Below are 72,089 nucleotides of genomic sequence, written 5' to 3' on the forward strand. Positions count from 1 at the left end.
ATGATAAACTTAATAAATTTTATGTGTTCCCTTTATTTAAAAAAAATGATTTATCTAATTTTTGGCTGCGTTGGGCCTTAATCATGGTGCTTGGGTCTTCACTGTGACTCAGGCTTCTCTCTAGTTGTGGCATGTAGGCTTAGTAGTTGCTGTGCACCGGCTTAGCTGTCCCACAGCACACGGGATCTTGGTTCCCTAACCAGGGGTCCAACCCATGTCCCCCACATTGGAAGGTGGATTCTTAACCACTGGACTGCCAGGGAATTCCCAAGTTTCGTGTGTGTTCTGACTGCTCCACCAATGGGCTGTTCCATTAACTCTCCCTCTATTGGGCATCCCTATTCCCTGAGACAAAATGATACTGAAATTAGGCCAATTAATAGTCCTAACTGGTTTCTAAGTGTGTAAGTGAAAAGAAGAGTCAAGTATCTCTCACTTTAAATCGAAAGTTAGATGAAGCTCAGTAGAGAAGACCCTTCTACTTAGAAAAGACCCTGATGCTGGGAAAGACTGAAGGCAGGAGGTGGAGTGGGCAACAGAGGATGAGATGATTGGATGGCATCACTGACTCAGTGGACATGAGTTTGAGTAAACTCGGGGAGATAGTGAAGGACAGGGAAGACTGGTGTGCTGCAGTTCATGGGGTCACAAAGAGTCGGACACGACTTAGTGACTGAACAATAGCAACAGTGAAAAACTCAGGTGAAAGCTGAGACTGGCCAAACATTCAGGCTCTTGCACCAGTTAGACAAGTTGTGAATGTAAAGGAAAAGGGCTTGAAGGAAATTAAAAGTGTTACTTCAGTGAACACATGAATGATAAGGTCAAAGAGCCTTATAGATGAAATGGAGAAAATTTTGGTGATCTGGATAGAAGATCAAACCTCTCACAACATTCCTGTAAACCAAAACCTAATCCAAAGTAAAGCCCTAACTCTCTTTAATTCTGTGAATCCTGAGAGAGGTGAGAAACTGCAGAAGGAAGTTAGAAGGCAGCAGACGTTGGTTCATGAGGTTTCAGGAAAGAAACCATCTCCATAACGTAAAAGAGCATGGTGAAGCAGCCTGTGCTGCTGTAGAAGTTGCAGCAAGTTATCCAAAAGATTTAGCTCTCATAATTAATGAGGGATGTGTGTGTGTGTGTGTGTGTATGTGTTTGTGTGTATGTGTGTGTGTTCAGTCACTCAGTTATGTCCAACTCTTGCGACCCCGTGGACTACAGCCCACCAGGCTCCTCTGTCCATGGAAGTGGCTACACTAAACAACAGATTTTCCCTAGAGAGGAAACATCCTTATACTGCGAGAAGATGCCATCTGGGACTTACAGCTGAAGAGGTTATGTCAATCCCTGGTTTCAAAGCTTCAAAGGACAGGCTGACTCTCTTCTTAGGGGCTAATATAGCTGGTGACTTTTAAGTTGAACCCAATACTCCTTTTTTATTCCTAAAGTCCTATTACCCTTAAGAGTTATCCTGAATATACCCTACTGGTGCTCTGTAAGTGAAACAATAAAGTCTAGATGACAGCACATCTGTTTAAAACATGGCCCACTGAATATTTTAAGCTCATTGTTGAGACCAACTGCTCAGAAAAGATTTTTCAAAATATTAATGCTCATTGACAATGCACCTGGTCACTCAGAGCTCTGATGGAGATGTACAATGAGATTAATGTTGTTTTCATGCCTGCTAATGCAACTTCCATTCTGAAGTCCATGGATAAAGAGTAATTTTCACTTTCAAGTCTTATTATAAGAAATAGATTTCATAAGGCTATAGCTGCCATAGATAGCAATTCCTCTGGTGGACCTGGGCAAAATAAACTGAAAACCTTGTAGAAAGGATTCACCATTCTAGATACCATTAAAAACATTCACAGTTCATGGGAAGAGGTCAAAATAGCAACATTAACAGGAGTTTGGGAGAAGATGACTCCAATTCTAATGCCTGACTTTGAGCAGTTTAGGATTTCAGTGAAGGAAGTTACTGCAGAGGTGGTGGAAATAGCAAGAGACCTAGAATCAGAAGTGGAGTCTGAAGATGCAACTGAATTGCTGCATTCTCATTTTAAAACTTTTAATGGATGAGGAGTTCTTCTCATAGATAAGCAAAAACTTCATTGACATAGCAGGAACAGGGTTTGAGAGGACTGACTCCAATTTTGCAAGAAGTTGTGTGGATAAAATGCTATCAAACACCTTTGCATGCTACAGAGAACTTGTTTGCGAAAGAAAGAGGCCATGGGTTTCCTTGGTGATTTGAGAAATTGCCGCAGCCACCTCAAACCTTCAGCAACCACCACCCTGATCAGTCAGCAGCCATCAACATCGAGGCAAGACCCTCTCCCAGCAAAAAGATTACAGTTCCCTGAAGGCTCAGATGATGGGTAGCATTTTTATTAGCAATAAAGTATTTGAAAATTAAGGTATTGCACACTTAATAGACCATAGTACAGTATATGCACTGGGAAATCAAAAATTTGTGATTCACTTTATTGTGATGCTTGCTTTAATGTGGTTGTCTGGACCCAAATCTGCAATGCTTCTGAGGTCTGGCTGTACAATCAAGTATTGGTCCACGCAATTTCAAAAAGGCAGGGAGCAAGGCTACAAGAGAACTGGCTGAACAGGAACGCTGAAGAGATAAGAAACTTTCTCGATCTTGATAACTCAGAGGAGGTATTTCTTTGAAAGACTAGATAAAGGCTAAAGATAAAACTGGAGATAAAGAAATGTAATTACATGACTAATATTTCAAAATCAATTCTATCTTAAAATGAGTTTCCATGTTACAGAGAAAGAGAACTAAAGCAGTGATTTTTATTTCCTTGGATAGCATGCCATGGCAGGCTGGACACTTAAAGGTACCTTCTAAAACAAAGGCTGTTACATGAGCTTGAATACTTCAACTGCTAAAAACAGTGTATCTTTTTAAAGGACTATTCTGGATAATTTGCAAATAACTGTATTTTAAAGCAAATTTTTTCCTTCAGGAAAACTATAGTTTCTATTTTGCTGTGCTGTGAATAATATTCACACGCTTACTGAGCTAGTATATAAACACCTGTACATTTAATCTTTTCCTATCTTTCCTGTTGTTCAGAGTAGCAAAATTAAATGATAGCAATGCAGACTATTAATGCCTCAGAGCCTAAAAAATTGGGGGGATGGCGTATTTCCAATGTAATAACTCACATTCTACTGCTCCATAGGATGATTCTGCATTGAACAACTGCAACAAGCTTGCTTAATAAGACAGAAAATCACTAACATTTATTTGACAAATTTATTTATCAAGAGCCTACTATGAACTAGGCCCTGTGCTAGATATTTCACGTTTATGGGTTAGAAAGTGTGACAAAGATGACAAAATTGGAAATTTTATTCTCTTTGAAAATGAATATATGCTATAAATATTCGATGCAGGGAGAACTCTGAAACTTTCCTTCATTGAAAGAATTTGTCTCTCAAAACCACAATGAGCCTTACACCTGCTAGAATGATTTTCAAAAAGATAAGAGATAAGTGTTGGTGAAGATGTGGAGAAAAGCGAATCTTTGTGCAGTATTGGTGGGAAAGTAAATTGGTGTAGGTACTATTGAACACAGTAGGGAGGTTCCTCAGAAAATTAAAAATAAAACCACCACATGATCCAGAAATTCCAACTCTGGGTATAGATTTGAAGGAAACAAAATCGCTGTCAGAAAAAGATAGCTGCACTGCATGTTTATTGCAGCCTTATTCATAGTAGCCAGGACAGGGAAACAAACTAAATGTCCATCGGTGGATGATTTATGGATAGAGAAAATGTAGTGTATATACACAATGGGATATTATTCAGGTGTAAAAAAGGTAAGAAATCCTGCCATTGGTGACAGCAAGGATATACTCTGAGGATATTATGCTAAGTGAAATAAATCACAAAAAAACAAATACTAGATGATCTCGCTCATACGTGGAACCTAAAAAACACCCAAACAACCAAACTCATAGAGAAGAGAGAATAGATTGTCAGTTGCCTGAGGCGGGGGGCCGGGGTTGGGTGCTGGAGGGCAAGCAAATTGGGTGAAGGTAGTCAAAAGGCTGCTGCTGCTGCTAAGTCGCTTCAGTCGTGTCCGACTCTGTGCGACCCCATAGACGGCAGCCCACCAGGCTCCGCCATCCCTGGGATTCTCCAGGCAAGAATACTGGAGTGGGTTGCCATTTCCTTCTCCAGTGCATGAAAGGGTAAAGTGAAAGTGAAGTCGCTCAGTCGTGTCCAACTCAAAAGGCACAAACTCCTAATTATAAATTATTGGGCATGTAACATACAGCATAGTGACGACAGTTAATACCATATTGTACAGTTGAAAGCTGCTGAGAAAGCAGATCCTAAAGTCTTACCACAAGGCGAAAAAAGTGTTAACTATGTGAGGTGATGGATGTTAGTTAACTAAAGTCCTATGCTGGGTATTGGGCCTTTTAACAGATCAACTGAGATCTACGGTAGGGAAATTTTCAAATCTCCAACTCCTCTGATCAGGCAAGTGGACAATGGACCTGGGAGAGGGGCTGCGCTCAGACAGTGACATGCACTGAAACTCCCTCCCTTTGATCCACCTGCCACCTAGTTCTTGAAGGACATTGACAGCGATGCTGGAGATTCGAGGAATTAAGATGTCCTTTTTTAAAAATTAATTTTTATTGGAGTAGTTGCTTTACTGCTGTTAGTTTCTGCTGTACAGCAAAGAGAATCAGCTGTATGTTTACATATATCCCTCTTTTTTGGATTTCCTTCCCGTTTCGGTCACCACAGAGCACAAGTAGTTTCCTGTGCTATACAGTAGGCTCTCATGAGTTATTTTATGCATACTATCAATACTGGATATATGTCAATCCTAATCTCCCAATTCATCCCACCTCCCTTTATAAATCTTGTTTTTAATAGCACACATATATTCAAAGCAAGATCCATTAGCAAGCAGAAACCCAGGAATAGGGTTATCTGGTATTTTAAAAAAGATTTTGCAAGACACAAAGCTTTCAATTTAAAAATTTTTTATTAAAAAACATATTCTCCCAATTTTGATTACATTTCAAATTAAATAAGGAGTGATGTTACAAATCGATGGATCAGATCCTTTTGTACAGAGGGTGATGATGACTTCATTAGCAAGGAGTATAGTCTACTAAATAGTGGAATATGAATCCAACTCATTCCCCTCGTCATGAAAGATAAGCATAATTGATAGATCTCATACCAAAAAAAGTTATAAAGCATGTTTTCATATTTCAGTTAAATATTTAGTTATTATAAAATGATACTGGCTTAAAAGAGCATCTAAGTTATGCTCTGGATTTTCTTTTGCAAAATTCAAGGGAACATGATTGTTTGGCAGTGTCTTCACTGCTCATGAAGAAGCACCTGAGATTCACTGCATTTCCAACCTTTGGGTTTCCAGTGATTAAAACATGCTGGAAACCTGAGAGTGCTAGAAATGCCACACAGATCCCAGAGCTTAAAAAAAGAGTTTCTGACAAGCCCTGGAGTTTTTATCAACTTCAAATTAATACAAAGAACACGAAGTCATTAAAAAAAAAAAATGACTTTCAGAAAAAACACCCTGAAAGGAAACCCTCTAGTATTCTTCAGTGTTGAAAACTTTGGGGTGAGGACTGGTCTCTTTCAATGGTTCAAGTAGTCAGTCTTTTCTCAACAGTTTCTTGATAAGCGACAAATCTTCGCAAATTCATCTTCACGTTGTCAAGAACACACAGCTGATCTGGAGTGTATTTAGTTCTCCCTTCTTTTCGTATCTGCCAAAAAAATATCATATGAGATTTGGTATCTACCACTAACTCCTTTAAATAAGAAAGCATTTAATTTGGAGTGTATTTATTTTTAGAACAAACAGTTGCCAGAAATTGGTGGAACATTTTCACTTCCAAGGTGATGGAACAGAGTACATGAGCTGTAATAAAGATAAATTAGATCATGCACCTTTTATTTATTTTTTTATCTATTTTTGGCTATGCTGGGTCTTCGTTGATGTGCGCAGGCTTTCTCTAGTTGCGAGCAGGGGCTACTCTCTAGTTGCGGGGCATGGTCTTCCCATTGTGGCGGCTTCTCTTTTTGCAGAGCACAGGCTCCAGGGTGCACAGGCTTCAGTAACTCCAATGAGTGGGCTCAGTAGTTGTGGTGCATGGGCTTAGTTGCTTCTTGGCATGTGGGATCTTCCCAGACCAGGGATTGAACCCATGTCCCCTGCACTGGCAGGTGGATTCTTAACCACTGGACCACCAGGGAAATCCTGTGCACCTTTTAAATGATACTTACAAGAAAAACTGAATTGTAGACTTTAAAAAGAATGAGTATTATGGTATAGGAACTAACCCTCACCTCTAATCCTGAGCAGTGGTTCTCAAATTTTAGCATTTGGAAAAGTCAAAGTGAAAGTTGCTCAGTCGTGTCCAACTCTTTGCAACCCCATGGACTATACAGGCCAGAATACTGGAGCGGGTAGCCATTCCCTTCTCTAGGGGATCTTCATATCCCAGGGATCGAACCCAGGTCTCCCGCATTGCAGGTGGATTCTTCACCAGCTGAGCTACCAGGGAAGCCCAAAAATACTGGAGTGGGTAGCCTAACTCTTCTCCAGGGGATTTTCCTGACCCAAGAATCAAACTGGGATCTCCTGCATTGCAGTCAGATTCTTTACTAGCTGAGCTACCAGGCAAGCCCATTTGGAAGGCTTATTTAAAAAACAGGTTGCTAAAGCTCCAATACTTTGGTCACCTGATGCAAAGAGCCAACTCATTGTAAAAGACCCTGATGCTGGGAAAGAGAGGGCAGGAGGAGAAGGGGACGATAGAGGATGAGATGGTTGGATGGCATCACCAATTTAATGGACATTAATTTAGGCAAACTCAAGGAGATAGTGAAGGACAGTGAAGCCTGGCATGCTGCAGTCCATGGGGTCACAAAGAGTTGGACATGACTAAGCGACGGAGCAACAACAAGGTCCGTCCACTAGTTTCTGATTTTTGGTAGGTCTGGAGTTGGGCCTGAGAATTTGCATTTACAACAAGTTACCAAGTGATGCTGGCACTGCTGATACAGGGCACTTTTGAGGATGTCTGCTCTAGAGAAGTTTTTTAGTAAAATGCATTGTACTGTGTTTAAATGCAATTTGGGGCTAAATATAAACCAAACAGCCTCTAATGCAACTGTGGTTTCATTTACAAAAGACAGTCATACAAAAAACTGCATGCTGCCATTCTGGCTAACAAAGACACTTCATCAGGGTTTTATAGCTTTGAGAAAAGAAAAACACTCGGTTAAATAGCACTATCACTGCAATGCATACTAGGTAGGCAAATCAATCAGAACAATGGACGTTCCAGAGATGAGGGGTTATTCTCCTAGTTCACAGTTTACATAACTGCTCTCTAAGCGTTTGCTTCTGCCGAGTCTGATGACTCTTAACCACATTTGCTTTCCCAGGGGCTGCAGGGAAAGGAGATATTTTCTCCTTTCCCTTCAGCCTCCTTTTTCAGAAGTTTAGAGGGCCTGCGACCTTTAAGAACAATGTGGACACCCTCAATGTACTGGTTTAGAAATGTCTCTAGGAGACAGTGTGAAGTAAAAGCACATCAAGTACAAGGCTGTGAATATATTATGCTACCTGTTGGATAATAAAGGGGAAAAATACTAACGTACATTTGTCTTTGTGCAGAGAAACACCATTCGGTTTGGTTACCCATGAGGCAGGCTGGGAACAGGTGGGAATAAAACTTCTCACTGCTTAAAAAATAAACACCAAGGGAATGTCCTTGGAGGTCCAGTGGCTAAGACTCCATGCTCCCAATGCAGGGGCCCAGGTTTGATCGCTGGTCAGGGAACTAGAGCCCACAGGCTGCAAGGAAGATCCTGCATGCCACAGCGAAGATCCAGTGTGCCCCACCTAAGACACCAAGCAGCCAAAACAAACAAAGAAAAAAAACCACCCCAGTACAAAAAATAACCCCCCCAGGGTGTGGGGAGGGTGAAATGGGTGAAGGTGGCCAAAAGGTACACACTTTCAGTTCCAGATGACCCCCGAACGCTGCAGGGGTTAGGGGTGTCAACTCCCTACTCCTTGTTGAAAATCCAAGTGCCAGTTCACTGCTGGCCACAGATCCAACCAACTGCAGATCATACAGTACTGTCCTATCTACCACAGGAGAAAATCCATGTATTTAAGTGGATCTGCACAGTGTCATTTAAGGATCAACTGTGTAAGAGAAGTAAGTCCTGAGGATGTAATGCAAGGTGACTACAGTTAACAACATTGTATTATATATTTGAAAGTCACTAAGAAAGTAGATCTTAAAAGTTTTCATTACAAGAAAATAAATTTATCACTATGTGTGGTGATGCATGTTAACTTAATTTATTGTGGTAATCATTTTGCAATATATAAACATATGCAATCATTATGTTGCACACCTAAAACTGTGTTGCAGTATGTCAATTATATCTCAAAACAAAACAAAACCCAAACAAACAAAACTAGAGGCTTAAACAAAGCATAATTAAGAGTAAACTGATTAATTTTTCCCCCTCAAGACTAAAGTCACCTACTAGTGAAGCTTAACTCAGTGTCAGCCACTATATTACTATATTTTTAAATGTAAGATGTCAAAACATGAAAATGTTACAAAACAAACCAGTTATTAATGTTCCTAAACGAACACTGATATATCTGTGAGAATGTGCATGGCATATGTGGCTATTTTTTCTTCTGGAAAACAAAACTATTTTTTACACCTTAAAAATATTCAAAAAGTTTACATTTCTAGACATACAATCATTTTACCTAAAAACTTGTCACAGAGTTCTGCCTATGGGAATTGAAGTCTGCCTTTGATGTTTGTTAGAGAAAAGAAATACACATTAGAAAGCAACAAAAGTAGGCTAATTTTCCATTAAAACCTCTACTTTCCTGACAGAGATTTAAAGGGAAAAGTTTAATTCAAAATGTAAAGTCAAAAAATACAAATATTTTTATTTCTCAAAATGAAATATATAGATTTAGATAAGAGGAGAATTGGCCAACTTAAATTTGTGAATATGTGATCAAAGGCTGTTTTTAAAATTTCTCATTGCTTTCCCCCAACCACCAAAATAGTTTTTTTAAATTATCTTTTTGACTCAAAGTTAGCTTTGATGCTTCTGATGAATCAATCAATTGATCGATAAAAAGGCAAATGAAGGTAGCTACATTCTCCATTACAGACTGGCTAAGAGTTTGTTGGCCTTTTTTTTTTTCAGTGGACCAAAGGGAAATAAATGAAGTCAGCCTACAACGCATTACATGATATAAAATAAATTTAACACTGTCTCTGAAAGTGCTTTGCAGGCCGGACTGTAGTGCTTACACATAAGTATTGTTAGCACTGCTAAACCGCTGCAGAGAGAGGAACTTGTCCACACCATTTTGGCTCAAGTCACAGTGATTCAACAGAAAGGGCTCAGTTGCCCTGACTCAGCCGACAAGCATTTACACAGAACTGGGGATGATCACCAAGATTGCAAGCAGGGAACCACACACATCCTTGTTCCACAGAATGCTGAGACTTCAGCATTTCTAAATAAACCACTTGTTGTTCAGTCACTAAGTTTTGTCTGACTCTTTTGCAACCCCACGGACTGAAGCCCGCCAGGCTCCTCTGTCCATGGGATTTCCCAGGCAAGAATAATGGAGTGGGTTGCCATTTCCTTCTCCAGGGGATCTTCCCACGTCTCCTGCATTGGCAGGTGGACTCTTTACCATTGAGCCACCAGGGAAGCCAAATAAAATGTTACATACCTTCATTTTGAAGACTGGCTGGAATTCTTTCAGAGTAGATAACAATTTAATTTGAACTGAGGCCCTTTCAGCTTCTTTACCATCTGCAAAAACATCAAAAAGGGCATCCAAGGCCTCCCCTGCTACCACAAGACAGGGGTCTTTGGTGGCAACCTCAAGCAGAAAGTACCCGATGGTCTGGAGAAAACAAAACACAGCAAGGGATCATCTAAGATTCTAAGTCAGTTTTCAAAATAAGTACTAACTCTAAATGTGACAACAATTCACACATAAAGTTTTACATAAAAATGCTAGGGAAAAGTTAACACTTTTAAAAGACTAAAGACTTAACATTTATTTACAAAAATACCAAGTATAATATAAGCAAGATAACAAAACCTTGGTTTATATTAGTAAATAAAGTGAACTAAGATCCATAAATGACATATGAAAGACTGATACTGGAAATTATTAAATTTTCCCTTCTATCTATCTCCATCAAGAAGGCTTATCTCATGGTGTCAAACGCATATAAATATTATCAGTAACAAAAAAAACCCTGCGTTTTAAATTATATGAGAAACACTCAATTAAAAAAATAAAGAACATATAATCTCATTTTGCTTCACTGTGATGATTTTTAACATCCACTCATTTTTTTTTATGACTAGCTAGCTAAGGAACAAACTATTCCCAATCTGTGAAGAACTGGTCAAGAGTAAAGTTATTTTATTTTGGTTGTTTTGCTTCACCGTTTACATCTTTAAGGGCAATGTGCACACTGTTATTATGGGTGAGAGAGTGAAAATGCTGAATCTGAAATGCAGCTCTACTGTAAGTAACAGGGTGACTCTGGGACCTTGCTACTCACTCTGGACCTCCGTTTTCTCATCTCCATTTAAGTGGTCAAGAAAACCTCTAGGAGAGTATTTAAATTTAATATCCCATTGGGACTTCTCTGGTGGTACAGTGGTTGAGAATCCGCCTGCCAAAGCAGAGGCCACAGGTTCAGTTCCTGGTTCGGGAAGATCCAACATGCTGGGGAGCAGTTAGGGCCGTGCGCCACAACCACGGAGTCTGCGCTCTAGAGCCCAGGAGCCCAGCTACTGAAGCCCGAGCACCCAAGAGCCCACGCTAGGCAACAAGAGAAGCCCCTGCAACGAGAAGCCTGCGCACCGAAACGAAGAGTTGCTCCCGCTCATTGCAACTAGAGAAAGCCCACAAGCACCGACGAAGACCAAGCACAGCCAAAAATACAAATGATAAATACATTAATTTAATATCCTATTGTAAACATGAAACATACAGCATCACCTATGAAGTAGTCTTACTGAAAAAGTGAAACCTGAATCTAACCCAGCCTTTAGATCTAAGTTCCACTCTGCAGGAAATTCAGAAGATAGAGGAACAAACTTAACGCCACAAGGAGGCAACAGGACAAATCCACAAGGCTGAACACTAGAAGCCAACTGACCCAGAAGCTGAGGGAGACAGAGGTGGTGTGGGAGGTACTAGACGGGGCAAAGCTCTCAATGAAGAGAGACTCAGAAGACCCCAAACCAAGCACAACATGGAGACTTGACTTAGATCCTGCTTTAAACACACAATCTGTAAACAGTTATCTTGGGAACAACTGGAAGAATTTGAATATGGACCAAGTATTAGACATATTAAGAAATAATTGTGTATGGCATAATAATGGTGGCTATACAAAAACAACTGTCTTTATTTTTGAAGACGTGCATACTGAACAATAGGGACACAATATCAGGATGTCATTAATTTAACACATTCAGCAGAAGAACTACTTTAAGTACATATGATAGAAAATGGTAACTGTTAAATACGCTTGATGGCTATACAAAATTCACTGTACTTTCTACTTTTCTTCATGCTTGAAAATGTGACTAAATAAAAACATTTTGGAAATCTTACGTTATGCCTGAGAAAAACTTGCTGTTCCTCTGAGGTGGGCCTTGGACTTTACAGTCTTTAAGAGGTGATAAGTGACTACACCTACATGTGCTCACCGGTATATGTGTACATGTACAGAGTGATACAGCCACGCTCTCTCACTTAGGGTCTATATATTAGAATCTCTGGAGTGACATAGAAGGAATGGGTAACAGTGGCTGCCTCTCCGGAGTGGAATGTACCTTAGCTTCCCTGGTGGCTCAACTGGTACAGAATCCGCCTGCAATGTGGGAGACCTGGATTCGAACCCTGGGTTGGGAAGATCCCCTGGAGAAGGAAAAGGTTACCCACTGTAGTATCCTGGCCTGGAATATTCCATGGACTGTACAGTCCATGGGGTCACAAAGTGTTGGACATGACTGAGCAACTTTCACTTTCAAATGGTTTGGATGTGCACATATCGTCTTTTTGAAATAGGCTTCTAAAAAATAGCAGTCACACTGTTAAGCTCTTAGCAAGTTAAGAAGTACTTTAGGGGCTTCCCTGGTGGCTCAGCGGTAAAGACTCTGCCTGCCAATGCAGGAGATGTGGGTTGGATCCCTGATCTGGGAAGATCCCACATGTCCTGGGGCAACTAAGCCCGTGCACCACAACTATTGAGCCTGTGCACTGCAACTACCAAAGGCCACGAGCCCTAAAGCCTGTGCTCCACAACAAGAGAAGTCACCACAGTGAGAAGCCTGGGCGCTGCAACTAAAGAAAAGCCTGCACAGCAAAGAAGACCCACTGCAGCCAAAAATAAATTCATAAAATAAAATTATATATAAAAAGGAAATAATTTATAATAACCAGTTCATTATCCACTACCAGTAATCCACACTTCGGCAATTAGTTAGCACAAAGGGTAACTTTACTATTACCGTCCCTTTAGTTACTAGGCTGTACCTCTGGCAGTGCAGTTGCTGAGCAACTTACTGAGATCAAGTGCTGGAAGTAAACATGCTGAGTGAGTTCCTTGTGTGCGGGCACTACCAGAGTCACCGCTTAAAATTTATGGAGTGGTCTTGGGAGGAACTGGGTGGTGAGGTCCAGACTGCACTTCAGCCTGCTGTGCTGGCAAAACTGTTTGGATTGCTCTTCATCCGTAGGAGAATATAACGTGCACACATTTTACGCAACAGTCAAAGCAGGGTCAACTTGAACAACTTTGAACCCTGGCCTTCCACTGAAGACAAATTTACTTTTGAAAAAGCATCTCCAGAGTAAAATTAAACGGTAAAATGTGACTCGACTCTTCGGACCGACTCATAGAGTAAGATCAGGCCAAAGGGTGTATTTTAATAATATATCTTAATAAACAACTTCTTGATATGATTTCGTCTCATGAAATCCACAGGAGAGTTTAAAATCCCACAGCAACATGGTTCAGGTTGGAAGCACAGTGTTTTACCTTGAGAGTGTCGAGTGTGCCATCTTCTTTGGCTAGGACGCTGCCTGTGATTCCTAAAATACTAACCACGTTCACTCTCGCCCCCACGTTACTACTGTGGATGCCCGCTGTGCACAGCGTCATCAGCTGGTCGGGAGTCATGCACTGGTGAAAGAAAAGGAGACAGTATTTAGCGTGTTAAACTTAGCCAATTCCAACATGCCATGGGATTGGCAGGAGTCTCTTGTGCTGGCGGCACAACTCTACAAGTGACACAGACTGTGGGTGGGCAGGCTATTACGTATTCTAAACACTCCTAAAAACAACTGATTCTGAACTAGGATGAGGCCTGCTCAGGTCACTGTCACCACTTACTCTATCATGGCTGGAAGCCGGTAAAAGAGCCTTCAGTTCCTGTTTGTCTCATGTGAAGATTTTCATTCAGATGTACGCAGACCAAAGAGATTCTAACTTCTTTTCAACATTAGTCACACAAAAAAACGTTTTGAAAATGTAATTAGGATTATGCAGCTTTAATAAAAATGGGCTGAATCTATACAAGGTAAGAGCTAACTCTTGAGATTTGTGTGCTATGGTAAATTATTAAAGATTGTAAAACACATTCAGTTATACAGTGCTTCCACCACATAGTGATAATTTTTATTTTAAGCTGATTTGACTTTATTTTTGGCTGCACCACGCAGCATGTGGTATGTGAGATCTTCGTTCCTCGACCAGGAATCAAACCCGTGCCCCCTGCATCCCTGCATTGGAAGCATGGAGTTTTAACCACTGGACTGCCAGGGAAGTGCCTTAAGCTGATTTGCACACACACATGGATGCAGGTATCACAAGGGTGCGAATGTCACTTTCCATTTCATAGAAACTGAGGGTCAAAAGTTTTGTTCCTGGAAAAAAATTAAAAGAATAAAATTTAAAGATATATATTAGAGGCCAACATCATATACTATATTTAATAGTAAAACATGAGAGACTTCCCGTTAGACTCTGAAAGAAGGCCAAGTCTGGACAGTACTGCTCTAGAGGCGTGGCCATGCAGTGACTAAGGAAGAAAGGATGGAAGACAGCCCGTAGGAGGAAAGGAGGCCCAAGAACTGCAAAGCCAGGTTCCTGGGAAGAGTATCCAAGTGGATTCTGAAATCACCCAGAATCATGACGGGACCAGTGACAAACAACAGGGTCCAACAGTAGGAATCTTCAAGGAATGAATGGCCCCTGGGGATGGTGGGTGACTGTAACCGAGAGGTAGGTGGTGTGGTCTAGTGACATGTTACTCAAAACTGGAGGATTTCAGAAAGGAAGGAGTGAGCATGGTTTAGATCTGTGATTCTCAAACATCAGTGTGTACGACCATCGCCTGGAGAACTTGTTAAAACACAGACACTCTTGGGCCCCTCCCCAGAGTTTCTGCTTCAGTAAACTGGGGAGAAACCCTGGGATCTACCCTTTAATAGAAGAGGAAAAAGACCATCAGCTTAATAAGAAAGCTGGCAAAAGACACGGAAAGTCACAGAAAAAGAATGCAAAAGCCCTTAAAAGACATGAAACGATCTCCAACCTCCTCAGAATAAAAGAAATGCATATTAAAATTGAGATACAATTTCTCACCCAACAAACCAGTAAAAATCTAACATTTTGACAACATATTCTTCTGGTGAGGGTGTGACAAAACAGGCACTCTCAAACTACACTGGTGGAGATTTGAAATAGCTCAGACTTCTAAGGGGGACGACAGCAATGCCCAGAGCAGAGCTACTGATGTATCTGTTCTCTGAGCCACAGGCCTGCCTCTAGAAATAGGCCGCAAAGACACAATGCCAAAAACACAACAGAACTTCGGTAAAAACGCTACTCATTGCAGTTCTATTTGTAATAGCAGAAGACTGGAAAGAACTAAAAAATCCATCAATGCAAACACAGTGAATAAATATGGAATATCTACAAGGGCTATCAAGCTGTAAAAAAGAAATGAGAAACATGTTGACATACTATGATGATTAATAAGGGAGAAAAGCAAAGTGCAGAAGCACTCCTTTTAAGAAAAAGGGTGAAATACAAACACATACATATTTTGCTTATGTTTTCTGAAAAATAACAATAGAATGATAAATAAAATAATCAATAAGGATGATTACCAATGGCACAAAGGAAAGAACAGGGGCAAATGGACAGAAACTAGACATCCCTCTCTATATATTTGTGTGTGTGTGCATATAAAATATACATAAAACTTACCATTTCAACCGTTTTAAAATGTATAGTTCAGTGGCAGTAAGTATACTCACACTGCTGTGTAAGCAACTATCACCACCATCCATCCCCAGGACTTTTTCATCATCCCATACTGTAACCTTGAACCTATTAAACTATATCTCCCTGAGCCCCTGGTAACTACTCTTCTTCTTTCTGTCCTTATGAATTTAATTATTCTAGGTCCCTTATAGAGGATTCATACAATATTTGTCCTTTTGTGTCTGGTTATTTCACTTAGCATAATGTCTTCATGGTTCATCCATGCAGTAATATGTACCAGAATTTCAGTCCTCTTTAGAGCTGAATAATATTCCATTGCATGTATACACCATATTTTCTCCTGAATATATCTTGCTTTAGTTTTAACTCTGAAATTAGGTAAATATTTTATATAATTAAAAAATAAAAATTAGAGCAATCAAACAAAAAATGTTTTTAAAAAAAGCTGAAATTGAAGCTAACTTTATAACAAACCACACAAGTGAATTTGTTCAAAGCAACTTTAAAGCATAGTAATTTGTATAGTCCTGGAGGGATTTTTCTTCCTAAGGACAAAAAGAATTACAAAGAAATTTTAAACTGCATCCAGTAGTGTTATTGTTAGTAATAACAGCGTTACTTTGAAACTAATAACTATGTTTCATAGGATGAAGTAAATAATAATGAGTTCATAATAATACTTAAAAAAAAAATTCACTGATCATTTTTAGAGACTGCTAGGACACCAACTCATTTTCTGGCAAAAAGGGTTGGGTGGGGAGAGAGAACCATACCCTACCTTTTTTGGTATGAAGTGTATTCCAAAGTTACCAAAAATTGATGAAATAAGTAGTTCTTATTTATGAAAGAATCACAGCTAATAAATGTAAAAGGAATGACAAAATTAGAGTATCTTCATCTTGCAAACCCTAGTGAAATAATGGATCTATACAATAATCACTGGTTGCTACAAGTGAATCTATGGATATTAAGATTTTAACATCACTATTTTACAACAGTGTATCACTTGTGATATAAAAGTAAAATATACATACAGCACTACGAATTATTTTTGTCTAAAAACTCTGATCCTGAATCTAATTAAGGTTCTAGATGTAACTCTCAATTTGTAGGAAATACGGAAAACAGACGGACCCATTAAATAACAACATTGTTTAGCCAGCCACAGAGAATGGGGGAAATTCTTTAGGACAAATGGTAACTTACTCAATGGAAAGATAGTATGAGGAAAGGTGGGCAGGTAGGGGAGATGTTATAGATTCAGAGATTTAAGAATCTGTCAACATGCGAAAAATTGTTGTCTAGTTGCTCAGTCGTGTCTGACTCTTTGCGACCCCATGGATTATAGCTCACCAGGCTCTTCTGTCCATGGGCTTTCCCAGGCAAGAATACTGGAATGGGTTGACATTTCTTTGTCCAGTACTAAAAATTACTGAATTACATACTTTAAATGGGAGAACTGTATGGTATGTGAATTATAAATATATATATATTTAAGAGAGCAAAATATCAACTAAGAACAATATGTGGATCCTGCTTAGATGCTGATTTGAATAAACCATTTTAAAAAAAGGAGACATTTTTAAAGCAATCAGGGAAAACTGAACTCAGACTGCATATCAAATGATAATTTTAAAACATCTGTTAATTTGGGGGTTTGAGATAACGGTAATGTGGTTAAGCTTTTTAAGAGCACATTTTCTGTCACAGACAACATAATGAAGCACACAATAAAACATTCACGGGTGAAATAATATGATTTACCTTAACTATTCCAAGAAGCAAAAATGAAAATGTACAGAAAATGAAAGAAACGAGAAAGACAAGATGGGACTTCCCTGGTGGTCCAATGGTTAGGAATCTGCCTGCCAAGGCAGGGGACATGGGTTCGATCACTAGTCTGGGAAGATTCGTGTGCCACGGGGCAACTAAGCCCGTGTGCCAAAACTACTGAGCTCACGTGCTGCAACCAGTGAAGCCCATGAGCCCTAGAACTCGTGCTGTGCAGCAAGAAAAGCCAACGCGATGAGAAGAAGCCCATGAACCCCAACTACAGAATGACCCTCACTTGCCACAACTCAAGAAAGCCTGCGCACAGCCATGAAGACCAGCGTGGCCAAAAATAAAGAAAGAAAACAAAGAATGACTTGTTGATACTAGGTGATAATGCTTTCAGGTAACTACTATTATCTCTGCTTTTCGTAATGTTGGAAAATGTCCGTCATGCAAAATAAAAAAATAAAAGCGATAAGGCAACTATCAGAGAGGCATAGACAGGTCACTGTGGAGTATCTGGAGGACACGCTTGAAAATTTCTGTAATGTAGTATTTAAAAAAAAGACAAATGGCTTTTACAACATACATGTCAAATACATTATATCCATAAAAAGAAAATTGTATAGGGGACTTCCCCGGTGGTCCAGTGTTAAGAATCTACCTTATAATGAGACAGGGGATGAGGTTCAATCCTTGGTCGGGGAACTAAGATCCCTCGTGCCAAGGGGCAACTACTGAGCCTGAGCACCACAACGAGAGAGAAGCCCCTGTGCTGCAAGGAGAATGATCCCACACGCCGCAACTGAGACCTGATGCAGCCAAAAACAAAACAAATGAATAAAACTATGCTCTGGTGGCAGAGTGGCGACAAGGAAAAGATTTTACTTTTTACACTTTAAGTACTTTTGTTTTCACTTTACAAGGAACATGCATTACTCTTCTAATAGAAATACTTCAAAAAATTAATACATTTTGCCTCCATTATACAGAATCTTTGCTAGTTTCATATAAAAATTTTTAAAACCTTACCTGAGGAATGTTCTTGGAGGCCATTGTTTGCAAAAGGGCCCTCAAGGCACTACTTATGGCTTCTAAAAAGTCAACGTGCTTAGCAAAATCTAAAACACAAAAGTGAAATATAAATTTGCCTTTTTCTAAGAAGAGTGAGTTTTTAGAAAAAGTCAAAACAAAGCATTGTTAAATGTTAATATATGCTACTATAATAAAAACACTTTGATATTTAAGCCCAAACTTCCAGTGAACAGCCTACTGTGAACTGAATATTTGAGTTTGAAAGATGACCACAATTGAAATAATCCTAACAGTCCTCAACTTGTAGATACTGAATTTTCACTTAACTCACACTTTAGCACACAGTAAACCTGAGCAGGCCATTGTAGATGGAAGTTAGCTCTTCACTGATTGCTATCACTGTGCTGAGCAGAGGGAGGGAGGAGTCATCACCCAAATCAGAGTACCGCCTCGCAACCCAAACCCACTGCCCAGCCACAAAGTATTGCTCGTGCAGGGCCAGGCCACAGTGCCTCTCTGCTTTCCAGTGGCTTTCATGGTTTTTACTGACCCAACTTCCCCTTCCCACTTTGGTTCATTTTTACTCTTTTGTTATTGTCCCTTCTTCCCACACAGGACGGATAGCACACAACAGCAATAAACAATTATGCTAACAAAGCCATACAGAAGGGTGAGGGCCACCAGGTAAGCTGGCTCCCTCCCTGCTTCGGTGGGAAGGGAGAGTGACTGATGCATGTGATGTGTTATGTTTTCCAAAAATGGCCGCCACAGTACTTCCAGTTCTGCATGATTCTGCAGAACCTTGCCACTTCCCACAAAGAGATGGAGTCTATCTCCCCTCCCCTTGAACTTGGGGGGTACTTTGTGGCTTCTTCAACCAAGAGAACATGTGAAAGTGGCAGGCTGGGTGGTAGAAGGCATGACTTCCACCTGACTCACATGCATTTGCTCTCTCCTCTCCCTCAGCTCTCGCTTTTGGAACCTAGCCATCATGTTAAGGTCACATGAAGAGGTCACCTGTGGGTGTTCTGGCTGACAGCTCCATGCTACCAGACATGTGAGCGACAGACCTCAAGATGATTCTGCCTCCCAGTCTTTCAACAGAGGCCCCCGGCTAGGGTTTCTCAACCTCAGCATTGTGGACATTTTGGACCAGATCATTCTTTGTGGTATATGTGGGGTCCCCTGTGCACCGGGATACTTAACAGCATCTCTGGCCTCCAGCATTTAGATACCAGTAGCAGCCGCAGCTAAGTCGCTTCAGTCATATCTGACTCTGTGTGACCCCACAGACGGCAGCCCACCAGGCTCCCCCGTCCCTGGGATTCTCCAGGCAAGAACACTGGAGTGGGTTGCCATTTCCTTCTCCAATGCATGAAAGTGAAAAGTGAAAGTGAAGTCGCTTAGTCGTGTCCGACTCTATGCAACCCCATGGTCTGTAGCCTACCAGGCTCCTCCGTCCATGGGATTTTCCAGGCAAGAGTACTGGAGTGGGGTGCCATTTCCTTCTCCAATTAGATACCAGTAGCACCTCCCAAATTATAATAGCAAAAAATGCCAACAGACATTGAAGGAGTCCTAGGAGGCAAAAACTGCTACCAGTTGAGAACCACTGTCCTGGACATGGTGGAGTAGAGAAAACCATCTCCACTGGACCCTTTCTAAACCCCTCCCACATAGAAAACATGAGAAAAACATTATACGTGATTATTGCGGTTTCAAGCCACAGGGTTTTGGGGTGATCTGTTATGTGGCAGGAGACATCGTAGCTTTCTCCCCGGTGGCCATATAAAGATACTGATGCCCCCTCTAGGGCTGCATGAGAGCGAGGCAGCTTCTGCACAGACTGGAATCAAGGACTGCTATCTCTGGGCTCTCTCATTTTCAGATCTATGCCATGCACAGAGGCAGGGAATTCCTGTAAGTATCACACAACAGGTACGAGGATACTTTAGGGTCAGACAGAACAGGGACAAAATGCAGCCTTTGACATGGTGTGACCTCTCATTCTGGTCTTAGCCAGAGAATATTAGGAGCCAGAGAAGTGTTAGCTCCTCAGAGGGGTCCTTTCATACTAACCAATGTGACACTTCATATCATTCTGCTTTGAGTTTTTCCTATCTGGCCAGAATGACATTAAACATTTATTTATATGAGAATGCAAGCTCCATGAGCATAGCAACCTTGCCCATCTTGTTCATGCCTGGATCCCTTGGGCCTAGCACAGTGCGTGGCATTAAGTAAGTCAATATATAGTTGTTAAAAGAAGGAACGCCCCAAGGGCTTCCCTCATGGTCCGGGAGCTAAGACTCCAAGCTCCCAATGCAGGGAGCCTGGGTTTGACCCCTGGTCAGGGAACTAGATCCCACCTGCTGCAACTGAGTTCACATGCCACAACTAAAAATCCTGCATGCCACTACCAACTTCGAAGATCCCGACTGCCACAACTCATACCTGGTGCAGCCAAATAAATAAACAAAAATAAATTTTTAAAAAAATTTAGGAAAAACAAAAAAGGAACACTCCCAAAAAAGTTCCTAAACCTCTAAATCTCAGTGTCCTTATCAGGAAAGTGGGGTGATAATGCCTAGCTCATCTAACCTAGTACTTAACAGGTCCTCAAAAGCTGGCATAAAATTGTTACTATTAAACTTCCAAAAGTCACCATACTGGCTCTGAAAAGTAACTTATGTTTGATTAAAGCTGTAAATCTAACCCTGGATATTTGAGAGCTGCACATAACACAATTAAGATTCAAAATCCTAAACTACACTACTATTTTATATTATGTGAAATTCATATCTTCCCTAAATTTGGAAGATTTTTACTTAATTCATATTTCTGGTCATCTAACCCAAACTGAGGGAGGAAGTTCAAATGACTCTGCCTTTCTGACAAATTCTCAGTAAAAGGTCAGCAACACATGGTGTTGTCAACAGAAATTAAGTAAATGTCAAAAGAAGTTAAGTGATTCGAAATGTTTTCACCTTTCAACAACTTTGTACAGGATCTAAGAATCTGCAGCACACCTAAATGTAGGTAAATAGTCGACCCACAGTAGTCAAGCCACAAATTGTATTTAATTTTACAGACCTACTTTCAATGTTGACATGGAATAAAAAGCACATCCCAGAATGGGAGCTATGACCATTTTAATTGTAATGAGAAGAAGCTTTCTGCTTCCTAAAACCTAGGGAAACAGGGAATCCTAAGTGATTTTAGAACCCATGTAATGGAACAGATGACAAACTGACCCAATTTGAAAATACAACATTGCTAAAAATCTCTTGATGTTCTGAAGATCAATATTTTAAATGAAGGAGTCAAAGCTAAAGGTGTTTTGAATGCAAGGGCCAGATTCTACTAAAAACCTTTTCCTTTTATCTCTGATGTCAGCCACAAAAAGCCTATACAGGTACATATCACAAATTTTATAACTATTCAGACTGTATTTAAGCATTAAGATGAAAGTAAGTTAAATACAATACAGCTGTACAATCCTCATACATTACTTTCAAACATGGTAACACAAAAATGTAAAGAACTTTAGCCCCATTCTCCCCACCAAATTCCTCAGTAACAGTTCACATTATCCATCCAGAACTCACAGGGTTACATTACTTAATAAATCCCAAATGTCTGGAAGGACTATACAAGAATACTGTCTCTAAATATAAAATTTCATTCTGATAAAACGGCTATGTCAACAAAGCTATGAAACTGAAATTTATTAAAAAATCAAAGTGTTTAATTATACTTTCCCACAATTCAGGAACTTTTCATTATTTCTCTAAGGCTTGACTTGTTATGGTTTTCCTGTGATCTTTCCAGGCGATAAACGGGGATGCACCAGTGACCACAAGTAGCCAGCTGAACTAGGAGAAACACGCCTAAGTGTTTTCTCTATAGCAGACGGGCAGAACACATGCACTTACCTCTTGTGAAATAAACTCTTCAGGCTGGCAAGGGATGGAGCCAGTGGGACCTCGACTGGACTCTCATTGAGAAATGGCCCAGAGGAAAGAGATGGCAACACAAGGGGTCACTCAAGTTAAGCAGGTCTGGAGAGCACTAAGAGGCCAGGGTAAGTCCTGCTCACAGGGGGCTTGGCTGTGGACTCTCCTATGTGGCCCTGTCCCCTGCAGGGAGCCCATGGGAATGGGTGGACGGGAGTGGACATGAGCAATAGCAGCCCTCTGCCAGCCACCCCTCCATAGGGCTCTCTGCTGGGCTGACAGGAGCCATTCCCCTTACTTCCCATGCCATCCAGGTCTCTCTAGGTTTACTTCCTAAAATACATTTTGGCCATTCTTCACATCGTGTGGAATCGTAGTTCTCTGACCAGGGACTGAACCTGCACCCCTTGCACTGGAAGGCTGTGTGAAGTCTTAGCCACAGATCACCAGGGAAGTGCCCAGATCTTTTAGGTTTAAAAGACTGGGAAAGAAATACAAAGCTTTAGTCATCACCTGGCCAGCTTCCACTGACAGTCACCTCTGCACTCCGGAGCTGGCTCAGTCCAGGCTCGGAATGGGAATGACACTGCTCATCTCCTATCTACACTCCATCTGAGATAGGGATGGGCCTGGTTTTCACATGATCACACCAGCTAAAGAATACATAGCCTGAGATCACATGAAAACTCCATCTATAAACTGACAAATGCTGATAACCATATAATGAGTTTCTGAACATTTACTTAATCTTTAAAAATTAATCTAGAACTTCTAAAACAGGTACCATTAAATACACAGCACCTCTTCACAGACAGCAAAATTGATGTCTTAAAACATCAGGGATCGGGCTTCCCTAGTGGCTCAGTGGTAAGAATCTGCCCACCAATGCAGGAGACATGGGTTCGATCCCTGATCCGGGAAGATCCTACATGCCTTGGAGCACCTAAGCTCATGCACCACAGCTAATGAGTCTGTGCTCTAAAGCCTGGGAGCTGCAGCTACTGAAGCCCCATAAAGGCTGTGCTCTACAATAAGAGAAGCCACTGCAGTGAGAGGCCTGTGCACCGCAACTAGAAAAAAGCCCGCACAGCAGCAAAGGCCCAGCAAAGCCAAAAAAAAAAAAAATCAGGGAACAACTCTTGAAGGACTGTTTATACAGAAACTTGTATTTAGTCAAAAGCAACCATATTTTGATCTTCTAAGAATTTCAGCTCTTAGATTTAGTGTTCTAAGAAGGGGAAATGTTAAAACAGTTTTGCAAAGAAGTAGAGCAGATTCATATCTCGCATATTAACCCTCACTCCGGACATACATGCAGGGTAAAGTATCGTGGAGAATTTTCCTTTACTATGTAAAATACTCTATTTCCTCAGATGTACAAAGAGTCACAGATGTAGAAAACAAACTGATGGTTACCAGGGGGATGAGAGGGGAGGGATAAATTGGGAAATTGGGACTGACATATATACACTACTATTTATAAAACAGATAACTAATAAGGACCTACTGTATAGCATAGGGAACTCTACTCAATACTCTGTAATGGCCTATATGAGAAAAACAATCTAAAAAAGAGTGGATCTATGTATATGCATAGCTGATTCACTTTGCTGTATGGCAGAGACAAACATACTACTCCAGTAAAATTAAAAAAAGAATACTATATACAGCATATTTACCTGACTGAGAAAAGAGCAGCTGTGACAGGTGCTGTGCAAGTGTCTGAAGGGCAGCAGGTCCTCCCAGATGGTCCACATCCAGAAGGGAGATGAGGCTCTGGAGACACACGAGGGCTCTACACTGTATAGTGTTCATTCTGGAAAGGAAGAGACAGAATGCTGTCTGACCCTCTCACAGTCACCCAACAGAATTCAGCACTGATGTTGAACCTCAGAGTCCACTTCTGATGGGGACCATCTGTAAGCAGAAGGAGGTCTCGGGCAGTTGGCAAGAACACTTAAGGTGAACTGTAAATCTGATCAGATCAAACTGCTTGAGCACTCAAGCCTCTGAGGCACAGGCAACTGATGAGTCGTATGGAATCTGCTTGAGAAAAATTTCTGTGCATGGCAGCATCTTTAAAGCCTATTTTTAAATGTGAAATATGACCCACATAAAGCGCTCAGGAATATACAGAGTTTAATAGTTTACAAAGCAAACACTGGTGCACCTAGGTAAGAATGTTAGTGCTATTAACAATACTCAAGACACGGAAGCAACCTAAATGTCCATCAACAGACGAATGGATAAAGAAGATGTGGTTTATTTATACAATGGAATCTTCCTCAGCCACAAAAAAGAATGAAATAATGCCATTTGCAGCAACATGGATGGACCAGGAGATTATCATACTAAGTGAAGTAAGCCAGAAAAAGACAAATATATTATATTACTTATAGGTGAAATTAAAAAAAAAAAGATACAAATGAACTTATTTACAAAACAGAAATAGACTCACAGACCTAGAAAACAAACTTAGGGTAACCAACAGGGAAAGGCGAGGAAGGATAAATTAGAAGTTTGGGATTAACATATACACACTACTATATATAAAACAGATATCCAATAAGGATATACTGTATAGCCCAGAGATCTCTACTCAATATTTTTTAATAACCTAGAAGGGGAAAAAAAAATCTGAAAAAGAATACATATATATAACTGAATCACTTTGCTATATACCTGAAGCTAACACAACACTGGAAACCAACCTTACTTCACTAGAAAAAGAAAAAAAGAAAGAAATGCTGCTAGCACCCTCACAGCCCACCTATCCCTTCCCTATCACACCTACCTCCCTGACCCCTAAAGTGAAACTGAAAGTCGCTCAGTCGTGTCTGACTCTTTGCGACCCCATGGACTATACAATCCATGGAATTCTCCAGGCCAGAATACTGGAGTGGGTAGCCTTTACCTTCTCCAGGGGACCTTTCCAACTCAGGGATTGAACCCAGGTCTCCCACATTGCAGGCAGATTCTTTACCAGCTGAGCCACCAGGGAAGCCCAGGAACCATCTATGTATGCACCTCTCAATGAACTACTCACTATTTTCTGAGTGGTTCCAGTTCAGATTCTTTTTACTGCTGTATGTATTCTATTGTGTGATCATGTCGGCACTGATTTATCCATTCTGTCACTGATGGACACTGAGGTTGTTTCCAGGTTGGGGCAACTGTGAACCACACTGCTATGGGCATTCTCCTGTCTTAGTGCACATATGTGCTCACTTCTCTAGGGAACATACACAAGACACACGAACAGAACTATTGAATCTGGGGGGGAGTCGGCATCTTCTGTTCAATGGTCCATCATTTCCAATAATAACATAATGACAAATGGTTTTGAAAAGAGAAACGTCCTTACTTTCTAATCAAAGGTTTCCAAGTGGGGCTCCTAGAGCACACGTCAACTGCAATGCTGTTTGGAAAGGCAGTTTTGTCAAAAATCTAAATTTAAGCAAGACAGTAAGGCAAACGTTAAAAGGAGAGGTTTTTTTTTTTTTTCTAAACACATGATTCCTTTATAAAATCCCAACTTCTAAGTGAGATGGTTAGGCTTGATAAACTTCAGCCCACCTCCAGTGCTGTTCGCGGCTTCATTTCCCAGATCTCACCCATCACCCACACCTGGCGGTGTTAGCACACTTCCTCTGTGCACAGGAAGAATGGCTTTCTTAAACCTTCTCTGTGCTCTAGAGTGAGCCCAGACTGAAAACAGAGTACCTTCTTTGGGAGGAGGTGGTGGGTGAGAGCCGTGTGAACCTCATGGGAGAGGCAGAGGGGAGAGAGCAGCTGCCCACCGCATTCACTGAGAGCATTCTCCATAAACGCGTCACTTTCATCACTGCTAGAGAGCTCTTCCCATTCGTCGTCTGTGGGATCTGGGAAGAGGGCAGAGCACAGAGAGAATTGGACTGTTTAAGATAATCCTCACGGAAGTGCCCTCCCAGTGCTGGGGAGGATATCTAAATGTGAACTGGTCACACACCTTCACTGCAGCACATGTTCACAATGATTTCCAGAGCAGTCTGCTGAGCTGTCAGCAATGCTATGGCCTCTCTCAGCTCCTTGTCAGTGGGCTAAAAAAAAAAAAGGAAAAGGCAAACGACCAACTCTCACTCCAAGGTTTAGAAAACTATTTTCAGGTGACTTTCTTTAGTTAAAGCCCACTAAATGGTATCTGCACTTGGAATAGAGGACCTGGCGGTGGAGGTGGGTAAAGTCATAAAGGGCTGGAAGGACAAGCAGGCATTATGATTCCGCTTGGCACTGTGCAGCCCACCACTGTTCACTGGGTTCCCATCTATCCACACCATTTCTCTAAGTGTTGCTTAGTTAGCTGGAGAGAACAGATAAATATTCAGGAATTCTGAACTGAATTCACCCTGAAACTTGATATACTGTTAAGAAGTAGCTCAGCATACAAAGATTAAAACAAGGGTTCGTTACAGACGCCAGGCACTTATACACAACAAATCTGCTTTTAGATGCTTAGATGTCTTCTCGGAAAAGTCTGCACTAACCAGAATTACTAACAGGCCCTTATGTGACCAACAGAGCTTGGCTAAGGAGCGGACGGGTTTGCTGCATCCTGGCTTTCTTTGAAGACTGCAATAAAGCATTCCTTTAAGACTGAAGAAAAAGGGGGACTTTTTCTTGAGGAAATAAATAATGTGAACCTAACATCAATTAACAGTCTCAAAATGGGTTGCATAAATTTATATGACCTTAATTCTCAAGTCCCCTATGAAAAGTGAAATAGAAATACTGATATTCCAAAATACTGCACATGCTAAAAATGATGTATATTTTGTTGTCTGGATGATTCCCAATTTTAAAAGTTTCTATTAATAATTGTCCTTTCAATGATTGTGCAATATTCCCTTAAATGAATGTTTTATAATTTATTAAACATCCTCCTAGTGTGGAATAATTCACATTACTTGGTTATCTTATTTCCTCAGATTTACTGGATCAAAGTTTAAAAACACGTCTACAGATCCTATAACATATTTCTGTTCTCCTTTTCCAGAATGCTCATACTCATTTATAATCCTCTAGCAACTTCTTGTGCAATGAATTAACTGTAATTTTGAACCACACTCTTAAAAAAAAACAAAAAGTAGACTGCTAATAGACGGACTTCCAGTTCAGTTCAGTCGCTCAGTCGTGTCCGACTCTTTGCGACCCCATGAACTGCAGCACGCCAGGCCTCCCTGTCCATCACCAACTCCCGGAGTCCACCCAAACCCATGTCCATCGAGTCAGTGATGCCATCCAGCCATCTCATCCTCTGTCATCCCCTTCTCCTCCTGCCCCCAATCCTTCCCAGCATTAGAGTCTTTTCCAATGAGTCAACTCTTCCCATGAGGTGGCCAAAGTATTGGAGTTTCAGCTTCAACATCAGTCCTTCCAATGAACACCCAGGACTGATCTCCTTTAGGATGGATTGATTGGATCTCCTTGCAGTCGAAGGGACTCTCAAGAGTCTTCTCCAACACCACACTTCAAAAGCATCAATTCTGTGGCGCTCAGCTTTCTCCACCGTCCAACTCTCACATCCATACATGACCACTGGAAAAACCATAGCCTTGACTAGATGGAATTTTGTTGGCAAAGTAATGTCTCTGCATTTAAATATACTATCTAGGTTGGCCATAACCTTCCTTCCAAGAAGTAAGCGTCTTTTAATTTCATGGCTGCAATCACCATCAGCAGTGATTTTGGAGCCCAAAAAAATAAAGTCTGACACTGTTTCCACTGTTTCCCCATCTACTTCCCATGAAGTGATGGGACCAGATGCCATATCTTAGTTTTCTGAACGTTGAGCTTTAAGCCATCTTTTTCACTCTCCTCTTTCACTTTCATCAAGAGGCGCTTTAGTTCTTCTTCACTTTCTGCCTTAAGGGTGGTGTCATCTGCATATCTGAGGTTATTGATATTTCTCCCGGCAATCCTGATTCCAGCTTGTGTTTCTTCCAGCCCAGCGTTTCTCATGATGTACTCTGCATATAAGTTAAATACGCAGGGTGACAATATACAGCCTTGACGTACTCCTTTTCCTATTTGGAACCAGTCTGTTGTTCCATGTCCAGTTCTAACTGTTGCTTCCTGACCTGCATACAGGTTTCTCAAGAGACAGGTCAGATGGTCTGGTATTCCCATCTCTTTCAGAATTTTTGACAGACTTTAGGAATCCCTATATTTATGTTCCTTTTATTGCTGGCAAGAATGTGTCCAAAATTTATTCTTCTGCTGTGCTGTGCTGAATGGCTCAGTCCTGTCCGACTCTTTGCAACCCCATGGACTGTAGCCCACCAAACTCCTTCCTCTGTCCATGGGGATTCTCCAGGCAAGAATTCTGGAGTGGGTTGCCATGCCCTCCTCCAGGGGATCTTCCCAACCCAGGGATCGAACCCAGAAAATTTATTCCTATTCATTTCATATATATATGAGACTCTAAATAAGACACACCCTTGCTGGCCTCTCATCCACTTAACATGTATGAAGATCTGGCATGAAAGAACTCGGAAAGAAGTTCCATTTCTTTACCTGACTTTCCTGCTCAGAACAATCCCCTGCTTCTTACTGTTATCAAATTGACATAAAGAACCAAGCTAGAGGAAATGTTATGACAGCTGAGATTTGCTTCAAAGTATTCAGTAGTGAGACGGGAGAGTGGGTAGGGAAGGAGATGAAAGAAAATAGACCATGATTTGATAATTGCTAACTGCGGAAGCCCGGTAAGGAGTGTTCTACTTCTGCATGTTATGGCAACAACTTGGGTTGGTTCTCTCCTTCCAGGTTTGTGATTACACTTTCTTAAGTTAAATGATGCAATAAAGCATTTTGATTCTAAAGGATTCCTGCATAAGCCACTGGGCAGCATGAAAAGACCTGAGCTGCCTGCCTGTGAATTTGTATTCCTGGCACATGGCAGCATGATGCTTAGCACCCTCCTGGCACCAAAACACTGGCTGCCTGACCAGCATGTTAATCATCCAGTCTGCTCAGCTATGGTGATAAACTTTAAAAAGCGAGCTTCTGTTCGGAGAAAACACTGCATTTTCTAAGCACCAAAATTCTATCTGTAAGTAATACTTGAGAATGTGTATCTCTAAATAACAGTTAAACACTGATATTTTAAAACAGTGGCACTTCATCTTGGTGGACTGGGATCCCAATCCCCACTCACCCATTCCCTGGAGCATCCCCCAGAAGCAAAGCTGGAGATGGAGCAAACCCACACGGGTGGTTCTTCTCCCATCCCCAGCCAGGGACGTCTGATCTCTGAGAGTCCCCAGACAGCCCACGTGGAATCCCCACTGCTCCCGATGGGATTTTGGGGTGGGGAAATGCAGTACAGATGCGTCCATCAGGATAAAGTGACCTGGTCAGTGCGATGCCAGCCCCTGTGGAAGAGCCTCTGAGCCCCAATCTGTTACACCTGACATTCCACACGTGGACCCCAGATCTGTAACTTACCTCTATGTGGCACCTGAGATGTTGCTAGGGTTCTTTCAATACCCTTTGGGATGAAAAGGCTCACAGCTATGCCTTTGTCTATCTTGTTTACCGACTTTAAATTCTACCCACTCTGACTCAGATGCACAAGTGAGACATGATATTGAGTTGCCAAGCAACTCAAGGGCAGGACGGCCTTTTCATTTTTGTATTCAACCCAGCATTTAACACAAAGCTTTGCACCTAACAGCCATTCGTGGGGACTGAGAAAACAGCTCTTAACTACATTTGAGTACTTTAGAACACCACCAATTCAGCGTTATGAGACTTCGTGAATGTGAGAAAGGGGTACACTGATGAGTTTATGCCCATTAAGAATTCTTCAGGGACTTCCATGGCGGTCCAGTGGTTAGGAGTCTGCGCTTCTAATGCTTCTAATTAATGCTTCTAATAGGACTCTGTGCTTCTAATGGGTTCAATCTGTGGTTGGGGAATTAAGATCCCACAGGCCATGTTGCTGCTGTTGTTCAGTCACTAAGTCATGTTCGACTCTTGCGACCCCATGGACTTGTAGCCCGCCAGGCTCCTCTGTCCATCGGATTCTCCAGGCAAGAGTACTGGAGTGGTCGCCATTTCCTTCTCCAGGGGATCTTTCTCACCCAGGAATCGAACTCAGGTCTCTTGCATTGCAGGCAGACTCTTTACCAACTGAGCTATGAGGGAATCCCACATGCCATGTGGTGTGGCCAAAAAATAAATAAAAATTTTTTTAAAAAGAATTCTCTAAAAATAAATCTATCCAAACTCAAAGACACTGACTTGAGACACTTCTCAGATTCAGCTTCTCATACACGAATCAGGACAGGCCACACATGAGATGATAGAGAGGGTGAGAGGACATCACTAGGGTCCTTCCAGTTCAAGCATCACTATCTTTCCCTAGAATGACTTCAGCGGCCTCCTGACTGGTTTTCCCGCCTCCAGGCCCCTCGAACAACACTAACCTTCTTTCACCATGCTGTTTCTTGCCCCATCCTATCAGACAGCTCAGGTGTTCTGTCCGCCAAGCCTCTTCTGAGAGTCTGTTCCTTTCTGCTGCCATCAGGGCTGAGTCAGGTATGCCTACTCACTCAGAAGACTGGGCACAGCCCTATCACTGCTCTTAGCACAGACACTGTTGTAAGTTAAAATTACGTGTCCATCCTTACAAGATGGAAAAGGTCCCTGAAGACAGGAAATATGTCTTAATCATCTTTCTACCAGCAGCCTCTGGCACAGTGCCTGGCACACAGCGTAAGCACGGAAAATGTGCACCTGGATGAATAAAGCCCAGCTCGCTGTCCTCCCTGCCTTTCTGATGACTTGCTCTCCTCCTTGAGGAAAATGTTTTCCCAAAGTACAGCTCCATCTCTGCTGACGGGTTCAGCTGAAAAGTTTCCTGCACTGGAGACTGGTCACCCACACTCTGACATCACACCCAGCATAAGTAAGCCACGATTATCCAGGCTGCAAGCCTACAAACCATCCCTCCCTGCTCAACAGTAGTGGGTAAATGTAAGTTTGGCTTGCTACTTTGGTAAAGCTAAACTCTAAAGTAAAAGAGACAAGAATGCAAGGGACAATCTGAGCGAAGGAAAAACTCCTTTAGTTTGAAGACAGTCTGGGAGAGAGTAGGAAACTTAAGTGGGAGATACAAATGTTAAGAAGAGGACCATGTATTTTTTTTCTTGGCCACACCATGCTGCATGAAGTATCCTAGTTCACTGACCAGGGATAGGACCCACGTCCCTTGCTTTGGGAGCTCAAACTCTTCACCACATGACCACATGTTTCTGAAATATTGCATATTGGTCTACCCATCTTTCAACTTCTCTGTATAAATGTTTCATCACAGATTTTTTTTCTCCTTTGGGAGATTTCTGACGTTTTAATGAGAATAAATGGGAAAATGTGGCTGCTTTTACTGCAAATCACTTCATAATTAATTGCTACAACATTTTCCTACGAAGCTTAGGATATCTATTGAAAGAAAATAGCTATATTAACTGTTTGAAAGCACCAATCCGACTTACTGGAAGTAAATCTGAAACGAAAGTTTTCCTTCTGACTTTCCTTCTTTGAGGAATTTCTTCCATTTCATCATCTTCTATCAGATCATCACCATTAGCATTCTGTAATGTGTCCTCAGTCTCTGCAGCGGTTTTTATCCTTTGAGTTTCAGCCTCCTTCATTTGAATAACCGTTTCGCCAGCATCCATTTCCAGAACTTCAGATAAGATCTTTAGTATGGCATTTATGATTTCTGCCTGACTCTTGGATGGAATAATGTCCTTCAGATTCCAAATTGTGCCTGTGGAAAAAAATGTGCGTGAGGACAGAGAAATCGACTGTGTAATCTTTTATTAAATACAATGTCTACCATATTGGCTCTATGGCATAATTTCAAGAAATCTCAGTCCTACTGTCTTTGTCGAGTTTTTATTAAATGTCAAAAAGCTCTGCCCAGAGGCAGCTCCCTTTACTGCAGAGGTCCTTCATAATCGTCTCCCGTTCCTGGCACACAATGCCTTGCCCTGATAGACCAGAGAGCCGACAGACCGAGAGAACACCGATCGAGTTTCTTTTACAATGACAAATTAAGTTGCCTCGGCTTTCTTTCATCTTAACCTGAGATGCTCTCGTGAGCAGTTTCTTACAGTCCAAGAGGGGAATGGAATGCATTAAAATTCCAAGATCTCACGCACAAACCAGGGAGCAGGCTCTTGGTGTTTCACTTGTGAAACCAGAACAATAGCTACTGCCAAGTACACTAATTTTTAAAAATGTGACAAAATAAAAATAGTTCTGGGGTATATTCTGCTATGTTGAAAAAGAACTGAAAAGAGTCAGACAGATCATTTGAAGATCCATAGTAGCAGCATTATTCAGTAACCAAAGAGTGGAAGCAACCCAAGTGTCTACCCGTGGATGGACAGACATACAGGGGGAACTGTTTAATGTGCCCAGTGTGTCAGTTTTGCAAGATGGTTATACAACAACGTGGGTATACTTAACACAACTGTACACTTAAAGATGCTTAAGAAATATCATAAAGCAATTCTCCTCCAATTAAACAAAAAATGGTTAAGAAGCGGGGGAGCTCTCTGTTGGTCTAGCAGCTGGGATTCGGCACTTTCACTGTGGAGGCCAGGTTCAGTCCCTGGTTGGGAAACTAAAGATCCCACAAGCAGAGCAGTGTAGCCAAATAAAGAAAAACTTTAAAGATGGTTAAGATGGTGAATTTTATTTTGTGTGTATTTTATCAGTTTAGGAAAAAAACAAAATATCTCTCAAGATAAATTACCCCTGAAGACCAAACAAAGGGCCAGAGGAAAATACACAGTAAGTTACCTACTACTTACATGTCATCAGATTATTTCTGTATTTAGAAATTCTGGGGAGAAGCACTGGGGGTGAAGATCTTATAGGAAAGTGAGTGGTCATGTCTTAGATGCCTGCAGTCAACTTCTGAACTCACTGCTTCACAAATAAGAGGGGGTCCTGACAACACCATTTCTTTATCAGACAACAGGAGTTTGTTAAATTGAAAACACATCTAATCTTATAAGGCACTGAAACCATGCAGAATCGCCTGAATTAAAGGTCTCTATTTAAATATTAAAAATTTCAGAACAGACCTAAGCACAGAAAGTCCTGATGTGGTTAAATGGGGGAATGATTGAATTTTAGCCTCTCCATTTTTTCCTGCTACAAGTTACTAAAAAAGCACACTATCTCAGTGGCTAACTTTTACCTGCCACCAATGTCTTCAATAGAAGATACTCCATGGAATTGACAGGAGAAAGCATTGCTGATTCCAGCACATGCAATGCTGGGGTACTGAACGATTTCAGTAGCTCTGGGTTATCTTCAGTCACCGTCTGCAAACAATATGCTTATAAAGACAAAAATCAAATATTCAGAAACAAATGAATTTCGCTAGGATAATTTAAACCAAAATGACTCATCAAAAAATACTTGCATCTTTACAACTTCTCTGGACACATTTTGTAGGAGATTCACCCTTTTCTTCAAACATAGTGCAAATGAGGCTTCCCAAATTATCAGAGCTATAAAAGACTTTTCTTTTTTTTAACTTATAATCCTTTACAGAACTATACTTTTATGTGGAGTTACTATAAACATTTATAAAGATTTAGCCTCAATTTCTATACTCGTCGCAGACCAATAGCAAACGGCCTATAGGCTGAACACCAGTGCGTGGACAACTGTTGTCTATGATAAGTTCTAGGTTTGCAGACATTTTAAAAATTCAGCATGACCTTAAAAGTTAATTTCTGATAAAGCACATTTAAGGAAAAAGGTATTTTATATAAAAATAAGAGTAAATTAAGAGATGGGTAAAGTATTAATAGACATGATTCACTGAGCACTTAACTCTTCTCTAGCAATTAAAACAAGATCATAGATTACAACTTGTATATTAGAAATAATTAACTGAAAGTATAAAACAGTGATGGCATGAAAGGCTTGACAGACAAGACCTCTGAAGCACAAATGAGGAAGCCCAAATTTATTTTCTTTGAGATACTGTATTCCATAAAATCCGTTTCCTTCCAAGTCTAAAAATTCCAAAGCAGATCGTTTCCATCCAAGTTAGTATCAAAATACATGTTATTGCTGTGCTCTAGTCTGGTTTCCAAAATACATTTATACACAAATCCGTATATATGCATATATGTACATATACATATATCCAAGTGTAATTTTTTTCATTAAGAGACTAATTAAATTCACTTTAACAAAAAGCCAAGGTAAGTTGTGATTGCTAAGACAGCAAGAAAGCTATATTAAATACATAGTATGGAATTTTAGAATTTCACTTTACTATTTATAAGCTTTGCTTGATTTTCAAAACAGAAGCAATCCGACATTTGTCTTAAAAAAGTTACGAACCTAGCTAAGTGCCAAAGAAAATACTGCTATACACTATAAAATTACTTTATTCTGATCCCCTTTTTAAAAAGTTCTTTAGGAAAAAAATGAAATAACCAAATCTATAAAACTTAAGGCCCAAAAAACAGAAGTGAGGTTTTTCTTTTCAAAGGATAAACTTTCCTGAAATTCTCTTATTGTAATAAAGACTGTCCTCTGAGACCAAAAGTCACCTGCCAATTTTCTAGTTCAAGTGTTTTTAAAATCCACATTTACTCACAAGTCTCCCTTCTGCCAAAGATTCCATTCTGAGAAACTGATTAAAAAATTTTCCCCAGTAGTATATATTCCACTATTACTTTTTCCTTTTCTGTTCTATTTTCACTAGAGCCAAGAGAAACATCGGAAAGGGGAATATACTTCAGTAAGGGGAACAAACTTGTCCGTGCCAGGAGAAATGCAGAGTTAAATAAAAGGACAGATGCCTATCATTATGAAGGGCAGAATAGAAACTGCTTCTTACCCATTATTTCTCCACTCGCCCCCAGCGTTCTGTGGAGACAGAACCCACCCCCTGGCTTCCTTCTCCTCCCCTGCTGAGTGAGGCCCCCAGTGGCTCTGTAACCCCATGGACAGAAAGCCAGGAGCCAGGCTGCTAATGCTGCCAGACTCTGTTTTCTCTGTCTGGAAGGGAAGCCGGCCTACGTGAAATTCCAATCACTTATCTTCCTCTCTCAAAAAAAGCAGAGGTTATCGTCTACATTCCAATTAACTTTGGCTCAGAGGCCTGGCAGTTGTAGGTTGCTGTTTCTCTGTAAATGGGAGATGAAAACTTTCAAGAATTAATAAAAACTTCTAAGAATGTTCAGACATTAGAAACCACATATGCTCACATCATCACTTTCCTCCCTCTTAAGAGTCAAGAGCAGGAAAACTGCATGAGTAAGTAAAGAATTAATCACAGATTTTAAAAGATTCAGAACAGAACTCAGCTATGCATTTATATACAATGAGAAAAAAAAAATCACTCCCGTAGAATAAATAAGTTGTGTTTGAATAAAAAATTTTGAATAAGGGCACACATACTTTTCTTCACTTACCTACTGAAATAGCCAGGTCAACATTGGTGGAAAACCTACTTAAATACTTTAATACAATCTCCAAACACCCTTCTTTGTTGAATATAGACACTGCTCTACTACTGCATTCACTAAATTGAAGGGGGAAAAAAAAGTTTTACTATTCACATTTTAACATTAAGAATCAACCACAGAAATTCAAGAAAAAATAATCAGGCTTTATAAAAGAACCAGAATTATAGGCAAACCCCCACCATTTTTACAGATGAAGAAATCAATGCCCATTCATAGTCATTGTGCATGAATACAGCTGGCTATCTGAATTTTTATTCCCATCACAGTACAACATATTAGCCAATCTCTTTACCCACATGCCAGCTTCCTTACAGGAAGTTAAAGATGAAAAAGATCTTAGAAATCATGTGCTTCAATTCCTCTTTTTGTGGATAAGGAAACCCAGACCCCTAAAGGTAAAGTGATCTGTCCAATGATCACACATTTTGTTAGTGGTGAGTCCCTGGGTCCAGTCTACCTGTCTTTCCACTATATCACAGTAATAATAAAGTAAGGATTAAAGGCCTCTATTCTTATCATATAAAAAGCACAAGTTTAAAAGAAATTAAAACTAAGTTTTAATGATTCCATCTAGACTGCTATAATGTTAACATTCTGCAATCTTCAACAGAGAAACTGTTACAAAAAAGTATTTTTGAAATTACAGCATCGTCTAATACAAGAATCAGAATTAATGTAATCAATGTTATTAACTGACATATATGCTAAATGTAGGGTAAACAGTTACTGATAATTATAACAATTTTATTCATGATTCCAGAGAAGCATATTCCTCTAGACATACCACATACACACATGACAGATTAACCACTAACAGCTGACTAAATGATTCAATCCAATCCTGTCATCTAAAGATAAACTATTTTCTGTCTTCATATCCATCTATTCATCCATCCATCTAGTTACTGCAACACTGCTATGAACCTCCCCTCAAGAAGCCCACAGTAAGCTCAGGTATAGTCAGGAAAATAAAGCATAGATGTGTTAAGATAATAAAACGTATACATGCATAAACATAATTTAAATATAAACTATGCAACAAAAATGTTAAGAGCTATGATAACCAGAAATGATATAGATAGGACTCACGGGCACTCAGGAAAGAAAGGTTACTGTGGACCACTTTTCCAGGCACTTTTCAAAGAAAATTTTTTTTAAATCTCCAAGTTCAAAAATTAAAAAAAATAACAAATTTGCAAATTCAACAATTTATATAAGTTAAAGTTAATAGAAAAACAGCACCCACTAGCTTGCTTGAATGCCATTTCCTCAAATCTGACCTCTCCAATTTTCCTGGTGGAATGTGTCCACTAGTTCAAAATGAAATCACAGGAAATTCCCCGGTGGTCCAGTGGTTAGGACTCTGCACTTCCACTGCTGGGGGCCCAGGTTTGATCCCTGGTCGGGGAATTAAGATCCCTCAAGCCGAGTGGTGCGGCCAAAAAAAGATAGAAAGAAACCATAGGCAAGTTTGACTGCTGTGTAGGTAGCTTTCCAGGATCCAACTTAACTTTGTATTCTAAGAGATATCTTTAAGAGGTCAGAAATAACCATGGCTGTTGATGGAAAATAAGGAACTATGACAGACTCTTGCTAAAAATGCAGTCCAATAAAATGGGGCAGAAAAAAAAATCCAGGTTGTGTTTCTAGCCATCTCCATTCCTAAAAGCAAGCCCCCATCTCCAAGCCCCCTCACTGCTACAATGATGGAATGGAGCGTGATCTCCTTTCTACTGGGACCAAAGGAGCTCTTCTCAGATATCTACTTCCCTGTCAAATGGCACTCACCAAGGTCTGTGGTCCCAGTCTGATTCCAAATCAAAGTATCTATTGCACTGGAGCCTGGCCAGCTTTAACACAACTGCTGCTTAAGGTACACAGGCAGTGAGGGAGGAAGGGGTGCAGGGGCCACTAATGACCACAGTTTCTCTTATTTCTGTCAGTAGCAATAACTGGATAGAAGAGTTGTAAAGCAAGAAAAGATGTAGCGGGACTTCCCTGGCAGTCCAGTAGTTAAGACTCCAAGAAGCGCTGGCACAGGTTCAATGCCTGGTTAGGGAACTAGGATTCTGCATGCCACCCGGAAAGGCAAAAAAATTTAAAAAGATACAGTGATGCTATGAGAAAAAGGGCTTGGGAAGGACAGTTGATCTTAGGTCACTTGATGCGATCTTCTACCAAGCATTATTTACAGGCCTACCAAGGAGAACAGAGATTCCTCTGCAGTTTAACAAAGAGAGTAGAAGCCTGAGTAGTGTTGAAGCAGGAAGCTGCATCTGGAAAGCATCTTACCATATATTCCACAGAACGTTTATGGCCTCGTTGGCTATGTTTTCAATAGAATTTCTGTTTTGATCTTTTTTTTTCTGAGGAGACATCTCATTTGAATCCAGTCCAGTACTACACTGTAACCAAATACCATGATTAGCACCTTTGTTCAAAAGAATAAACAAACCGAAATGCAAAAGGCAATGAAGAATCACAAAAACTAAACATCAAAAATGACAGATAACACCAGCCCATCAAATTCTCACAGGTCACTGTACAAGCTGGACATAAAGTATTTCACATCTTAAGTGAAAATGTAAAATCAATACAAAATATTTTATCTAACGTGGTAAAGATTATATATAAGGCAAAGAAAATTAACACATAATAATATGAGCTAACATCTATACGGCATCTTGTATGTGCGAGGCACTATTTGAAGCATTTCATGTCTATTAAGTCATTTAATTGTCACCACAAACCTATGACATAGATGAACTATTATCCCCAATCTCCTGCTACAAATGGGAAACTGAGGTACAGAGAGCCTGCTGAAGGTGTAGCTTAGTATCTAGTGAAGCGGGACTCAGATCCAGGCATCCTGGCTCCGAAGTGGGTGCTCTGAACCCCTCTGCAGTTCTGCCCCCTCCTACAATCCACTGCATCCTCTCAATCAAGCTTCTCAAACTCGGCACTACTAACATTTTGAATGGGATGATTCTTTGTTGCGTTGCACGTGGGACACTTTGCTGTCACGCCCAGTGTAGGATGCTTAGCAGCATCCTTGGCCTGTATGCACTAGATGACAGTAGCAAACCCTCCCCTGAAGCTGTGACAATCAAAAATGGCTCCAGACATTGCCAAATGTCCCCTGTGGGGTACATCACCCCTACAAGAATTACTGTTCTAAAGGGACAAGATGTCTTGTCCCTTTGATGATGATGTCTCTTATCAAACCTGGATATTCTTTCTATGGCCTCAAGTGAAAATTACCCATCAATACGGAACAGTGGACTAGAGGCATGACAGGAGGAGAATTCCTTAATTCCTTAACTGCATCTTGCAATAAAGGTGGCACATTAGAAAATTTGAGAACTTAAGCTAGTCTTCTGAGCAAATTCTTAATGTCTGTGCTTGAGCTTCCTCAGCTGTAAAACAGGAATAACAAAGAGTACCTGCCAAATAGGACTGCTTTGAGGATTCAATAGAATAACACACAAGACACATAATTAAGCATCCAATAAATACAAATTATTTTCATCCTATGAAGTTTGAAGTCTAAAGGAGGTAGTCTATACTTGTAGGAAGGTCTTTTCCAACAAGCAGATAAATAAAGGTAGCGGGACAAACTAGAGACTAGTGTCAACAATGAGAGATCAGTGTTTCCAGGAAAAGAAACACAATTCCTAATGTTTTGAGGGAAGACAAAATGACACCAAAGTACTTAGAAACAAGACAAAACCCCAAACTGTTCAAGTGCGTGCACTAACAGCAACTTGGGAAAGTGGCATACCTCTTTCAGCAGTGCGACCAGTGGAGTCATGATATCCTTGGTCACCATGTCATCACAAACTTCAAAACCGCCACAAGCGCTGAGATTTCTACACAAGAAGTTTAAAACACACCGGTTTCAGATCACATGTCATAAAACATACTAAGCACTCAAGTTTATTTCTATGTCTACCCATACTTGACATTTCCGGTTTGAAATCGCTTTACAATTTCTGTAAGACACAGCAGAACCGATCCACAGAACTCTACCTGTTCTGATCCTTGCTCTACATGAAGTAAACAGATGACTTTGTCTTGTAACAATGTAATTCTCAGGACTGAGGCAGTACCCAGGGAGAGGGAAGACTTTTCCTATTTAATGTAAATCAATTACTGCCTGATCTTCTTTTTATTTTTTTGGCCATGCCATGCTGCTTATGGAATCTTAGCTCCCTGACCAGGGATTGGACCTGCTCCCTCAGCAGTGAGAGCTCAGAGTCTTAACCACTGGACTGCTAGGGAATTCCCCTGCCTGATCTTGTATGAAGGGACCTTTTCCTGGAATCAAGACTTCAAGGATAGGAAGGGTGAGGCTACTGAGAATGACCTTCCCTGAAACAATCCTGACTACATTTAATTTTGATTGTGAAGACACTGCTTACCCTCTGAGTGTACAGCACTGTGCTAGGCACTCAGGCTATGAAAAGAAATGAGAAGCTGCCTCACCATCTTCCAGCAGCTCCCAGTGTGTGTTGCTTTCTCCATCAACGGGTTAATTCCCCCTCATCCCCCAGATCTCACCTCAAACATCATGCCCTTAGTTTTCTTCCCCAAACCCCTTCTCATAGCATCTTTTGTAAATATCATTGGTTGTAATTACACACTTATGTGGTTATTTGCATACTGCATAAGCAGTATGCAAATAACTCCCTCAATACTGTAAGATCCATTAAGGACTGAAATTATGTGTCTTGTTCACTCCCACTAGCCCACCGTCTGGCACTGCAGGCTCTCAATATAAACCTGCTACATTAATGAATGAAACAGAATAAATACAGGGCTATGAGAACTACAAATATTAACTTTTACTCTGGCCCCCTCTACAGTCCATTCTCAGTGCAGCTACCAGCCCTTTTGAAAAGGTCAATTAGACCAGTCACTCGAGCTTAGAATAGGTCCTTTAGCTCTGCACCACTGTGTCCTTATCTGTCTCTCCAGTCTCAATCCCTATAATGTGCACCCTCTACTCTACTTAGCCACATAACCTTCCCTTTCTTTAACCGTGCCAAGCCCTCTGCTGTTGCTACTCCCTGTCAGGAATGCCCTTCCCCTTGTGTGTCCACATCTGGCTCTAGGCTACCTCAGCTCTCAGTTCACAAATGTTACCTAGAGATTATCCAATTTAAAGTAACTCCCCACCTCCGGCTATTATCTTCTTGGTTTCTCCAAAGCACCTCTTAAAACCTAATATTTCCTTTCACCTGGTTACTAGTTCCCTGTCTCTGCATCAACATGTTTCTGTGAAGGCACGGGTCTTGGCTGTCTTGCTCAGTGTTCTGCCTTCTCAAAACCCCTCGCGCCTAGAACATCTGGCACATACAATGGAAGAGTTCACCGAACCTCAGGACTACGAAGGCTCCTTGGGGAGGGTACAAGGTGCGCTAAGCCTTGGACAGAGGACGCTTGGCAGATGGCTACTGCAGTTGAAGCAGTCAGGCGGACGAATGGAAGGCGTGTGGCCCGGGGCTCATGAGGTCCTCCGGAAATCTGACGCCTGAGTTCAAATCCCTCCTCTGCAAACAGGACAGAGCCAGTTCTTGGCCCTCCCGAGTTGTGCCGCAGACAAGAGCACTGAGGATGAAACCCGTGAGCGACGGTGCCAGGCGCACAGGAGGCGCTGGCTAGACGCCGATGCCCGGATCCGCGGGCACCACCCCGGATCGCCCTTCCCCGCTCACCTCAGCGCGCCGGCCGCTGTCTCCCTCACCGCCAGGCTGGGGTCGAGCAGCAGCGGCCCAAGGCGGCGCACGGCGTCCCGGCGAGCCAGGCCCGGGAGCACCGGCCGCTGCTGCACCAGCCGGGCCAGCCCCGCGCAGGCGCACTCGCGGACCTCGGCGCTCGGGTGCTGAAGCTGCGGGACAGAGCAAGTGGTCAGGGGACGGTAGAGCGCAAGCGCAGGGGCGCGGTGGTAGGGGCGCGCGGCACGGCTGGGGGCCTCGGCGCGCCGCCTGCTCCCCCGGCCCTCCCCGCGCGGCCCCGGCGAGCCCTCGCCTCACTTTTTCCAGCAGCTCCGCCGCTGGTCCGTCGTCCTCCTCTGGCTCCGTCCCGTTCGCCGCCGCCGCCTCGGCCTGACAGTCGCCCGTAGGCGAGAACTGAGGTCGCTTGAAGCGCTTCGTCCGGCTCTTGCCCATGGCGAAGTGCGCTGTGGTGGGAGTCGGGGAGGGAAGACCGAGAGAGGAGGGCAACAGCAAGACGGTGCAGGCGGACAGGAGGGTCTTGCAACCTAGGGGTTTACGTACCACTGCTCAGCTGGGCCGGATGACGGCCCGCGCCCACATGGAGAAGCACTGCGCGTGCGCGTCGCGAGTCAGCGGCGGGGGTGGGGGGGACTGGCGTGGGGAGCGCGCAGGCGTAGAGCGGACGGTGGGCGGGGCCAGGCCTTGCAGAGGGGCAAGTCCTGGGGACCGGCTCGGCAGAGGGAAGGCTGGGTTTGAACGGTGGTACTGTCTCCGCCTCCCCTCGACGTCTATCAAGATACTCAATCTGCCAAACCTTTACCTATTTGCATGATAATCGAGGGCGATTAAGGATACTTAACTTGCCTAACCTTAGTGTGAGGCTTAAAGTACTATGTAAAGCCCCTAACTCCAAACCTGATAGTGTATTATAGTAGGTGCTCAAAAAATATTATCCTATCCTATCCTATCCTTTGTGCTCAGGCCTGTCCGACTCTTTGCGACCGCATGGACGTGGAATTTAACAGGCAGGAATACTGGAGTGGATTGCCATTTCCTTCTCCAGAGGATCTTCCCCGACCCAGGCATCAAGCGCGCATGTCTTGCATCTCTTGCATTGGCAGGCGGTTTCTTTACCACTAGTGCCCCAAAATATTAACCACGATTTTATTCTGTGCCTAGCACAGGCCTTGTCCTAGACAAAGTCCATATATTATAAGATGGACTCCCTAAGAAGTTACTTAACCTTCCTGCCTCAGTTTCCTCATCAATGAGATGGGGATATCAGTAATATATACCCTATGGAGTTGTTAAGAGGAAAACTGTGCTAATGTTTTTAAGATACTAAGAGAGAGACTGGCACAAAATAAGCATGATATAAATGTTTGATTGAAACTTTTACTTAAGGATTCTGTCACAAATATTTATTGAGTACCAGATACAGTGTGGGGCATTGAGATAAAGCAATAACCAAGACAGATATGAACATTACCCTTGTCCTTATGGAGTTGACAGTTTAGTGAGAGGTGTGTTAAACATATGATTATATGAATAACTTTAATTACAATTGTGGTAAGTAGTAAGGAAGGAGGAAAGTACAGGAGAATCTTATATACTCTTTATAATTACGTGTATATATTGAGCATCCAATAGATACATAGCTTGCAGGTCAACAATGTATGGGAGAAAAGTTCCACTCCATGGCAACCCCACCCTCAAAGAGTTGACTTTCTAGTAAGGGAAATGATTAATTACTTAGGCATATTTTGGAAAATAATCACAGAGGTGTAACTGAAATTGTGCAGAAGCTCATGCCTATCAAAGACCAGCTTTAGGTACAAGGAAAAGTTGAAACCCCAGACATACATTGGTAACTTTTACTTCCTAGATCTCTCTTATCTGGCTACTGATCTGTACACCTCCCTAGTCCAGGCTATTATCTGCTCTTGTCTTGACCACATGGCCTTCTGGTCTTGCTTTTCCCACTCTGCCCATTTATAGAGCAGCTGGAGTGGTTTTTTTTTTTTTTTTCAAACTGACTATCCTTCCAACTTTCTCGTATGTACTCCTTTGCTTGAAACGTTTCAGTGGCTTCACTTTCTCTTAGGACAGGGATCAAAACCTTGGCCAGCTGCAGTGTCTCCTTCCAGCCTCCAACTTCATCTCAAGTCACCTCTTGCATTCAGTCTTTTAGCCACCCTCCAAAGGGCCAACATCTTTCCTGCCTTAGGATTTGGGGCAAGCAAAACCCCCACCCGTGCAACCCCACCCGTGTCCTGGTGAATGCAAGAGTCGCTTCTTCATAGGTGCCTCCTCTGATTTTGCAGTCTGAGATGGATCTCTCTTGAGATGACATATATCTTGTCCCTTTGCTTCAAAGCACAGTTCAGAATTACAACTATGTACAAATAAATTTAAGTTATAAGTATGCCCATGCTCTGCCCAACTGCACACTAAACCTGTCAGGATAAGACTGCCTGCTTTAACACATCACTGTCTTCTCAACACTGGCCAAAACCTGGCACAAAATAAGCATACCATTTTTTAAATGAATAGAAACCACATAGTCAAGAAAGAGTAGGGCAAGCAATCTAGACAGAATAGGGAGAGATAGATTCTTGCTATTTCTCTCACTGTGGGGATGGGCAAAAAAAGAAATAGTTCAAAACCTTAAACCCAGGGAGAACTTTGGGATCTATTTCATTACTATTTCCTGTGAGAAATTAACATTTCTGCTAAGAAATGAATAATGAACTATTTAATGAGAGTTGGACCATAAAGGAGGCTGAGCGCTGAAGTATTGATGCTTTTGAATTGTGGTGCTAGAGAAGACTCTTGAGAGTCCCTTGGACTGCAAGGGAAATCCTAAAGGAAATCAACTCTGAATATTCATTGGAAGGACTGATGTTGAAGTTCCAATCCTTTGACCACCTGATGCAAAGAGGTAACTTGGAAAAGACCGTGGTGCTGGGAAAGATTGAAGGCAGGAGGAGAAGGGGGCAACAGAGGATGAGATGGTTAGACAGCATTGCCAACTCAATGGACATGAATTTGAGCAAACTCCGAGAGACAGTGAAGGACAAAGCCTGGCACGCTGCAATCCACGGGGTCGCAGAGTCAGATATGACTTAATGACTGAACAATAACAAAAAAACTATTTAATGAACTTAGGAGCCCTTCTAGAACCCACATGAGATCATCAGTCTTAGAGGCAGTGCAACCTTTAACCAGTCTAATAATCCTTAAAGTGAAAGTGAAAGTTCCTCAGTCTGACTCTTTGTGACCCCATAGACTATACAGTCCGTGGAATTCTCAAAGCCGGAATACTGGAGTGGGTAGCCTTTCTCTTCCGCAGGGTATCTTCCCAACCCAGGGATTGAACCCAGGTCTCCTGCATTGCAGGCAGATTCTTTACCAGCTGAGCCATAAGAGAAGACCAACAATACTGGAGTGGGTAGCCTATCTCTTATCCAGCGGACCTTCCTGACCCAGGAATTGAACTGGGGTCTCCTGCATTGCAGGCAGATTGTTTACCAACTGAGCTATCATGGAAGCCCTATCCTTAACCAGTCATTAAAAAAAAAAAATCCAGCCAAGCAATAATTGACATTGATTGATTGATTGATTGATCAATGTCAATCATCCAGTCAACCATCCATATTCCTACAAATTATCTTTGTCAAGAGGGATTTTTGAATTTGATTGCATAGAATCCTCCTCCCTTTTGAGACAATAAAAATGCTTGTAATCAATTATCTGCAGACAAATTTTGTTTCAAATAGGAATGAGCTGTTTTCTCAGACTCCTGTTTCTCACCTTTCACACTGTTGAAGGACAGGGAAACCTGGTGTGCTGCAGTCCATGGAGTTGCAAAGAGTTGGGCACAGCTTAGCGACTGAACAACAACAACACAACAACAGTTTGGCAATTATAAATAATACTGCTATGAACATTGGGATGCATGGATCTTTTTAAATTAGTGCACTCTATGTGTATATATATACATATATATACACATACACATATATACACACATGTATACGTGCATACGTATATATACGTATGAGTGTATACCCATATACATATATGTATACATATGTATATGTGTGTGTATCTATGTATACACACCCAGGGGTGGAGTTGCTGGGTCTACTTGTAGTTTTTTGAGAGATCTCCATTCTATTTTTCACAGTAGCTACACCAGTTTACATTCCCACCAACAGTGTGTGTTTCCTTTTCTCAATATCCTCACCAACATTTATTTGTATTCTTTTTGATGGTAGCTTTGATGGTATTCTGACAGGTATGAGGTGATATTTCACTGTGGTTTTAATTTGCATTTCTCTGATGATTAATGATGTTGAGCATCTTTTCATGTGTCGATTGGCCATCTGTATGTCTTCTTGGAAAAATGTTCAGTTCCTCTGCTCATTTTTTAATTGGGTTGTCTGTTTATTGATGTTGAATTGTTTATTTAGTTTGGATATTAACCCCTTAGTAATATCATTTGCAAATATGTTCTCTCATTCGGTAAGTTGTCTTTTCATATTCTTGAGGATTTACTTCACTGTGCAAAAGCTTTTAGGTTTAATTAGGTCCCATTTGTATATTTTTGCTTTTATTTCCTTCCCTTTAGGAGACAGATCCAAAAAATATTGCTACAATTTATGTCAAAGTGTTCTGCCTATGAACACAACATTGTAAAGCAACTATACTGCAATAAAAATTAATTTTAAAATAAATAAAAAAGAACAAAGAAAAAAGGAGTTCTGCCTATGTTTTCTTCTTTCTAGAAGATTTATGGTTTCCTAGCAGTCTTCTTTAAGCATATTTTTCCTCAGTGACTAAATTTCTGTTCCTCCTTTAAACCAATGTTTCCATCTTCCTGGTTCCTTCATTAAGGAACTGATGCATGATCACTATATGTTTATATGATAAACACGAAAATTTAAACTTGTTGAAAATCATCCTTTGACAGTATTTATTCATAAGGCAAGAAAGGTATTCACCAGATATGAAGTAAAATGGCAGGTTACAGAGCAGCACATATAGTAAAATCCCATTTATAAAAAAGCACACACAGAGGGAATATCTATGAAAGTATATATACCAAGGGCTTCCCGGTGGCTTAGATGGTAAAGAATCTGCCTGCGATGCAGGAGACCTGGGTTCAATCCCTGGATCAGGAAGATCCCCTGGAGAAGTGAATGGCAACCCACTCCAGTATTCCTGCCTGGAGAATTCCATGGACAGAGGAGCCTGGTGGGCTGCACTCCATGAGGTCGCAAAGAGTAGGACACGACTGAGTGACTAAGACTTTTCTTTCACATATATACCAAAGCGTAACTTGCGTTTGACTATGGGGGAAATTAAAGGAGATTATCTAACAAACTTACTTTTGAACTATTTTATTTTGGAGGTTTTCTAGAATGAGCAGTTAGTCTTTGCATTTTTTTTTTAAATCATGGAACAATTTTAAAGAGAAATGTGATTTGACATCCCTGGTGATCCAGTGGTTGAGAATTTGCCTGCCAATGCAGGGGACACGGGTTCAATCCCTGGTCCGGGAAGATTCCACATGCCTTGGCGCAACTAAGCCTGTGTGCCACAACTACCGAAGACCATGCACTGTGCAGCCCGAGCTCCTCAACAAGAGAAGCCACAGCTAAGAGAAACAGACACACTGCCGTGAAGAGTAGCCCCCACTCGCCACAACTAGAGAAAGCCTGCATGCAGCAATGAAGACCCAGCACAGCCAGAAAGAAATAAATTTTTTTTAATGTTAAAAAAAGAAATGCGACTCAATTTCCTGATGTAGTCCCTATTACCCCACACCCACCTGCCACAGATCAGAGGCTGCCCCTGGAGCCAGAGACTCTGCTGTAAAAGACTCTGCCCCATTCAGGGCTCCTCCCACGACTCCTGTGTCTAGATCGGCATTTCATATCTTTTTGTTAAGATCAATACCATTAATATGAATATTGTTGAATGTTGTTTCCAGGTTAGTTGTAGCACGAATTCCACATAATACAAGTCTTATGTTTGTAGGGTTCTTAAAAATTTCTCACTTTAAAAAACTTATGATTTTTCTAAATAAACCCATTTAATTCTGCAGTTCTTTTTTCTCCCAGAGGTACAACATTTTCTTCCTGTTGGTAATTGCTTACTTTCTTTGCCCAGCTCTTTATGAATCCATTCTCAGTCTAGCTGCTTCTGCAGTCCATGAGGTTGCAAAGAATCGCACATGACTGAGCGACTGAGCACAAAGACCAGAAGACCAAGCTCTCCAGTGAAGAGCTGGTGTATTTCCATGTGTTTTTTAAAATTCACTTTTTTTTTTTTTGGACTTTATTTATTTGGCTGTGCTGGGTCTTCCCGTGGAACACAGAAATTTCCATCTTCGTTGTGGCACGTGGGATCTGTACTTGTGGCATGTAGGATCTAGTTCCCTGACCAGGGATGGAACCCAGGCCCCCTGCATAGGGAGCAGAGAGTCTTAGCCACTGGACCACCCAGGGAAGTCCTCCCATCTGTTTTTAAATGAGCATGTCAAAACTAGCTTTAGGGCATCTAAAAATTATTGTATTTTTTGTATGTTTTATTTATTTTAACTGATTGTAGGATAATATCACTTCAGTTAAGTAACTGCAATTACGCAATTTTGCTTTTTCATTACCTTCTAAGCCAGATCAAAATCCGGATTTATCAAATTTTCAAGTAAAACTGAAAGTAGGGAATTTTTTTAGATGACTGACATCTTTTTTTGTGCATCTCAAATGTTAAAAAAAAAGTTACAAATTGACTACTTAGGGAATCTGTATCATATGTGATAAAACATGCAAAATCATATAAATCAAAAGATCATGGTTAATGATACCACATTTTACATCCAAAAGAAATATATAACCTTGAAAACAAGTGGGGCCCTGTGGGGTTCCCAGGCACAGAGGCCTTTCTCTCCCCCATTTCTTGTAGGCAAGACTTCAGCCACTATGATCTTCCCTGGGTTCCAAGGGTTGCATTGGAACAGCTGCTGATCAAAGGAGGAGCAAGCCAACTTGATGCAAGATTAAGGGGACCAGAAAAGCTCATCAGGAGGAGGAGACTGAACACCTGAGACTCTGCTCACACTCTAATCTTGTCAGAGACCTCACCTTTGACACACCATTACAAAAACCCTCATCAAGTTCTCCGGGGCGAGGGATACAGTTTTTTGAGGCAAAAGCCTGCTGTATCTTCCTTGGCCTGGCAAAGCAGTGAAGCTGTCCTTTCCTACTTCACTCAAAACTCTGTCTCCAAAATTTGATTTAGCACCGGTATTATAAAGAGGCTGAGTTTTTAGTAATAGCCTCTCTATAAAAAGTTTAGACTTACATTGTCATTTCACTTGTTTAGCCAATAGCAAAAGTGACAAAAATAATACCAATTGCTGATATAGCCTTTCAATTTTTTTATTTTGTCCTAGCAGGTTAAAACTTTCTTCAAATAAAGAACTAATATTAAAAAAAATTTTAAAGAAAGCTGAAACCTAGTGTCTTGCCTAAAATGAGCCAAATCAATTTTGTGTTGTAGGATATTCACATTTCTGCCCTTGAAAATTATTGCCTGCTTTATTGACTGTGAAAGAAACACTGTGAAAAATACCTAGACTAGAACATATCATTTCTACTTGATAGGATTTAAACCTGAGTTGCCCTAAATCCCATCTAACTCACCCAACCTTTGTTGTTGTTGTTCAGTTGCTAAGCCCTGTGTGTCAGACTCTTTGCAACCCCATGGACTGCAGCAGGCCAGGCTTCCCTGTCCTTCACCATTTCCTAGAATTTGCTCAAACTCATGTCCATTGGGTCCATGATGCTATCCAGCCATTTCATCCTCTGTCAACCCCTTCTCCTCCTGCACTCAATCTTTCCCAGCAAAGGGTCTTTTCCCATGAGTTGGCTCTTCACATCAGGTGGCCAAAGTACTGGAGCTTCAGCTTCAGCACTGGTCCTTCCAATGAATTAAGCCAACTTTTTCACTCTCCTTTTTCACTCTCATCAAGAGGCTCTTTAGTTCTTCTTCACTTTCTGCCATAAAGGTGGTGTCATCTGCATATCTGAGGTTATTGATATTTCTCCCGGCAATCTTGATTCCAGCTTGTGCTTAAAGCTCAGCGTTCAGGAAACAAAGATCATGGCATCCGGTCCCATCACTTCATGGCAAATAGATGGGGAAACAGTGGAAACAGTGGCAGATTTTATTTTTCGGGTCTCCAAAATCACTGCAGATGGTGACTGCAGCCATGAAATTAAAAGACGCTTACTCCTTGGAAGGAAAGTTATGACCAACATAGACAGCATATTAAAAAGCAGAGACATTACTTTGCCAACAAAGGTCCGTCTAGTTAAGGCTATGGTTTTTCCAGTAGTCATGTATGGATGTGAGAGTTGGACTATAAAGAAAGCTGAGCGCCAAAGAATTGATGCTTTTGAACTGTAGTGTTGGAGAAGACTCTTGAGAGTCCCTTGGACTGCAAGGAGATCCAACCAGTCCATCCTAAAGGAGATCAGTCCTGAGTGTTCATTGGAAGGACTGATGTTGAAGCTGAAACTCCAATACTTTGGTCACCTGATGCGAAAAGCTGACTCATTTGCAAAGACCCTGATGCCGGGAAAGATTGAAGGCAGGAGAAGAAGGGGATGACAGAGGATGAGATGGCTGGATGGCATCACTGACTCGATGGACATGAGTTTGGGTAAACTCCGGAAGTTGGTGGTGGACAGGGAGGCCTGGTGTGCTGCGGTTCATGGGGTCGCAAAGAGTCAGACATGACTGAGTGACTGAACTTCCAATGAATATTCAGGATTCATTTCCTTTGGGACTGACTGGTTTGATCTCCTTGCTGTCCAAGGAATTCTCAAGAGTCTTCTCCAGCAGCACAGTTTGAAATCAACCTTTGGAAAGCAACAAACCTTAATGATTTTGATCCAAAGAGAGTGGTGGGAGTACATTTTAAGAGCATCCTCTTTACCCAAAAGTCAACAGAGTCAGCTATCACCTAAACCAGTATTGTCAGTCTTTCTCATTTTAGCCTTTTTAGTGGTCGTGTAGCTCCTGGAACTCTCAAACATTGCTGGTGGGAATGTAAAATGGGGCAACTACTTCAGAAAACATTTTGGTGGGGACTTCCCTGGTTGCTCAGTGGTGAGACATCTGCTGCCAATGCAGGGGACACAGGTTCAGTTGCTGGTCTGGGAAGATTCCACATGCCTTGGGGCAACTAAACCCATGTGTCACAACTACTGAGCCCTTGAGCCTAGAGCCCGAGTTCTGCAACACGAGAAGCCACTGCAATAACAAAATTGAGAAGGATAAAAATAAATAAATAATGAAAAAAAGAAAGATAACAGTTTGGTGGGTTCTTATAACGTTAACATATACTCAGCCTATGATTCAGCAATCCCACTCCAGGTGTTCCCAGCAAAGTGAATATATCCACACTGACCTGTAGATGAATATACACAGAAGCTCTATTAATAATAGCCCCAAACTGGAATACCCGTCGACAGGTAAATGGAGAAACAAAAAAGCAACGGAAGGGAATGAATTACAGATACATGTATTAACATAGATAAAAACCTCAAAAACACGTTTGGTAAAAGAAACCAGACAAAAGAGAATTGTACTGTATGATTATACTATGATTTCATTTATCTGAAACTTTAGAAACCACAAATCTCGTCTATAGTGATAGAGCTGGCAAGAGTTGCCCAGAGCCAGGGGTTAAGTATGGGAACTGACTGGCAAACGGTGTGAGGGACTCCTTTGGGGGGATTGTTCGGCAACTTCCTTGCAGTGATTGTTACAGGGATACTATATTTATCAAAATTCATCAAGCTGTACAGTTAAAACTGCATTTTATGATAAAAATTAGTTGTTTTATGTAAATTAACCTCAATAAAGTTGATTTTTTTAAGAGCCTGCAGAACCTACCCCTGTTTTGATCATCTCCCCCATGCTCATTGGTAATTATAATGGATTCCAGTCCCTATTTGGAGAGTGAGGGTCCCCTTGACAGTATTTATTGAGCCATCGCTATGTGCCGGACAGTGCTCTGAGAGCTCTGTGTGGATTAAGCTGCTTAACCCATCAACAACCCCACGTGACATCCATTGCCATGTCAGAGAGGAGAGACCCGAGGCACTGAGGAGTTACTTGCCTAAGAGCACGTGATTTGTAAACAACAAAGACAGGACTGACCCTACACACACAGACTTGAATTGGCTTGTAATAACTCCTATACATTGTCTCCTAATGAATTTTTTGGTATTTACTGAAGAGCTAGCAAATTGAAAACAACCAGAGTTTTACTGGGTAACACCAGGTAAAAGGAGGAACATAGAATATGACTAAGAGTAGAGCAAGGGCTCCCAAACTGGGCAAAACACTCTCTATATGTGTTTCATAAAATGGACTACTCCCCCCAGCAAACTTTTATTTTGCTACCTCATTGAAAAGAAGTCTCTTACATAAATACACAATTTGAAAAGTTATAAAAGGAAGAACATCAGTCCCTTGCTTTTCTTCTCCCCAACCCCAAGCCAATGTCTACTAGGAAGTAGACATTCTCACCTCTCTGTTTCTCCTGTTATTATCTCCATATTCCCGAGAGTAAGCTATTACTCTTTCTTTCTTGCCTTCTTGCCCTGGCAGGTATAGACTTTACTCTCCTGTACCTTCTCCTCCATTTCTACTTCATCCAAAAAAACCATACCACAATTCTTGGTTAAATCAACTATCGCTATTCAAATTACTTGGACAATGCAAATATTACTCACTGCTAAATGTCTAAGTATTAAGTATTACTCACTCAGTTGTGTCTGACTCTTTGTGACCTCATGGACTGTAGCCCTCCAGACTCCTCTGTCCATGGGATTCTCCAGGCAAGAATACTGGAGCGGGTTGCCATTTCCTATTCCAGGGGATCTTCCCAACCCAGGAATTGAACCGAGGTTTCCTGCATTGCAGGCAAACTCTTTACATTCTGAGCCATCAGGAAAGCTAAATGTCTGAGAAGTCCACGAAAACCAGTCTCTTTCTTATACAATCCTTCATTTTCCTTGGACTTAATAATTGCCTTATTTTCATTAGTCAACTGTATTTCTCATATGTTCAAACATATCCATTCCAGTTTCTCCCTGTGATCCTTCTCCTTTCCTCCTGCCCTTATCTGGACTGGGAACTCTCTATGCTGCATAGCAGTTATACTGGATTTTCAAGGTGGATTGCGTGTGGGTTCCCCATTTCCTTTGAAGTTGTTGATACATGAAGAGATAGCAGTGGTGTTCACTGTGATAACACTTGTTACTCTGGAAGCTCTTGACTGGAGTCACTTTACATAATTTACTGAAAAAACATTTTACATGCATGAGTTCACAAATATAATCAGATATAATTCAGAAATAGGGATTTCAGAAACCCAGTTCCACACCCTAGGTGGTGGTGGTTGTTTTTTTCCAAACTGTGGCTATTCAAATTTATCTTTCTTTTTTAAAATTTCTTCAACAGTACCTGAATCCTACGAGTGGGATTTAGAAAAGGCAGAGGAACCAGAGGTAAAATTGCCAACATCCACTGGATCATAGAAAAAGCAACAGAATTCCAGAAAAACATCTACTTCTGCTGCATTGACTATGCGAAAGCCTTTGACTGTGTGGATTACAACAAACTGTGGAAAATTCTTAGAGATGGGAATATCAGACCATATTACTTGCCTTCTGAGAAACCTGTGGTCATGTATGGATGTGAGAGTTGGACTATAAAGAAAGCTGAGTGCTGAAAATTGATGCTTTTGAACTGTGGTGTTGGAGAAGACTCTTGAGAGTCCCTTGGACTGCAAGGAGATCCAACCAGTCCATCCTAAAGATCAGTCCTGGGTGCTCATAGGAAGGACTGATGTTGAAGCTGAAACTCCAATACTTTGGCCACCTGATGCAAAGAGCTGACTCATTGAAAGAGACCCTGATGCTGGGAAAGATTGAGGGCAGAAGATGGGGATGACAGAGGATGAGATGGTTGGATGGCATCACCAACTGAATGGACATGGGTTTGGGTGGACTCTGGGAGTTGGTGATGGACAGGGAGGCCTGGCATGCTTTGGTTAATGGGGTCGCAAAGAGTCAGACACGACTGAGGGACTGAACTGAACTGGACTGCACTGAGAAACCTGTATGCACATCAAGAAACAACAGTTAGAACCAGACATGAAACAACAGACTGGTTCAAAATCAGGAAAGGAGGACATCAAGATTATATATTGTTACCCTGTTTATTTAACTTCTATGCAGAGTACATCATTCGAAATGCTGGGCTGGATGAATCACAAGCTGGAATCAAGATTGCAGCGAGGGAAAAAAAAGATTGCAAGGAGAAATAACAACCTCAGACATGCAGACAATACCAGTCTAACGACAGAAAGCAAAGAACTAAAGAGCCTCTTGATGAGGGTAAAAGAGGAGTGAAAAAGCTGGCTGAAAACTCAACATTCAAAAAACTAAGATCATGGCATCCAGTCCTACCACTTCAAGGCAAACAGATGGGGAAAAAGTGGAGACAGTGACAGATTTTATTTTCTTGGGCTCCAAAATCACTGCAGAGGGTGGCCGCAGCCACCAAATTAAAAGATGCTTACTTCTTGGAAGAAAAGCTATGACAAGCCTGGACAGTCTATTAAAAAGCAGACATCACTTTGCCAACAGAGGTCTGTATAGTCAAAGCTATGGTTTTTCTAGTAGTCACATATGGATGTGAGAGCCGGACCATAAAGGCTGCGCACCGGAGAATTGATTCTTTCAAACTGTGGTGCTGGAGAAGACTCTTTCGAGGGTCCCTTGGAGAGCAAGATCAAACTAGTCAATCCTAAGGGAAATCAACCCTGAATATTCACTGAAGGGACTGATGCTGATGCTCCAACACTTTGGTTACATGATGCCAAGATCCGACTCACTGGAAAACCCTGATGCTGGGAAAGATTGAAGGCAGAAGGGGGTGACAGCCCCTTTGTACCTTTGATGGTACAAAATTATTGCTTTATGTGTGATACAGTATTGTTGACTATGTTGAAAGCGTCCTTATCTTTTGGAAATATTTACTGGAATATTTACGGTTTAAATGAAAAATTATCTAGACTTTACTTCAAAATAATCCTCTGTGGGGGTGAGGAAGTAGAACACAAGACAAAATTGGTTACGTTTATGTTGGTTAACTCGGAGAAGGCAGTGGCACCCCACTCCAGTACTCTTGCCTGGAAGATCCCATGGACGGAGGAGCCTGGTAGGCTGCAGCCCATGGGGTCGCTGAGAGTCGGACATGACTGAGCGACTTCACTTTCACTTTTCCCTTTCATGCACTGGAGAAGGAAATGGCAACCCACTCCAGTATTCTTGCCTGGAGAATCCCAGGGACGGCGGAACCTGGTGGGCTGCCGTCTATGGGGTCGCACAGAGTCGGACACGACTGAAGCGACTTAGCAGCAGCAGCAGCAGCATGTTGGTAACTGTTCAAGTTGGGCAATGGGTCCATGGCTGTCCATTATACCACTTTCTCTTTTACATTTGTTTTAAAATTTTTCATAATAACAATTTGTTAGATTTTAAAAAATGATTTTTTAGGGTAGGGCAGGGGCAAATGTCTGATATTGATAGATAATTGTAGTAAAATTAAAACACATAAAGCAAGGATAGTTTGACTTAATGAAGTTATAATGAAGCTATGTTAGTTTCACTATGGCTTTTTACATCACAAATCTTAGCATTTATTCTTCTAACTTAAAATCGCCCCTCATGGCTATCTCAACTGAGATGTTAATATTAGGTAAAGTAGCTGTAACAACAAGGTTTTCTTTCGTTAGTGTTTGGTTTAACAACTAGATTTACTGAGCATTGACTCTGTAGCCAAGCGCTGGTTAAGTGCTCTCCGTGAATAATACTGGATATAAGCCTGGATGATTGGCAATACACCTTTATCTTCTACACTGTGTCTTTCCCTATCTAGAAGACTGGCATCATGTCCATTTTATAAATGAAAAGACTAAGGTTACATAATTTGCCTAAGGTTACAAAAGTAGCAAGTAGTAGATCTGAGATCAGAATCCAGTTTGGCATGAGTGTACATTCTTAACCATACCATTGTAATGGCCCATGACAAGTCACACACACACACACCCTTTCAATCTGAGTCAACACACACACACCCACACACACCCACACACACTCTTTCAATCTGAGTCCACACACACACACACACCACACACACACACACCACACACACACACACACACACACACACACACACACACACCCTTTCAATCTGAGTCAAGAGACTTAGTGTTGGTTGTCTTCAATAAATCATGTGGTAAAGTCACTTTGAAAATCTAAGACTGTCTTTCCCACCTGTAAAGTTAGAGGACTAGTCTCAGCAGTGATTTGCTAAGTGTGGAAGGGCATACAAGAGAGTGAGGGTGCTGGTGGTTAAGAAGCCAGCTTGGCAAGGATCCTTGGGCCATTTCAATCAGAGTAAAGACATTTTTGGAAAATAAATTGTTCTGCTAGAAGTTAAGGTATGAAAAGTCTTTGAAACTGTAACAAAAGCTTCTTTCTTGGAGCCAGTGGATTCCAAGCAGCCTGGCATCAGGAAATCCTTGGAATCCTCTCCACATACATGTGAAGTATATGCACTACACAGACGTAGTTTTCTAGGGGAGAAGAGTCAAGGCCTTTGTTAAATACACGAAGTAGCTGATGATTCCATAAAGGATTTAGCACATATAAAATCCCTCTTTAGCTTTATACTCTTGGAGGAAACTAGAAAGAATTCACCTGCCAATGCATGAGACACAAGAGACCCGGGTTCAATTACTGGGTCAGGAAAATCCTCTGGAGTAGGAAATAGCAACCCATTCCAGTATCCTTGCCTGGAAAATTCCAAGGACAGAGGAATCTGGTAGGCCACAGTCCATAGCAGACCCAACTGAGTAACTGAGCACACAGCACACAGAGTAAGACATATTAAAAGTATTGACAGCCTGATAAACTGTATACCTTCAATTGTCCCTTGAAATTTGCTCTACTGGACCTACGGTTACAGTAAAATATCTCATTTGGAACTGTATGTGACACACAGTATGTTTAAAATTTTTTTCAGTTACAGACTTAAACCAAGGAAAAGTCCAATCACTATGTATATATAAAGTATTTATTTTTATGCACATATTTACCTACAAAATTTACAGGAAATAAAACAATGAAGAATATATAGAATACCCTCTTAAGACTCAGTAGGAGCAGAGGGTTTATTGCTGCAGTTCAAAGAATAAAATTTTATACATGTGAAAGCCAAGATGAACACATTTAAGATAAATGATAGCCTTGTTAAAAATTTTTTGTCCTGTCTTTGAATTTTCAGTTTTAAATGAAATTAAAAAGATTGCTCATGAAATAATTTAAACCTTTTCAAAATCTTCTAATAAACAGGTAAAAGGCACCTCCAGTTCTTTAAAATATTTACAGCAATCCCAATAGTTTAATCTTAAGAGTTATTATAGTACATGTGGCTAATATGCATACACAGTATGTCATTAACACTCTCTAAACAGTGAGAATTTTAGACTCTAGTCTGTGGCACTGCTCCCAGGTGATCCCATGATGGAGTGGATGACCAGCCACACCTGCACAATACTAGTGTAACAGCATGTCTACCACAGCATAAAATCCAATTATCTAAAACAATGACTGTCAAATTCCCAGACAATACTTAATTTATAACTAAATTTGTCTACTCAGAAGCCTTTGGAGTGTTCTTAAAATCATTTAAAAAAATATAAAGTATATTTAGCATTAAATGAAAACAGTGAACCTGGAAAATAGCACTACAGTGGCTGAAATTCACTATCTGGTTTAACAAAAACTGTTTCTCAAAACATCTACAATTTCTTAACAACGTAATGGAGATGAATTTTCCTTAGTCTAAGCTCAATCCAATGTTTTTCCTGCATTATGATTAAAAGAGGAGTATAGAGTGAAAGGCACAGCTATAAGTAATAGCCGGTTTTAAAGAGCTGTGGAGATGGCAAGCAGATGTTCCTGAAATACTGGTGCAGGAGAACAAAGTCCACATAACATTTCCTCTTTAACACTGGCATTGATTGGCTATTTACAGTAGTTTGCAAAAATACATTATAAAAACTGGATGAGGTTTTGTTTCTAAGTTTAACTTAGTAACATATTACATACATACTTCATCTGCAAAAATCTTCGCAGGATCTGAAGTACTAAAGTGACACTAATACTGAAACACAGATAATCAAAAGTACCAAAGCACTGATAATGACAGTCATCATCATGAAGATAATCTGGGTAAATATTGCACATTTCTTGTCCATTGTTGCTATGACAGTCACATATCCAACTGTAAAAGGAATCCTTTATGGCTTTTTGCTGTATCACTTTTTGAAGAAAGGTTGTTTTAAGTCCCAAAAAACAATGAGTGTAGATTGTCATTGAACATGAGGCCTAGGTTTCAAAATTAGCTTTCCTGTCTGTAAAAATGAAAAGAAAAAACGGTTAAAAAATATATATATACAGTTCTATTAAAAATATCACCACTTTCCTAAAAATCTTATAAGGCATCAGAACACCCCTCTATATTTAGTTAAGATTAAGCAATTAATAGTTATATTTTCAAACTGTTCTTTGTGTAGAATTTTCTTTTAAAATCTTTAGTACTTTAAAACACACACAATCTTCCTGAAAATCAGTCAACCAACCCACTGGATAAAATAAAATCCTGACATGTATAGGCTAATTTATGCTCCTTACCAAGTGGAGTCTATAAAACATAAATAAAACTGTGTATCTGAACAAAAACTTTTCCCTTTTTCTAACATCAAAACTTTAATTTCCTCAAGTTAAAATGCAAACCTAAAGTTGGAATGATAGATACTCATGCTGTTGGTATTCAATGCACATGGATACAACTCTTCTGTAGGGACAAGTGTCATATTTATCCAAAAAAAAAAAAAAGTACATACCATATAATTCAAAGAATTTCACTTCTAGGAACTTATCTGAAGAGATGCAAGTGTAAGGATGTACATTTAAGTCTTATTCTTTCATTCAGGATTTACTGAGTGCTTATCATGTGCCAGGCCTCAAGAAACGCTAGAGACCCAGTAACGAACAAGACAGTTTCCTGTCCTCATGGAGCTTAAGTTCTAATGAAATATGTACAACATATACAACACACAAAGTGTGGATGAAATTATGATGCATCCATAAATTGGAGCAGTATGTAATTCAACAAAATGGATGACATTAACTGAGATCATGCAAATAAAAAAGAAAAACAGGCCCAAGACCTTGTATACAGTTAATGTCCAATATATGGCAGCTCTGAAATCCTAACACTGGGTCAAAGAAGCAGAGCTGAAAAACCTGTAACATTGTTTAGAGATTCTTTACTCATCAACTTGATTATAACATCTTTCTTTTATAATAAGTACATGAGATACACAATAAAACATAAAACGTGGTGATTATCTTTGACTGCAAGTTCTAGGTGGTTTTCACAAACACATTTTATTATCCTCAGGTCAAAAGTGTTGTCAGGATTCTGGCTCCCTCTCAAGTCTTACTTTCACTTAAGTTTTGGTAATAGTTTTGTATCTTGGTAGAACTTTGATACTAATTTTTCTATTGTTTTTTTATTTTTTTATTTTTTATTTATTTATTTTTTAAATAAATTTATTTATTTTAGTTGGGGGCTAATTACTTTACAATATTGTAGTAGTTTTTAACTGGGGTATAACTCATATTAAATTGTTAAGTTTTGACAAATGTATAGACCCAAGTTGCCACCTCTCAAGGCAAGCTACAGAATATCACCACCACTCAGAAAGTTCCTCCATGCTTCTTTCCAAGGTCAATGGAACCTGAGCTCCTGACATGACTGCTCACCATAGATTAATCTGCCTGTCTGACCTTTAAATAAACAGAATCACACAGTGTGTGTTCTCTTGCCTCTACTTCTTTCACTCAGTGTGTTTCTGAAACTCACCGATGCTACTATGTTTCAGCAGTTTTGTACCTTTTTAACCTGCTATTGTAAGATGTACAGTATTCCACTGTATAAAATACCACGGATTTAATAAAAAGTTCAAGCAAGACAAGCCAAAGTCATCCTTTCCATTTACCTCAAATTCTAGTCCTCTTATAGAAGAAAACAGTTTTAACATGAATTCTTACATACTGTTCTTTTTATGGACTTATATTCACATATATGAATAAAAATTTGGTGCTTCTAACATGCTAATTAAGTCTTTCATTTCTAAATAACCTGATGACGGGGAAGGTGGGCAGGGGTACACATGAGATAAGAATGCCCATGAAAAAAAAAAAGCATGGCCAAGAGCTGATTTACTGTTGACACTGGTCGAGGATAAATGAAGCTCATTTAGCTCTTCTCCTTGCCTTCTTATGTTTGGAAATTTCCCTAATTAAAACTTAAAAAAAAAAAAAAGGAACAAACTGAGCATATTGTTTGTTGGTTCACTTTTTGCTCCTAACATTAAGTCTCAGATACTCCCATGTCCGTATTTACAGATTTCCTTCTGATCTCCTATGATATGCCCTTACCACAGCCTATTTCACCACTCCCTTGTTGAGACACAAAAATTATTTCCATTTTTTCCCCCACTACTAAGGATGTTATAATGAACAACCCTGTGTACCTGTGGGATGATACCCTCAACCAGGGTAGGAGAAGAAAAGTAGAATGGTTAGGTCATGAGGCAAGCACATACTACATTTTATAAAAATGATGAAAACTATCCTTCAAAAAGGGCTTCCGTGGTGGCTCAGATGGTAAAGTTATCTACCTAAAACGCAGTAAACCTGGGTTTTGGGTTCAATCGCTGGGTCAAGAAGATTCCCTGGAGAAAGAAATGGCAACCCACTGCATCAGTGTATATTCCCAACAAGCAGTGTGTGGCTGCATCATTTCACCACAATACTAGAGTTACAAAGTATTTGATTTTTACTAATCTGACAGGTAATATTTATAAATGAATTGTTTAACTTTGCACTTCCTCCATGACAAAGGAGGCTGTCCAGTCTTCACTTTCATCCATTTGTATTGCTACTTGTGTGATATGACTTAACTTTTTCCCATTTAAAAAATGTACTATTTGTCTTTTTATTGTTGATTTTTAATAGGTCTTCAAATATCCTGGATACAATCCTCTATCATTCTCTTTCACTGATCCAGGTGTTCTCCTGCCCTAAATTTTTTTGGCCTTTTATTCTAATTTTCTATACTGGGTAGGTATTACCAAATAGTTTTTTAAGTTGAAGGTAAAAATGCTCTTTATAAATAAAATCAAAATTGTGAGATAATCTCATCATATTGATATGTGATTAACTTTTTTAAAAACATGGCAGGTTCATATGTCTATAGTCTATCAATTAATCTATTACTCTATTTAAAACCCTATATACACAACAGCATGAGATAAATAACAGTAGTTTATAAAACCAACACCCAGCAAGTCATTTTTGGCCAATAATGACCACTGTATTTCACTGAATCTAAGACAGCTTCAGTTAGAAGATGCATCACGACTTATGTCATTAAGACAGATTACACTCTCCACCAATTTAACTATGAGACACCGATTATTAGACGTATCTCAATTTTCAGGGATGTTACAGTGTTTTTAAAAAAAGTGTCTTCGAATCAATGCTACAATGAATATTCTCCCTATTAATTCCATTGAGACAAATTATTTTTAATGCTTGTTTTACCTAAACCAAACAACTTCAGTACTTTCACCCACTGTCTACAGTTTTCTAATGAAAATACTTACATCATCACAAGACATATTGTATTCTGCTAACACGGTTCGACATCGAGCAGCTATACTGAATAAATACGGTCAAAGGAAAGTTTGTATTTCAAAAGTAAGCTTTTAACAACACCTAGAGAGGTGCTTTAGTTTAGTTCAGAGAATAAAATTCAATTCATGATAAAGGATACATTGACGGTGCAACTACTCGCTTGTGAATTCCAGCGAAGAATAAGCCTATTAGAGTGATACAGCTAATGGTGAAAAATGGATGGTTCCATAATGACGTGAAGAAGGACACCTGCCAAAAGAAGAGTTTGAAATATAAAAATGTTAAAAATCTTAGAACAGTATTGATTCCTACTTCTTTACTTGTGCATGAATACATGTAACATTTAATTCTCTAAAGTATGAGAATTTGGTGAGTTCCCTGGTGGCTTTTGGGCTTTCACTGCCATGGCCTGGGTTTGATCCCTAGTCAGGGAACTGCTCCTTGGAAGAAAAGCTATGACAAACCTAGACTGTATTCAAAAGCAGAGACATCACTTTGCTGACAAAGGTCCATATAGTCAAAGCTATGGTTTTTCCCATAGTCATGTTTGGATGTGAGAGTTGGACCATAAAGAAGAATCGATGTTTTTGAACTGTGGTGCTGGAGAAGACTCCTGAGAGTCAGCTGGACAAGAAGATCAATCCAGTCAATCTTTAAGGATATCAACCCTGAATAGTCACTGGAAGGACTGATGTTGGAACTGAAGCTCCAATACTTTGACCACCTGATGCAAAGAGCCAACTCACTGGAAAAGACCCAGATGTTCAGAAAGACTGGAGGGCAGGAGGAGAAGGGGTAACAGAGGATGAGATGGTTGGATGGCATCGTCAACTCAATGGACATGAGTCTGCGCAAACTCTGGAAGAGGGTGAAGGACAGTGAAGCCTGGCGTGCTGCAGTCCGTGGGATCGCAAACACTCAGAGATGACTTAGCCACTGAACAAGGAACAAGAGGGAACTGGGATCCCATAAGCTGTGAGGCAGGGCAAAAAAAAGGGAATTTGAAGACTTCCCCAAATCCCAGTTCTTCATATTGCTAAGCTACACAAATTAATCTATGTTTTAAATCTTCAATGCAGCAAAACAATACAGTAATATTCCCTCCATTCATTCCAGATGCTTGAACCATTACAAATTCAATCCTATCATTAAAAAAAAAAATACCCTACTGACAATATTTACTGAACCTTTCCTAGTGAGAAGTAATTTAAAAAGCATAAGACTACAAGTTCCGTGGACTTCCCTGGTGGTCCAGTGGTTAAGACTCCATGCTCTCAGAGAAGGGGGCTTTGATCCCTGGTTGGGAAAGATTCCACATGCCATGTGCCATGGCCAAAAAAGAAAAAAATTCTGCAAGAGGAGGGACACTGTCCTGGGCATGGCATTGCTATTTTCCCAACACATGAAATAGGACTTGGCAAATATTGGTGCTCAGGGGCTTTCCCAGTGGCTCAGTGGGTAAAGAATCCGCCTGCAATGCAGGATACACAGGAGACAGGGATTAGATCACTGGGCTGGGGAGGTCCCCTGGAGGAGGACAATGGCAACTCACTCCAGTATTCTTGCCTGGAGAATCCCACAGACAGAGGAGCCTGGTGGGCTACAGTCCACGGGGTCCAAAAGTTGGACATGACTTAGTGACTAAACCATCACCACCCAGTAGCTTCCTGGAAAAGGAAGCAACCACACAGGCAAATACAGGTGCTCAATAAATATTGTTGAATGAATGGAGATGGAGCCTCTAATCTCAATGAAAACACAAGTCAGACATGATCTAGTTACCTTCCCTGTTAAACGGCAGAAGTGAGCAAACTGCATACACAACCTGGTCTCAGTCTAATCACTACCATTTTCCTTTTCTCTCTTCACCTGGCTAGCTCCCCCATATCCTTAACAAGACTCAGTTCCAGCATCACCCTTTCTTTCTGAAAGAGACAAAACATGAGTTTGGTTTTGAAGCTACTAGATTTAGATGGCCACAGGACATTCCAGTAGGAGAGAATAATTAGTAGCTATCCATAAAAAACTAGAGTTCAAGAGAAACAGATATGAGCATAGTCAGATGGTAGAAGAAAACAGAACCATCCACAATTCTGAGACTATGTAGGACAAGGGAACAGAATGGGATCCAGAATGGGAACAAGCGTAGGCACTGAAGCCAGACCCCTGGAAATCAGAATGCAGACAGAGAAGACAAGTATTTACAGTCTAGAAAAAGAAACCAAGTGGACTAGAAACAAAACGGGGGCAACAGAATCAAGCTAAGGGCCTCTGCGCTCCACTCTCCTACTAAGATATGTGTACATGTTTCAAGACAGAGAACTAAACTTAAGGAAGAACAGTGGCCTAGCACGGTACTGGTTAAATAAATTTGTTAAGTGAAGAGATGACAGGTTGAAAACATTAGGAAGGAGAAAGCTCCCAGAAGGATGAGATCTTGAAAAAAGATTAATATTCCAGAGTAATGTCTTCTTAAACCCTTGAGGACAGTTCAATTCCCACAGGCCAGCTGTGTTTTATGAGCCCTGCACAATATTAGCACAGACAGTGTTTTAATTTTAATTAGGTCAGTATCCGCCTTCTTTCCTCCATGGCAACAATCAACTGCATCCAAGTAACAATTTCCTCCTTTAGTTCAGGCATTAGTGTACTTTCCAGTTTGCCACATTCCTTCTCCTCCTGTTCCTCCAGCTAGCCACTGGCTCTCGAGTTTGCAACTCTTCTTACAGACACAATCGCTGTTTATTAACTCTTGTCAGGTTTGAAGTTATTAAATATTGAAATATAGAGTGGACCTTTAGGCTAACAGTTACATTCTCACCTAATTTAGAGAACTGCATTAACTACAGAATTTTGAGCCTATTTCACGTTACATTTAACTCTACGTTTTATTAAGATGTCAACTAGCTGAAATCAGCTTATATTTTTCCCAATTAAAAATCAGATTCATTTCCCAAGATAGACCTTTTTCTTGCCAGCCTCCTTCACTCTTCCCCTAAAGATGAGTATGAACTATAAAGGGACACACAGGAGGGTTTCTTATCCATTATAAAAACCCCTCTATTAACATGAAATCCCATCACCAACCTCCCCTGCTCCTATTCTTTTGTACTTCCACCTCAGTGGATAAAGTCAGAGAGATTACATGGTAAATAACACCCTGGTTGTCGGAACTGCCATTTAGACTGCTGACAAAAGTCTTACTATTAAGTTTTTCTTTTATATAACCTAAAGGTTGTAAATAAAGCTACTGGAAGTAGTTCATCTAGTTATAGTTTAAAAGGGGAAGTAAGGTTAATTTTGTGAAAATTACAATATCATTAATACCTAAAGAAAGCTGAACTGGGAGAAAAGAAACTTCACTGAAAAACTGAAGATGATAACTTCCTCTAACAAAAAAGCTCAAGTTTTAAATTAAGGCACAAGTTAGTAGAAAGAGGTAGAAATTTCAGAAACATGCTATCAGCTTTCATTGAAAGATACTTCAAGAAATAACATTATGAAATCTGTTATTGCATTTGGCACAGCAATATTCTTAGACAGTGTTCAATGGGAGATTTTCTCAGTGTCTCCTATATTAAACTTTAGGAAGAATTTTTTTTTAAAGATAAAATAAAGTTGAAAAAGAAAGGCTTTTATAGCTTAGGGAATTTACACATGTGTCCTCTTCATGATGAAAGCCACGGAACTGGCAGTGACTTCAGAGACCCTGGCAATCACGCGGGCCCGTATGGTCTATGGTATTAGTGACCTGGTTTCCGTCCTGGTTCTGACGTCCTCCTGTTTTTTCCTAGTCTTGGCTGTTATTACTGTTATATCTGCTATTTAATCAAAATGCTTACTGCAAAGTTGTCTGAAATGCTTTAAGGGGTGAGGAAAGGCATTAACGAAAGTAACTCAGAAGAAAATGTTGCTGTGTAGTTTTTAAAAGTTGGTACTGATGACACTCTAAATGAACAAAACAAAATAAAGATAGTGTTTACACTGTAACATGTAATAGTGAGATACATAACAACTGCATACAAGTTCAGAAATGAAAGGTAATATAAGTAGTATTTCTTAGACCTTTTTCTCTGCAAAGATACTTGACCCGCAATAGCCAGCCAAAGTTTTTTTCAAGCAAATTAATATAAGGCATATTTTTAACATGATTAATATCACTACTAGTACTAATAGGTAGCATTTGATTAATACTTTACAAAAAACAAAGCACTGCTATAGCCATTGTCTCACTTAATCTATGAAAGATTTTAAAGCAAAACTTCTACCTTTTGTGTCTCAGGATCTATTAACCAGTTCCAGGCACCAGTAGCTGTACAGACAGATACCACTATAAGAAGCACTGATGAAAGATAAACACGAAATTAGTAAGGAAATAAGCCATTAATATAATACTACTACCAGTTCTTCATAAAGAACAGCCAGAGGATGCAGCACTTCATTAAATGGAAAATGTACTCCACTCAGGAACTAGGGAAACTTGCCACAAGACCTTGGGGAATTCTCTAAAACAATGTGAACCTTAGTAACTGAGGCGGATCCTGTCCCTCTGAATCCTTCAGTCAGTATTTCTATACATTTATGAAATTAAAAGCAGTAAGAGCCAAGGTGGTAAAACTTTAATGTAAACTTCTGTTACGTGCTTTATGCTTTTTGCAGATTTTGTAAGCTCAAAACAAAAAACACTCCCCACCAAAACCTCATTTTTTAATGTAAACAAACCAAACAAAGACTCTTTTATGAATGCACTGAGAACTTGGACTAAGGAATTTTGCCTTGCAGACAACCGCCTGTTGTTGAATTAAACAAAGGTCAGTGTTAGGAGTGTGGAGCACACCAATCAGCATCAGATTTTCTTTAAGGGACTTAAGGAAAGTTGGGGTAGAAATTACTGACACTACAAGTTAGAAAGGGTCTTTCTTCCCATTAAGGTAGAATTATTTTAGAAATCCTAAATAGAGCATAAGTAAAACTTCAGAATAAACAGTATTACTAAAATACTATTATACTATTAAAAATAATAAAGGGGCACCAAGACCTCGTTAATGTTCTGGGGACCAAGACAGTTGCTTTCTTTCAATTGGGATGCAAACATTTTTAAAATTTACAGATCAAGCTTCAAAGAGGAAAAGAAATATTGTGAAACCTTAATTACCTAGAACTTCTGGTGATGCACTTTCAGAAGAGGCAAATCATAGAAAAACAATCTCATTTTAGTTATTTAATAATACTCAAAATTTCAAATTTATGCTCTCAGAACAGACTAAAGTTTCTTACATGTCTGTATTTCCAATAAGAAACATACTGAAGTATACAGATTTTTTTTTTAAATGAAGCAAAATCATAATCAAACCCACCAGACGGGACGTCATACACATGGGTATACTAAACAAGCTGATGTCATTTATATGGAAGCACTGAGACTGTGAACTAGAGAAAAAGTGTATTCATTATATTACATTTTATAATCCTATACATTTAAAAAGATTCTCAAGTAACAGTGAACTAAGGTTTTTGGGATAATTCCTAGGTAAACTGGAGAGCTTGAGAAAAATCATTACTACTTGTGAATTCTGACCAATCAGAATTCCTGTAACATATGATTAGCACTTTGCAAATAGATTTAATAAAAATTACACAAAAAATCTTGACATAGGACAAGACCCCTGACTTCAATAGTGCTCTTCAGTTCAGTCCCACCAATTGAATCGTACTTCAAAATAAAGTATGTCCTTCTTGGGCTTCCCTTGTGGCTCATCTGGTAAAGAATCTGCCTGCAATGCGGGAGACCTGGGTTCAATCCCTGGGTTGGGAAGATCCCCTGGAGATGGGAAAGGCTACCCACTCTAGTATTCTGGCCTGGAGAATGCCATGGACTATAATAGAGACCATGGGGTCACAACTGAGCGATTTTCACTTTTCACTCTTCTTGGAAAAAATTAAACTTCAGCAATGAACGGCCAAGAAATTAAGACTCTCCCAACATAAGTTAACAAAGTATTCTGCTTACTGCTCTTATCACTTATATATTTGTCTACATTTCCTGTTCCCTATATATTTCCATGGGCCAGTAACCACAATTCTTTCAAATCATATTTTACAGTATTGTTGAATATCACTTCCTTTAACAAACTTTACTTCAATAGTTTACAGGCAAAATTGTAAAACTGCTAAACAGACTACTGAAATTTTTATTACGTGTTCTGGTAACCAGATTTATCATATATGTCTAACCATAAATGTATTTTAGTATAAAAATAAAAAGTCAACCACACAAAATAAGACTATCCTTTTAGGGTTGTCAGTTTCTTTTCTTAAAATTTCTTTAAAATGCCGTTATTTACAGTATTAAATAGATCTAAAACTGCCAAAACAAAAGGGAACCTTATGGTTTAATAAGCAAGCATTTGTGTTTTTTTTTTAAGCAAGCATTTGTTAATCAAAAGTTTTACATGAAAGCAAATCACTGCTAGGCAGAATAAAAGTGTCAACTGTCCGCTTATTTTCCCTTAAAAAAAAGTCCAAGCACTTACTTCTCCAACGTCCAGTGGCAGGTTGCAAACAATGAATATATTCAGTAAGTCTCCTCTCGAAAGCCTTGAGATCTAGGTAAAAAGATTTCAATTTTGAAATTAGCTACTCTTACTTGTCTGACTCTATTACGATGAATTTCAGATACTCTAACAGATTCAGGTCTTGCACACCTACTTACATGTATCACTGCACTGTTTACTTCTTTACTATGATAGCTTTACGCACTTGACAGAAACACTACGTTTCTTTAGTTCGAATTTCACATATAAGGAAACTAGCTGGTTCCTCGTAAAATATGGAAAATCAGCAGCAGTCTCGGTCGGCGCCAAACGCTAGAAATTTGGGGTTGCAAATAAAGGATCAAAATCAAGTCGAGTTTTAACTCTGTTGGAACCAAGAACGCCGTATTAGGACAATGTCTTACCTAAGACCAAAGTCTCGATCCCCTTATGTTTAATTAACGGCTACGCTTTCAGTCTGCTCTTACTGGACTTCTGATACAGCTAACGGATGGGTAACGGAAAGACGCTCCCCTTTCCTGCCTCCCAAGAGCTTACAGATGATCTGGGTGGCATTTCTGGAGCGCCGACGCCTGGTTCTACAAGACAGAGGCGTTCAAGGTGTTCCCTCTGAATGAGCAAGGTAAGGTATCATTTTCAGTTGCTCTTTTCAAACTTTAAAAAGGAGACCAAGAGGCACTCCCTTACCCCGGCAGTTACCAAAAACCAAGGCAGCAATTAGGGATACAATTCTTATTGACTATTAGAAAAAAATAAAGTGAGTTAGCGCCCTGCAAGGCACAAAATACAACAATTTGCTGAAGAGTATGAAATAGACGTAACCGGGCGAGGAGCTCCCTGGTCCACGCAGGGGGAATGGGGGGAGCTGACGCAGCGCCTCTCCAGCGCCGGCGGAGGCCACGCGCGCCGGAAGCAGCGCCTGGCCGTGTCCGGCCGCCCCTTGGCCCCTGGGGCGGCCCCCGCGCCCCCGGCTCCGGCCCCGTCAGTCCAGCCTTCGCGGCCTCCTCTCTCCCGACAGGGTTTCCACGATTCCGGCACCTCCAGAGCCCCGCGAGCTTCCGGGAGGAGTTAGGGAAGGGCCTGGGCGGCCCAGCAGACGCACCCTACCTTCCGCCTGCTCCAGCGAGTTCATGTCGGGCGGCAGCTCTGGTCACCGGCGCGGTCCCGTCCGCATCTCAGCTCCGCGGTCCCTGCCCGGCCCGCAGCGCCAACTCCCACCTCTAACCGCTTCCCTCCACCCCTCTTCTTGGCACCGCCCCTTGATTAGACCCGCTACGCTCATTGGACGTTTCCGCCAGGCCCTGTAACTAAGACGGTTTTCTATTGGTTAATTCCCTCACGATCCTCGGGCACTGGCGTTGGACGGTCAGCCAGAGGGACCAAGACTTGTCGGCAGCCAAATTGGCGTAACACTAGCGCCGCCTCCTGCCCTGGGGAGGAACTGCAGCCTGTCTGGGCAAGTTCATTCATTCATGTGTGTATTATTCCTAGTTTCCTGCTTGGTTCTTTCATTACTTAAAGAAGCCTGGCGTGCTGCAGTCCATGGGGTCGCCAAGAGTCGGATACGACTGAGCGACTGAACGACGACAAACCCTTTACGTACACATTTCTCCCTTGGTTATTTTTTTTTTCATGTCATCCAATTTTCATAAATCGTAAAATGAGCAAAGTGTTCTGGAACTTAAAAAAATCTGTAACGCATTGACTACATTTTATATTTGATTAAAACGCTTTCTTGCTCCTTTCCTTGTGGTCACTCATTCATTCAAGGACTATCGCAAGTCTGGTAGGCACTGTATTTATCAGGGATGCAGTTTAGCAAGATAGACAAGATTCCTGTCCTCAAAATGGAAGGGTTACAGCAGACAATAAACATGCAAATAGATCATTAATTTCAGATAAGCTTGGTTCTGTGAAGGAAGTAACAGGGTAATAGGATACAGTGAGATAAGAGCGGGAGTGGGTGGTGGGGTGGGTGGTGGTGGGTAATGGGAACTAGTTCTAGGGAAGAACTATTGACTTTATTGCTTTATTGACTATGCCAAAGCCTTTGACTGTGTGGATCACAATAAGCTGTGGAAAATTCTGAAAGAGATGGGAATACCAGACCATCTGACCTGCCTCTTGAGAAACCTGTATGCAGGCCAGGAAGCAACAGTTAGAACTGGACATGGAACAACAGACTGGTTCCAGATAGGGAAAGGAGTACGTCAAGGCTGTAAATTGTCACCCTGCTTATTTAACTTATATGCAGAGTACATCCTGAGAAACGCTGGGCTGGAAGAAACACAAGCTGGAATCAAGATTGCTGGGAGAAATATCAATAACCTCAGATATGCAGATGACACCACCCTAATGGCAGAAAGTGAAGAAGAACTAAAGAACCTCTTGATGAAAGTGAAAGAGGAGAGTGAAAAAGTTGGCTTAAAGCTCAACGTTCAGAAAACTAAGATCATGGCATCTGGTCCCATCACTTCATGGGAAGTAGATGGGGAAACAGTGGAAACAGTGTCAGACTTTATTTTTTTGGGCTCCAGAATCACTGCTGATGGTGATTGCAGCCATGAAATTAAAAGACACTTACTCCTTGGAAGGAAGGTTATAACCAACCTAAATAGCATATTTAAAAGCAGAGACATTACTTTGCCAACAAAAGTCCGTCTAGTCAAGGCTATGGTTTTTCCAGTGGTCATGTATGGATGTGAGAGTTGGACGGTGAAGAAAACTGAGCACCGAAGAATTGATGCTTTTGAAGTGTGGTGTTGGAGAAGACTCCTGAGAGTCCCTTGGACTGCAAGGAGATCCAACCAGTCCATCCTAAAGGAGATCAGTCCTGGTTGTTCACTGGAAGGACTGATGTTGAAGCTGAAACTCCAATACTTTGGCCACTTCATGCGAAGAGTTGACTCATTGGAAAAGACCCTAATGCTGGGAAGGATTGGGGGCAGGAGGAGAAAGGGACGACAGAGGATGAGATGGTTGGATGGCATCACCGGCTCGATGGACATGGGTTTGGGTAGACTCAGGGAGTTGGTGATGGACAGGGAGGCCTGGCATGCTGCAGTTCATGGGGTCGCAAAGAGTCGGACGCTACTGAGCAACTGAACATCTAGGGAAGAGCTATTTAATAAATAGGGTGGGATGTTTGATTTGAAAACCCCAAGAAGCAACTGGCCATACAAAAATGGGCGCTAAGGAGCTACAAGTGGCACTGGGATTTTTTCACTGTTGATATTTTATTCACTCATCCTTCAGTTTTCCTCTTCCCCACTTGCCATTAGAATTGACACATCCTTGCCCATTGCTTCACTTTGTAGGTTCCTTTACCCTAACACTTCCAGAGCCCTCCTCTGGGCCAGACCTTTTATATACATTATCTCATTTAGTGCTCCAACGTAATCTTTTTTAAAACTGTGCGTCAAAACCCCTGAGAAGATCATGAAAGAGATGCAATGAGCCATAACTGTTATTTTGTAAATATGAACTAAAGTAAAACTTAAAATATTAGCATCACTGGAAGTAAAAATGTGTCATTTCATGATTTTTTATTTTGGTTGTGTGTGTATTGCATATGTGCTATGTTCTGATCATAATGTAAAACATATATGTAACTGAGGGTTCCAATAAAAAAAAGTTTGAAAGCCACCAATGTAGGTATTAATAGGCTCATTTACAATGAGAAAAGTAAAACAAACTTGCCCAGAAGTGTGTGTGTCAGTCACACATTCATGTCACAGACTCATTTTCATCTGTGTTCAAAAAAAAAAAAAAAAAACATTGAACATGCCTTTGAAAGGGTGTACATTTTTATCCTGTTATTGGCACCTTCATGTATGGATCACAGCGGCCTGGGGAACAGTAAGGAAGGAAGAGAGGAAAATAGGGGCTCATAGTCAGGGTAAAAAATTTGGAACCTGAAGTAATGGGGAGACCGAAGGATACAGATTTGTAGAAACATTATATCAATGAGATTTGTCAAGAAGATAGTTAACAAACATTTAAGGAATACATGTTCCATATACTGGGATATAAGCCAAGAATGCAAAGGTCTCCCTTAGGGTCTCCTGCCCTGTGTGAAAGATAGTGTTTTGTGTAAAAACAAAAGACAGAACACTGAAGACCCTTAAAGTATAGTGATAAGATGAAGATC

General features: G+C 40.7%; 2 protein-coding genes and 1 non-coding gene across 5 annotated transcripts; 1 reads left to right on the forward strand and 2 right to left on the reverse strand.

Annotated features, from left to right (window-relative positions):
- Positions 1 to 5,017: 5,017 nt before the first annotated feature.
- Positions 5,018 to 42,076, reverse strand: HEATR3 (HEAT repeat containing 3). 2 transcript variants are annotated; one of them, XM_081513663.1, is made up of 15 exons: positions 41,776 to 42,076; positions 41,458 to 41,630; positions 39,522 to 39,609; positions 38,033 to 38,145; positions 35,687 to 35,796; positions 33,445 to 33,585; positions 31,724 to 32,001; positions 26,176 to 26,266; positions 25,911 to 26,068; positions 25,552 to 25,634; positions 23,867 to 24,003; positions 18,229 to 18,317; positions 13,171 to 13,314; positions 9,828 to 10,004; positions 5,018 to 5,793 (listed from the first exon to the last, which is right to left on the reverse strand). In XM_081513663.1, the coding sequence occupies exons 1-15, from the start codon at positions 41,908 to 41,910 to the stop codon at positions 5,671 to 5,673; spliced, it is 2,040 nt and encodes a 679-aa protein (XP_081369789.1). In that variant the 5' UTR covers positions 41,911 to 42,076; the 3' UTR covers positions 5,018 to 5,670. The 2 variants fall into 2 exon arrangements, with proteins under 2 accessions (XP_081369789.1, XP_081369790.1); XM_081513664.1 differs by lacking the exons at positions 5,018 to 5,793; positions 9,828 to 10,004; positions 13,171 to 13,314 and adding an exon at positions 16,602 to 18,008.
- TRNAG-UCC (transfer RNA glycine (anticodon UCC)) lies at positions 37,078 to 37,150 on the forward strand. The gene has a single exon. It is a non-coding gene; the product is annotated as a tRNA-Gly (tRNA).
- A 14,596-nt stretch (positions 42,077 to 56,672) lies between the features above and the next one.
- On the reverse strand, positions 56,673 to 69,161 carry CNEP1R1 (CTD nuclear envelope phosphatase 1 regulatory subunit 1). Of its 2 annotated transcripts, XM_081505670.1 has the most exons (7): positions 69,042 to 69,161; positions 68,627 to 68,678; positions 67,919 to 67,990; positions 65,654 to 65,727; positions 61,525 to 61,634; positions 61,355 to 61,409; positions 56,673 to 58,030 (listed from the first exon to the last, which is right to left on the reverse strand). In XM_081505670.1, the coding sequence occupies exons 1-7, from the start codon at positions 69,069 to 69,071 to the stop codon at positions 57,989 to 57,991; spliced, it is 435 nt and encodes a 144-aa protein (XP_081361796.1). In that variant the 5' UTR covers positions 69,072 to 69,161; the 3' UTR covers positions 56,673 to 57,988. The 2 variants fall into 2 exon arrangements, with proteins under 2 accessions (XP_081361796.1, XP_081361797.1); XM_081505671.1 differs by lacking the exon at positions 68,627 to 68,678 and having other exon boundaries at positions 69,047 to 69,161.
- Between the last annotated feature and the right edge of the window lie 2,928 nt (positions 69,162 to 72,089).

This window comes from Giraffa tippelskirchi, chromosome 7 (genome assembly GCF_054371585.1).
Source record: "Giraffa tippelskirchi isolate mGirTip1 chromosome 7, T2T-mGirTip1v1.2.pri, whole genome shotgun sequence".
NCBI lineage: Eukaryota > Metazoa > Chordata > Mammalia > Artiodactyla > Giraffidae > Giraffa > Giraffa tippelskirchi.

What these genes read in the sequence shown, in the direction of transcription:
- CNEP1R1 (XM_081505670.1), bottom strand. Translation starts at nt 69,071, where the DNA reads ATGAACTCGCTGGAGCAGGCGGAAGGTAGG. An exon ending in TGCCACTGGACGTTGGAGAA is followed by an intron (nt 65,728 to 67,918) that starts GTAAGTGCTTGG and finishes ATCTTTCATCAG; the next exon opens with TGCTTCTTATAGTGGTATCT. An exon ending in ACAATATGTCTTGTGATGAT is followed by an intron (nt 58,031 to 61,354) that starts GTAAGTATTTTC and finishes TCATTTTTACAG; the next exon opens with ACAGGAAAGCTAATTTTGAA.
- HEATR3 (XM_081513663.1), bottom strand. Translation starts at nt 41,910, where the DNA reads ATGGGCAAGAGCCGGACGAAGCGCTTCAAGCGACCTCAGTTCTCGCCT. An exon ending in ATTGAAGACATTGGTGGCAG is followed by an intron (nt 32,002 to 33,444) that starts GTAAAAGTTAGC and finishes TTTTTTCCACAG; the next exon opens with GCACAATTTGGAATCTGAAG. An exon ending in ACCACCTCCTCCCAAAGAAG is followed by an intron (nt 25,635 to 25,910) that starts GTACTCTGTTTT and finishes GCTTAAATTTAG; the next exon opens with ATTTTTGACAAAACTGCCTT.